General features: G+C 38.4%; 5 protein-coding genes and 1 pseudogene across 5 annotated transcripts; all 6 read left to right on the top strand.

Moving 5' to 3' along the window:
• The first annotated feature begins 4079 nt into the window (after positions 1-4079).
• On the top strand, positions 4080-5009 carry LOC133241798 (olfactory receptor 8B3-like). The gene has a single exon (XM_061407717.1). The coding sequence runs from the start codon at positions 4080-4082 to the stop codon at positions 5007-5009; it is 930 nt and encodes a 309-aa protein (XP_061263701.1).
• An 11427-nt stretch (positions 5010-16436) lies between these two features.
• Positions 16437-17369, top strand: LOC133241797 (olfactory receptor 8B8-like). The gene has a single exon (XM_061407716.1). The coding sequence runs from the start codon at positions 16437-16439 to the stop codon at positions 17367-17369; it is 933 nt and encodes a 310-aa protein (XP_061263700.1).
• Positions 17370-31624: 14255 nt separating this feature from the next.
• LOC133240958 (olfactory receptor 8B8-like) lies at positions 31625-32224 on the top strand. Its single transcript, XM_061405937.1, has one exon. It carries the CDS (start codon positions 31625-31627, stop codon positions 32222-32224), a length of 600 nt encoding a protein of 199 aa, XP_061261921.1.
• Positions 32225-40924: 8700 nt separating this feature from the next.
• LOC133241796 (olfactory receptor 8B3-like) lies at positions 40925-46550 on the top strand. The gene is made up of 2 exons (XM_061407715.1): positions 40925-41840; positions 46528-46550. The coding sequence occupies exons 1-2, from the start codon at positions 40925-40927 to the stop codon at positions 46548-46550; spliced, it is 939 nt and encodes a 312-aa protein (XP_061263699.1).
• A 12359-nt stretch (positions 46551-58909) lies between these two features.
• LOC133241795 (olfactory receptor 8B3-like) lies at positions 58910-59842 on the top strand. Its single transcript, XM_061407714.1, has one exon. The coding sequence runs from the start codon at positions 58910-58912 to the stop codon at positions 59840-59842; it is 933 nt and encodes a 310-aa protein (XP_061263698.1).
• A 10457-nt stretch (positions 59843-70299) lies between these two features.
• Positions 70300-71836, top strand: LOC133241794 (olfactory receptor 8B3-like; annotated as a pseudogene).
• Positions 71837-72089: the final 253 nt, after the last annotated feature.

The following is a 72089-nucleotide window of genomic DNA, read 5'->3' as shown; positions in this document are numbered from 1 at the left end:
GAGCCACCGTCAGCTCCTGGTCTTGTTTCTGCTGACTGTATAGAGCTTCTCCATCTTTGGCTGCAAAGAATATAATCAATCTGATTTCAGTGTTGACCGTCTGGTGATGTCCATGTGTAGAGTCTTCTCTTGTGTTGTTGGAAGAGGGTGTTTGCTATGACCAATGCGTTCTCTTGGCAGAACTCTATTAAATAGCCTTTGCCCTGCTTCATTCCGTACTCCAAGGCCAAATTTGCCTGTTACTCCAGGTGTTTCTTGACTTCCTACTTTTGCATTCCAGTCCCCTATAATTAAAAAGACATCTTCTTTGGGTGTTAACATATATATTAGTCATGAAAAAAATGAAATTCTGCTGTTTGCAATTATGTAGTTGACCACAGAGAATAGTATGTTCAGTGAAATAATGCAAAGATCAGTGCTATATGTTATGTTATATGTGAAATATTTAAAAAATGAAAGAAAAGTGAATATTACAGAATAGAAACATTTTTACAGATGTAGAGACCAAACTAGTAGTTACCAGTGAGGAAAGGGAAGGGGTGAAGGGAAATATAGGAGTAGGGGATTAAAAGATACAGAACAGTATGCATAAAATATATAAACAACGAAGACATATTATGTAGATGGAGAATATAGTCAATATTTTCATAAAAATTTAAATGAAGTATAATCTATAAAGTGAAAAGTGAAAGTGAAGTCGCTCAGCCGTGTCTGACTCTTAGCGACCCCATGGACTGGAGAAGGAAATGGCAACCCACTCCAGTGTTCTTGCCTGGAGAATCCCAGGGACAGGGGATCCCGGTGGGCTGCCGTCTATGGGGTCACACAGAGTTGGACACGACTGAAGCGGCTTAGCAGCAGCAGCAACATAATCTATAAAAATACTGAATCACTATGTTTTACACCTGAAACTAACATGATATTGTAAATCAACTATACTTGAAGAGAAAGCTCTTTCTTTGACTTCTGTTAACTTGATTGTAATGTGCCTTGTGATGGATTTCTTTTGGATCATCTTATTTGGGATATTATGTTTTAGTTTCCTAGTTCTGGATGTCCAGTTGTTTGCATAGACTTGAGGATTTTTTCAGCCAGATTTTATTTGATAAACCTTTTAGATCATCACTTACGTTTTCTCCCGTGGTGATCCATGGAATGCCTATGTGGCTCATGTGATACTAACACTTCCTATAAATCTTAGACTTTTGACACAACTTTTCATTCTTTTTTCTTTTTGCTCCACTTACTAAATTATTTCAGATGCCCTTTTCCCAAACTCTATAATTCTTTCTTACATTTGTTTAGTCTGCTATTTTGACCTTCTAGTGAATTTTTCAGTTCAATTATTGCGTTTTGGCTTCATGATTTCTGTTTGGTACTCTTCAACGAATATAATTGCCACTTTTTTCACATACTGTTCTTCAACTACCTTGAGCATCTTTATGATAGTTAAAGAAATTCTCAGTCAGGTAAATCATGTATCTCCATTTCATGTATCTCCAATTCAGGGCCAATTTTAGGATCACTTTCTTGGAAAGATACTTTTTTTGTTTTTTTAATGTAATCTCACTTTTCTTCATTTTTCCTTGTCTTTCTGCACTCATGTCTGCATATAGACAAAATAGCAAACTATTTTAATTCTCAAGACCTGGCCTTGTAAAGGAGCTGACCCTCTCAATAAACATGGCTAGAAAAAGCAGACCTCTCAATCTTGTGACAGTATAACCACTTTGTTTTTAGCAGCTCCAGGCCTCTGGAGAATGTCAGGATCCCGTAGACCCTTAACACAGGAGATTAGTCAATTCCTCAGGCAGCTCCCAGATCAGTTGGGTCATTGGTTGAACAGTGTACCTTTTCCTTTACCAAGGAGAAACTGTAGGAAAAATATTTTCTACTACTAGCTATGTTAAGTTAATGTGGGGTAGGTGGCTATAGTGAATTTTAGCCCAAATTGGTGTCTCTCTTCTCTCTCACCTCAGGCAGATAAACTATGCCATATCCTATATCCCTTCAGCTTTCTCACACAGGCTATACAGAGGCAAGTCTTCTGAATGGCCCTTAGAAAAATTGGGGCTTTGGACGTATTGTGCATCTATCTCTCCCCAGGGAGAACCTGGGAACTGGGGAATTTTGTCCCAGTCACATAGTTCTGGATCACCATACATATATGGCAAGATGTACCTTGCATTTTCTTAACAGTTTCAACATGATTGGTATCATGCTGGAACTGTGTGCAGCATCCTTTTGACTAAGTTTTGGATTTCTTGTAGAGGGAATCTGTACATAATTTGTTTTGAGTCAGTGTGTTCATGCAGGGAAGGAGATTCTAGGGCTTGCTCTTTTGCCATCTTGCTGATGGGAAATGGTCATTAATTTTGGCTGTTCCTTGGAGGATGAGCAATCCCTATAGCAAAGGAAAAGCTTGAATAAAATATTGAGTCTATAAGGAATTAAAGACAGATTGTATATACAACCCCCTTAGTTCCCTATTACACATAGAAACTGTTCCCTGGGGAATAGGAACAAGCTGCTGCCGTATCTATATGTGAGTACGTTATATCATTACACTCATATTAAATCCTCTGTGACTTCCTATGTGGCCAAAGTGATAATAATAACAACCATTTATTTTTTTCTGATGCTGGATAGGAAGGAAATCATAATCAAAATTATGATCTCTAATTCTGAAAGAATTCTAGGGCATATAAAAAATTAATTACAGATGGTGGTTTCTTAAAATCAATTAACCAAATCCTCAGAAACTGAAATTGCCCTTCCAGGACTATGGGGTAAAAACAAGAAGAAAGACCTGGGGCATTCTGCCTTTAAGAGAGTGAGTTTCTGAATTCCATTTATATTCATGTTTTCCTTGTTTAAGAGGGAGACTGAGAACCTAAGATATGACAGTCCATTTCTTATTTGTGCAGTCCTGAGATTCAGTGAATCTTGCAGAGAAATCTGTTTGAGGGGAGAGCAGGGAATGTTCAGAATCATTTACAGACACAAGAGATGCAGTTTCTTAGTAAGTTTCTTCTCCATGGGTGGAACACTATTTCTTCTACTTTTATAAATTTTGCTCTGTGGTATATGGAAGGACTGAGGATGAAGCTGAAACTCTAATACTATGGCCATCTGATGTGAAGAACTGACTCACTGAAAAAGATCCTGATGCTGGGAAAGATTGAAGGTGGAGATGGTGACGACAGAGGATGAGATGGTTGGATGGCATCACCGACTTGATGGACATGAGTTTCAGTAGGTTCTGGGAGTTGGTGATGGACAGGGAGGCTTGGTGTGCTGCAGTCCATGGGGTCACAAAGAATCAGACATGAGTGAGCAACTGAACTGATATAGAGTAACTTAAGCTGTCCTAGACTTTAGTTCCTCTAGCCTTGTTTATTTGTTTTTTAAATAAACTGGAAGCAATATTCTTGGATCCTACCCTGTATAGTCTTATGTGTACTAGAGGCAAAAACCAGGCTTTGGAGATTACTACCAAAAGAAGAGGAGAGGTGAGGAGAGAGTCCAAGTGAATGAAATAATGGTGAGATGAGAGAAGGGAAACTCTGTCCTCGTTCACACTTGTTTTCCTCTGTTGTTCGGTTGCCCAGTCATTTCCGACTCTCTGCAACCCTATGGACTGTAGCCCGTGAGACTCCTGTGTCCGTAGGATTCTCCAGGCAAGAATTCTGGAGTGGGTTACCATTTCCTTCTCCAGGGGATCTTCCTGACCCACGGATCAAACCTGCCTCTGCTGTGTCTCCTGCATTGCAGATCGATTCTTTACCCCTGAGCCACCATTATTCTTTTGGATAAAAGGCTAAATTTTGATGCTTTACAAAGCATCAAACACTTTGTAAAATGCTTGCTTTACAAACACTTTGGTTTGTAAAGCGTTTATACAGGAAATTTATGTCACTGATTTCCATGGTAATGGTAAGTAAATTATGTGGGTCCAGTTTGGGCTAGTCACAGTCATTCCCAGTGCATACATCACTTTATGTGAGGAGATGTGGGAAATACTCTTTTTCCTCTATGTAACGCTTCTCTCCCATTTTCACAGATGCCCTTAGAGAAGAATGGCTCCATGGAATGACTCTTTCACAACTCAGTTCATTTTAGTGGGATTAACAGACCAATCAGTTCTTCAGCTCCCCCTGTTTTTCCTGTTTCTAGTAATGTATATGGTCACTGTGATGGGAAATTTGAGCTTGATCATCCTAATTGGGCTGAGTTCACATCTGCACACCCCTATGTACTTTTTCCTCTTTAATTTGTCCTTCATAGATCTCTGTTATTCTACTGTTTTCACACTTAAAATGCTGATTAACATCATATCAAAGAAGAAGATTATCTCTTACATGGGGTGCATGACTCAGCTTTACTTCTTCACTTTTTTTGGTATTTCTGAATGCTATGTGCTGACATCAATGGCCTATGACCGCTATGTGGCCATCTGTAACCCACTCTTGTATAAAATTGCCATGTCCCCTAAAGTGTGTTCCAGCTTTATGCTTGGTTCCTACTTGATGGCATTTTTGGATGCCATGATTCTTATTGGAGGCATGCTGAGACTGAACTTCTGTGATGCAAACACCATCAACCATTATTTGTGTGATACCTACCCTCTGCTCCAGCTCTCCTGCACAAGTACCTACATCCTTGAGCTGGAAGTTATCATTGTGTCAGGCATCAACATCATTCTGCCCAGTCTCACCATCTTTGTCTCTTATGGCCTCATCCTCTTCAACATCCTTCACATCAGCTTCACAGAGGGCAGGTCTAAAGCCTTCAGGACCTGCAGTTCCCACATTATTGCTGTTTCTCTGTTCTTTGGATCAAGTGCATTTGTGTATCTCAAACCATCTTCTATGCCCATGAATAAAGGAAAAGTCTTATCTGTCTTTTACACCAATGTGGTTCCCATGATGAATCCCTTAATTTACAGCTTAAGGAACAAAGATGTTAAACTTGCTCTGAGAAAAGTCCTGAGGATGGTGAAGTTTTGATCAGAAACATTATCTGTCTGTGCATATAGTTTTAGGAGAAGGAGATTCTGTGTGTTCATTTAAACAGTTATAGTTAGAATTTATTTCTCTCTTTTTTAAATAACAAAATTTAAATAATATTTGAGCCTTCCCCCAATAATTTATCTCGGGTTTTTCTGTCTGTTGCTTCTTTTTCCCTAATCATTCGCATGGCATCTCCTACAGTTTTCCTTCTTACTAGTAATTTTAAATTAAAAATGTAGTATCTCTGTTATTTTTATTGTCATTTCATATTTTCAGTTTTTACTGAAAAGGAAAATGATCCCCAAGTGATCAAATTTGAGACACCTCTGATATAATGACAGACCAGTGATGAAAATCACCTAGATAAGACTAAAGTACCATTGTTTCACTGGGGTTGTGCTTATTTGCCACTTCCTGTTAGAAACATGCATCACATATTCTGTTTCTACTCCCATTTTTCCATTCTCTGACCTGGAAGACTATGTCTCCTTTAAATGTTAGAGATTGAAGTTTCCATAAAGGCTTTATCTGTAATTTATTTTGTATCTAGTAAATATTTTATATCAAACTTCTTTGGCTGGAGTTTTCCCTTTACTTTTCCACAATGAACTCAGCAGATAATCTAAATATATTTATTTCATTGATAGTAAAATGAAGCTCCAAAGGGCTAATTATTAAATGTCACAGGTTCATAAAGAAAAAAATCTAGACTAAACAGATAGCCTTCTAATTTCAAGTCTGCTACTTCTGTAGTCTACTTACATCTACTTCATTCTATTCTATTTGTTTCAGTTATGATCATTAATGAGAAAATATTTTTAATTTGAAGCTTAACTGTTGTTTATTCCAGGGGATGTATGAATTTCTCTCATGGTACATGGTGCTTTTTGTTGTTTGTTTGCTTGTTTAGGCAAAGAGTTTCATGGGTTTCTTTGGGTGGGAAAGGAAGGTCTTTTGGACTAGTATATTGGTGAGATGGGGCTTCCCAGGGGGCACTATAATATAGAAACTGCCTGCCAATGCAGGAAACGTAACAGATGTGGGTTTGATCTCTAGGTCTGGAAGATCCCCTGGAGGAGGGCAAGGCAACCCACTCCAGTATTCTTACCTGGAGAATCCCATGGGCAGAGGAGCCTGGAAGGCTACAGTCCATAGGGTTGCAAAGAGTCAGACACGACTAGATGACTTAGCACACACATTGGTGAAATGATTGACTCATATAGGAAGGGGTTTTGTATGTGTCTAAAATTAATAAAATGAATTTCAGGTGTTTGAAAGTGGTTTTTATTATTATTATTAAGAGGACAAGATGTGGTAAAGAAAGGAGTCCAGAATCACATCATGAAGACAGACCTCTACAAGACACATAGCCAGAAAATAAGAGGTCGCTGTGTGGGAAGTGGTCATAAGGCTTAGGAAACAAATTTTATTCTGAAATTGTATTCTTCTGTACAGGAATGTATATGTATCTCACAGTATATAAATCTTTGACAAAGTTATAGTGTACATGACTGTACAGTAGTAGGGCATTGGGAAATGATGGTGAAAAAGAGTCACATTTGGAACCAGGGAGAAAGAGGGCAGCTACAGGTGATAACATAGTTAAGAGCAGTTGAAATTCAAGTTAGGAAGAAGGAATTTAGAGAGTACATTGAAGGACTTGAAAGCTCCTACCTATGACCCTGTTCTCCTTTCTATAATGCCCTAGAAATATTATTGAGCTCACAGTGTTTCTGTATATAGGCTATCAGCTTAAGTTCTTTGATTTTTGACAGGCGTTTTTTTTTTTTTTTTTTTTTTTTTGTGGAGCTTCATATGCTACTTCCATACAGATTTTAAATTACTCAACCTCAAAGTGCAACTGGCAGTATAATGACATCTTGAAAGAAATACTTGTTGGATACATATATTTTTGCACTGTCTATACTGGAAAAGATGTTGCACTCTTATGTTTTAAGGCAAAAATGCAACCTATAAAAGCCTCAGTATGATGTGTCAAGGGTTAATGTAAATATTTTCCATGGATGTCAGGCATGCACATGTCCAGGAGAGGCTTCGACAAAACTTATGGAACCGAAGGTCAGATAGTAGGACCTTTCCCCTCCAATATCCAGTGTCTGTGCTCTGATTACTGATTTTTGCTTCTGAACCAGACCTGCAGACACAGGGGCAGCAGCCACTGTTGGTGTGTCTCCTCACTATGGCTATAATCCCCTTCTGATCCAGCTGAAGTGACTTCCAGGGACTTTAAAGGCTTGTACAGTTTTCCCTTCCCATCCTGTTTTTCTTTTTGGAGCCAGACATTAAAGACTAGGACTTTTGTAAAGTAAGAAGCATATACAGAGATAATGGGAAGGTCTCCTTGTATGTACCTGGAATGATATAGGCTCAAAAAGACCAGAAAGGAATTTAAATCTTTCACCTAAACCTGATCCTCTGCACAGAGGTAGCCTAAAACAATCTAAATTATAAAAATGAGAAGGGAGTTCTAGATGGCAGGTTGGCAGGATGCTAAGATCACCCTTCCTCAGGAACACATCACATTACAACTACATATGAAGAAACTCTCGCTGAAATCCATGTGGGCAAGAGCAGAACAGCTGTTCTACAATGAAGGTTATAAAGAATGATCCATATGAAGTCTTCCAGGAAGGGGAAAGAAGCGATATGGTTGGGACCTATACTTCTCACCTGGGACAGAGAAGAGGAAAAGGGATATCACAGGCTGGGGAATCCTCCTGGAGGAGCAAGGATTTGGGGCCACAGTTTAGGCACACCAGCCCGAGGGTTTAACAACAGGAAATAAACCCCCTTTCTGGCTTGAAAACCAGTGGAGAGTTACCTAAATGCTACAAGTAACTGACACCCTGCTCTTGAAGAACATGTGCCAAACCTGCTCACTCCCAGACACAGCATGGTGGCAGCAGATTGAAAACTGCCTGGGACTCCATCCAGCTGGCAAGGACCACCCCAGCATCCCCTCTTCCCCAGCCCTAACTGAGCTCCTGCCCCAGCCTCTCATGCTCCTGTGGTCACTGACCACTAAAGGAGAGGATGGATTCCATTGTTAACAAAAGTGTGCACGCTTGGAAGGATGGGAGGTGACTTGGACACTGAGGCTGCAACTGAGCCATGTCAACTCATATGTCTATGCAGGCACTCCAGGAGGAGTGACGTTAGATCCAGGGAAGAGAACACTATCACCAGTGTGCACATTCCTATCCATATTCAGAGAGAGCAGGGTCAGCTCTGTGTTGTGGCACCAACCCCTCACCACTGCCCAGCCACTAACTGAGGAAAGGTTGTTGATGCTTAGTTATTAAGTCATGTCCAACTCTTTTGTGACCCCATGGACTATAACCCACAGGCCCCTCTGTTCATGGGATTGCCCAGCCAAGAATACTGAAATTGGTTGCCATTTCCTGCTCCAGAGGACCTTCCTGGCCCAGGAGTCAAACCTGGGTCTCCTGCCCCTGGTAGATTTTTTTTTTCCACTGAGCCACCAAGGAAGCCTTTTGCACACTAAGGAAAAAGTGAAACCAGCACTGAGCCAAGAAACCAACACAGCCCCAAGCTCACAGCCTAGAATAATACAGAAACTGCCATCACATACAGGAGAAACCCACTTTCTCAACTCTCTTGTTTAAGCTTCTCAGGGCACACAGCTACCCCTGATAAGGTGATGAAAGCCATTGAGAACTGGGAAGCCCTTGCTCACACCTGGCTCTGGCTCTGGTCCCACCAATTCCACCCCTATATCCCACCAATGCAGTGGCTGCCATCACACCCCAGGGAAAGATATGGTCCATGCTTACATCAGATCCAGTTCTCCCACCAAAGCCATTGAACATACACAGACTTCATAGGGACACTCCTATACAAGAAACCACTTTCAAGGACTGGAATATGTAACTGCTTTACCTAATGTCAGAGAGACAGAAAAACTTAAGAAAAATAAGAAGTTGTAAGAATTTGTTTCAGATGAAAGAACAAGAGCAACTAAAACCTTGATTAAAACCCTAATGAAAAGTAGATAACTAATTTACCTGATAAAGAATTCAAAGCAATAGTAGTAAGAATGCTAATAAAACCAGGCAAAATAATAGATGAACAGCATGAGTATTTTAACAAGGAACTAGAAAAAAAAAAAAAAGACAGTTATAGCTCAAGTATACAATAACTGTGTGAAAAATACACTAGAGGGAATTAGAGGCATTTTAGTGATAAAGATGAATGCTTAAGTGATATGGATGATAGAATAATGGAAACCACACAATGAGAATAGCAAAAAAGAACAACAGATTTTTAAAAATATGAGTAGTTTAATGGACCTCTGTGACAACATCAAGCTTATTAGCATTTGTGTTGTAGTGGAACCAGCAGAAAGAAAGAGAAAATGTAAAAGATGAATTTAATGAAATTTTGGCTAAACACTTGAAGGAAGCAGCTATCCAGGTTTGGGAATTACAGAGAGTCTCAAACAAGATGAACCCAAAGCAAAATACACTGCAGCATATCATAGTTAAAATGGCAAAAGATTAAGATCAAAATAGAATTTTAAAGGCAGCAATAGGAAAACAAAGAATCTCATTGGAGGAAACCCACATAAGTCTATTATAAGCTGATTTTTCTGAAGGGCTTCTGCAGGAGTAACACAAATATATTTAAACTGCTAAAGGGGGGCGGCGGGGGGGGAACCCTGCAGCCTAGGATACTCTTCCAAGCAAGTCTATCATTCAGAATTGAAGTAAAAATAAAGAGCATCTCCAACAAGCAAAAACTAAAAGGGTTCACCAATACAAAAGCAACTATAGAGGAAATGTTAAAAAGTCTTTGTTGAAAAAAGACTACAAAAAGAATAAGAAATTAGAGGAAGGGAAAATTCTATTGGTAAAGGCAAGTATATAGAAAAGGCTGTGGACCAACCACTTTAAGCTAATATAGTGGTTAAAAATGAAAATTGTAAAATCAGGCCAAGATATGAAAGCAACCTAAATGTCCATCAAGGGCCTAATGGATAAAATGTGATAAATACACACAATGGAATACTGCTCGGCTGTGAAAAAGAATGAAGCTTTGCCATTGGCAATAAATGAATGGACTTGGAGGATGTTATACTAAATTAAATAAGTCACGGAGAAAGACAAACACTAAATGATATCATTTATATATGAAATCTAAAAGATACAACAAACTAGTAAATATAAAAATGAATCAGACTCACAGATATAGCAAACAAACTAATGGTTACCAAAGAGGAATTAGAAGATGGGCGGGCAATAAAAGAGTAGGGAACTAAGAGGTATAACTACTGTGTACAAAGTTAACAAGCTATAGGGATATACTGTACACACTGGGACTATAACCAATATTGTATAATAAATATAAAAGAAATATAACCTTTGAAATTTGAATAACTCTGTTGTACACCTGAAACATATAATATTGTAGATAGATATAAATCTCTATAAAAAGGTGAAAATTATAAATTCAGCCATAACTACAACAAATGGAATAGACACGAAAAATGTAAAATACAACATCTAAAACACAAAATGTGGGGGAAGCAAGTACAACTGTAAATATACTAGAATTTGTTTGAACTTAAATTATTAGCAGTTTAAAATGAGTAGCTATAGATATAGGTCAACATATATGAAACTTGTGGTAACCATAATAAACAACCTGCAGTAGATATTATAAAAACTAGAGAGAAAGGAGAGAAAGGAGCACAAACATAAAACTACAGAAATCATCAAACTACAATGGAAGAGACCAATAGAAAAGGACAGAGCAGACATTCAGAAACATCCAGAAAACAAATAGCAAAAGACAGTAAGTAGATACATATTTACATGTCAATAGACTAAATGTTCCAATAAGAAGACATAGGGTGGCTAAATGGATTAAAAACAAAACAAAACAAACAGACAAACAGTACCATGTAACATATGCTGCCTATAAGAGATTCATTTCGGATCTAAAGAGACACACAGAATAAAATGAGGGATAGCAAAACCAATACAATATGGTAAAGTAATTAACCTCCAATTAAAATAAATAAATTTAAATTTAAAAAAAAGATATTCAAGTCAAGAGGAAAAAAATAAAGAGCAGGATTCTATACCCATATAAGACAAAGTAGTCATTACAACAAAGTCAGTGAAAGACAAAGGAAAGGACAAATGAAAGACAAAGGAAGGACAACGAAAGACAAAGACAAGGAAGGACATTAAAAGGATCAATGAAGAAGAGAATATAACGTTCAGAAACGTATATGGACCTAATATGCTTATGTGCTAAGTTGTTTCAGTCGTGTCCGATTTTTGCGACCTCGTGGACTGTAGCCAGCCAGGCTCCTCTGTCCATGGGATTCTCCAGGCAAGAATTCTGGTTTGGGTAGCCATTCCCTTCTACAGGGGATCTTCTCGATCCAGGAATTGAACCCGGGTCTCCTGCATTGTGGGTAGATTCTTTACCTTCTGAACCACCAGGGAAGCCCTTGGAAAAAGGTACAGAGGTTCATCACAAAGCTAAAAATAAAACTGCCTATGATCCAACAATCAGTATATATCTGAAGAAAACGAAAACAGTACCATGAAAAATTATATGTGACCAGAGTTCACGGCAGCATTATTGTCAATAGTAAAGATGTGGAAGCCATCTAAGTGTGAATCAACATATAAATTATGTATATATGGACTTCCCTGGTGGCTCAGACGGTAAAGCGTCTGTCTACAATGCGGGAGACCTGAGTTCGATCCCTTGTTGGGAAGATCTGCTGGAGAAGGAAATGGCAATCCATTCCAGTACTATTGCCTGGAAAATCCCATGGACAGAGAAGCCTGGTAGGCTACAGTCCATGGGGTCCCAAAGAGTCGGACACATCTGAGCAACTGACTGATATATGTGTGTGTGTGTGTGGATATATATACATACATCATACACATATACATTTAAAGGCTTAATAATCAGTTAAATTCAGCCACTGAGTCATGTCTGACTGTTTGTAACCCCATGGAATGCACCATGCCTGGCCTCCCTGTCCATCAACAACTCCAGGAGTTTACTCAAACTCAGCTCCATTGAATCGGTGATGCCATCCAACCATCTCATCTTCTGTTGTCCCCTTCTCCTCCTGCCTTCAATCTTTCCCAGCATCAGGGTCTTTACAAATGAGTCAGCTCTTCACATCAGGTGGCCAAAATACTAGAGTTTCAGCTTCAATATCAGTGGGCTTGAGAATCCTTTGGACTGCAAGGAGATCCAACCAGTCAATCTTGAAGAAAATCTGTTCTGAATATTCATTAGAAGGACTGATGCTGAAGCTGAAACTCCAATACTTTGGCCACCTGATGCAAAGAACCAGCTCATTGGAAAAGACCCTGATGCTGGGATAGATTTAGGGCAGGAGGAGAAGGGGATGACAGGTTGGATGGCATCATCGACTCAATGGACATGAGTTTGAACAAACTCTGGGAGATAGTGAAGAATAGGGAAGCCTGGAGTGCTGCAGTCCTTGGGATCTCAAAGAGTTGTACAAGACTGAGAAACTGAACAACAACCAAAAAAAGAAGAGGAAGTGGGAAGAATTAAGACATTGAGACTAACATATAAACACTACTATGTATAATATAGATAACTAATGAGAACCTCCTGTATAGCACAAGAATCTCTACTCAATGGTCTGTAGTGACTTACATGGGAAGGAAATTTAAAAAAAAAAGTGGTTATATGTATACATATGACTGATTCAATCTGCTATACAGCAAGAAACTAACACAACATTGTAAAGCAATTACATTGTAATAAAAGTTAACTAAAAAAATGAAACCTATTAGGCACCATCTACATGCTAGACTAGCGATATCCAATTTAAATATAATTCAAGTCCCACATATGATTTCAAACTTTCTGCTAGCTGAATTAAAAAGGTAAAAGAGAAGATGTGACATTAATTATAATAATGTTTCCTGTAACTCATTAGATCCAAAATATTATCACTTCAACATGCAGCCAATATAAAAATTAAGATACTTTTACCTTTTATTGTACTAAGCCTTCAAAATGTTCTCAGAACAGCACAGATCAATGTGATACTACTCTTTTTAATTAAAAACACTTGATCTCTATTTAGATTTCATAACATTTACAATTTAAGAGATAGATTCCCAACTTAAGTTGTGTCAAACATGTGCTGGGCTATCTCTAGTTCTGGCGAGTGGGGGTTGCTCTCAAGTTGCGGCCCATGAGCTTGGTAGTTGTCACACTTGGGCTCTAGAGCGTGGGCTTCAGTTGTTGTGGCCCAAGGGCTCAGTAGTTGTGGCGAATGGAATTAGTTGTCCCAGGACATGTGGCATCTTCCCTTATCAGGAATTGTACCCATGTCCCCTGCATTGGCAGGTAGATTCTTTACTACTGGACTACCAGGGAAGTTCAATGGCCGTACACTTTGTGTCATTTAAAAATAAAATATCTTATTTAGTTAAATAGTAACTTTTTCATATTTTTACAGTTTTATTGAGATAAATTGACTGTATATGTTTAATGAAAGTGAAAGTGACTCAGTCATGTCTGACTCTTTGTGGACCCATGGATTATATGGTCCATGGAATTCTCCAGGCCAGAATGCTAAGGTGGATAGTCTTTCCCTTCTCCAGGGGATCTTCCCAACCCAGAGATCAATCCCAGATCTTCTGCATTCAGGGGGATTCTTTACCAGGTGAGCCACCAGGGAAGCCCAAGAATACTGGAGTGGGTAACTTATCGCTGCTCCAGTGGATCTTGCTGACCGAGGAATTGAACTGGGGTCTCCTGCATTGCAGGTAGGGATTCTTTACCAAGTGAGCTATCAGGGATCCCAGTTTTAGGGAATGTGGTTCAAGATGGTGACATAGGAAGATCCTGGATTCACCTCCTCTCATGAATGCAGTGAATCTACAGCTAAATATGAAGCAGTCACCTCTGAAAAAGATCTGAAAACTAGCTGAGCACCTTCTTCACCTTGTAAGGTGAGGAAAAGTCACACTGAGGTGGATAGAACAGGCTGAGATACAGTCTCACTACAAACTCAACCTCTGGTGCATAAACCAAAAATGGCGAAGGTACTCACAAACCTGATTTTTTTTTTTTTTTGCACTATTCTAGTTCTGATATAGAAGAAAATTGTTATTTAGAACTGTTAAAATTATAAAAAACCTTTATCCTGAAGACCCAGTGTTCCTTTTCTCCTTTAATAAGATTTATTTTCTAGACTGTGTAGAGAATTTATGGATTAGGAAATCTCAGAGGGAACATTTTTCCTATAAATGAGTTATTGACAGGCCAGTTAATTGGGATTCCCTAGTACCTCATCTGGTAGTGAATCCACCTGGAATTCAGGAGACCCCAGTTCAATTCCTGGGTCAAAAAGACCCTCTGGAGGAGGGATAAGCAACCCACTCTGTATTCTTGGGCTTCCCTTATGGTGCAGATGGTAAAGAATCCATCTGCAATGAGGGAAACGTGGGTTTGATCCCTGGGCAGGGAAGATCCCCTGGAGGAATATATGGCAACCCACTTCAGTATCCTTGCCTGGAGAATCCCCAAGGTCAGAGGAACCTGGTAGGTCACAGTCCATGGGGCCACAAAGAGTTGGACAAGACCGAGTGACTAAGTATAGCACCAGCAATGATTTTCTAGGACTCATTTCTGAATCATATTTTCCAGAATTGCTCTTATGCCAAGCTTAAATACGTCTGGCTTCATGCATAAACTGGGTGAAAGACTTAATAAGTTTCTGAATTTCTTACATATTTGCTACATAAATTGTTTTTGCATCAGTTGTTTTTGTAGGAAAAAAGAGACTAGGGCTTCCTCTTCATTTCTGTAATCTAAATGAACAGAAAATGGGAGTTTTGGCTCTTCTTTGGGGAATGGAAAATCCCTAAGTGAAGGGAAAACTTGAGTAAACTATGGATTTTCTAAGGGACTAAGGATAGATTAAGCTACAGACTGCAAATGCAATCCCCCCAGGTCCCTATTATACATAGACTGTTTCCCTGGGGAAGAAACTGAGCAAACTTCTGCCACATTTATAAGTGAGTGCATTATAGCATTATACTCACATTAAATCATCTGTGACTTACCAAGTGGCAAAAATAATAATAAATCAAAATGTTTATTTTTCTCTGCTGCTTGAGTGGACTGAAAGTCATAAACAGAAATTATGATTTACATTTCTAAAAGATTTTGAAGTCAAATCAGAAAATACATGTGGGCTGAATTCTATTAGAATCAAAGGAACCAAAGCTTCAGAACCTGAAATTGCCCTACTAAGACCAGAGGGTAAAACCAATGATAAGAAAGCCCTGGGGTTTTCTGGAGAAAGGAAGGTGAGTTTCTGAATTTCATTTATTCATGTTCTTCTTGTTTGAAATGGAAGTCCAAGGATCTAAGATATGATTATTTCCCAATTTTGCCTCCTGAGACTCACATAAATCTTAGAAAAATATCTATTTAAGACATGGATCAGTGAATGCTCAGAGACATGGGGCCTAAAAGGATGCATTAGATCAGTCAGTAAGTTCCCTCTCCATGGATGGAAGTCTCACTCATCTACAATTACAGTTTTTACTCTGTGATGTGGGGTGGAGAGTTAACCTCTTGTAGACTCTGGCCTACAATGGCAGCCCACTCAAGTACTCTTGCCTGGAAAATCCCATGGATAGAGGAGCCTGGTAGGCTGCAGTCCATGGGGTTGCTAAGAGTCGGACATGACTGAGTGACTTCACTTTCACTTTTCACTTTCATGCATTGGAGAAGGAAATGGCAACCCACTCCAGTGTTCTTGCCTGGAGAATCCCAGGTGGGCTGCCGTCTATGGGGTCGCACAGAATCAAACACGACTGAAGTGACTTAGCAGCAGACTCTGGCCATTTAGTTTTAGTTAAGAAGCAATTTTCTTTGTTCTCACCCCACCAGTCTAATCTGCTTTAAAGAGCAGCACTTAATCACTAGAGTCTTTGTCTATAGTCTTACTGGTGAGGGGAGACTCCAAGTGAAAGGAGAAATGTTGAGATATGGGAAGAATGAGTCGATCCTGGTCCAAATCTCTCCTTTATCCACTGTTTGTTTTTTCCCCAAGCAGTCAAGTCTGCACAGGGCAGTGGTTTCTTTCTTCTGTAGGCTAAATTTTGATACTCTTTCCTATTTAGTTTATAAAGACCCAAAAAAGCAAAATTCCCTGTCACTCCATTTCATGAAAATGGTTAACACAGTTCCATGAGAGAGTAGGTAAGACAATTCCATAAATCCAGGCTGGGTTACTGTCAGATATCCCCAGCCCAAACACCACACTTGTGAGAGGAGATACTGTGTGAAAATTGAGTCATTGTTCTCTATGTAACCTTTTTCTTCTGTGCTCACAGATCACCTTAGAGAAGAATGGCTCCTGGAAATGGCTCTTTTGTGACCGAATTCATTCTGTTGGGATTAACCAACCAGCCAGATCTCCAACTCCCTCTATTCTTCCTGTTCCTAGGAATGTACATGGTCACTGTGCTGGGAAATTTGGGATTGATAACACTAATTGCTCTGAATTCACACCTACACACCCCCATGTACTTTTTCCTTTTTAACTTGTCCTTCATAGACCTCTGTTATTCTTCTGTATTTACACCCAAAATGCTGATTAACTTCATATCAAAAAAGAATATTATTTCTTACGTGGGGTGCATGACCCAGCTCTACTTTTTCAGTTTTTTTATCATTTCTGAAATCTATGTGCTAACATCAATGGCCTATGACCGCTATGTGGCCATCTGTAAGCCACTCTTGTATAATGTTGTTATGTCCCCTAAAGTGTGTTCCAGCCTTATGCTTGGTTCCTACTTGATGGCATTTTCTGGTGCCATGGCTCACACTGGATGCATGCTGAGACTGACCTTCTGTGATGCAAACACCATCAACCATTATTTCTGTGACATCCTCCCTCTGCTCCAGCTTTCCTGCACAAGTACCTATGTCAGTGAGCTGGAAATGTTCATCGTGGTAGGTATCAATATCATTGTGCCCAGTCTCACCATCTTTGTCTCTTATGGTCTCATCCTCACCAACATCTTCCACATCAGCTCCACAGAGGGCAGGTCCAAAGCCTTCAGCACCTGCAGTTCGCACATCATTGCTGTTTCTCTCTTCTTTGGATCAGGGGCATTCATGTATCTCAAACCACCTTCTGCTGTGTCTATGGATGAGGGGAAAATCTCTTCTGTCTTTTACACCAATATGGTTCCTATGATGAACCCATTAATCTACAGCTTGAGGAACAAAGATGTTAAACTTGCTCTGAGAAAAACCCTGAGTATGAGACAGTTTTAATTAGAACTGTCTGTGTGCATGTGTTACAGGACAGTAATATTGAGTGTTTAATTTTAATGACAATCTTCTTATCATATTTTTATTATCTTTTTTACCTAGTATCTTAAATAAATTTGAGTCCTATTTATATAATTTATTTCCATTTTTATATATATATTTTTTCACTGTTTTCAAGATACATGTCATCTCTTTTTCTTGCATAGTAATAACATTAAATAGTGAATATATTATCTCTTTTCATTATAATTTTGAAATTATTTTTCCACTGGGAAAAGATGAGTGGTCTCCAAATAGTGAATTACATAGCACTAGACTGAAAACATATCACTAGGGTTGTTTTTATCTATCAACTTGCAATAAGAAGGATAAATGAGGATAAATGCTCTGTTTCTACTCTTATCTTCCCATATTTGACTTGGCAATAATATATCTTCTTTAAATACCAGAGACTGGCAGTTCTAAGAGTATCAAGGACAATCCATTTCCCATCCATAAGCTTTTGGCGAAGAGTTTTATTTTTCACCTTTGTAAGTAAAATTGACACATAGCCAATCAACAAAATACATGTCTTGCATGGGTGGGAAAGTGAATCCAATACTGGATAATGATTTACTTTAAGTCACACAGCTTTAGAAAGAAAAATTATAAACTAAATTCTGATCATTCAGACTTCGAATGTATTATTCTTTAGTATGTTCTATACACTCTTGATTATGTTATTCTTTTTCAATGAACATGAAATATAAGAAAACATTCCTGATTTAAGTTGACTCTTCTCTGTCTCAAAATGACATATGAATTTTTCTTAAACTGGGTAATCCTTTCTTTTCTTTTTAGCAAAACAGCTTGATTGTCTTTTGCTGTTGTTGTTATTAGAAAGAGAAAGTTTAGGGGATCATATAGAGATGGTTTGCTCAAAAAGGGAAATTACTATTTCTGCAAAATTAAAAACCTGAATTTGGAATGCTTTTAAATGTTTGTACTTCAGAGAACAGGGCATGAGCATTAAGGATGCGCAGATCAGATCAGATCAGTCACTCAGTCGTCTCCGACTCTCTGCGACCCCATGAATCTCAGCACGTCAGGCCTCCCTGTCCATCACCAACTCCTGGAGTTAACCCAGACTCACGTCCATCGAGTCAGTGATGCCATCCAGCCATCTCATCCTCTGTCGTCCCCTTCTCTTCTTGCCCCCAATCCCTCCCAGCATCAGTCTTTTCCAATGAGTCAACTCGTCACATGAGGTGGCCAAAGTACTGGAGTTTCAGCTTTAGCATCATTCCTTCCAAAGAAAACCCAGGGCCGATCTCCTTCAGAATGGACTGGCTGGATCTTCTTGCAGTCCAAGGGACTCTCAAGAGTCTTCTTGAACACCACAGTTCAAAAGCATCAATTATTCGGTGCTCAGCTTTCTTCAAGTTCACCTCTCACATCCATACATGACCACAGGAAAAACCATAGCCTTGACTAGATGGACCTCTGTTGGCAAAGTAATGTCTCTGCTTTTGAATATGCTATCTAGGTTGGTCATAACTTTCCTTCCAAGGAGTAAGCGTCTTTTAATTTCATGGCTGCAGTCACCATCTGTAGTGATTTTGGAGCCCAGAAAAATAAAATCTGACACTGTTTCCACTGTTTCCCCACCTACTTCCCATGAAGTGATGGGACCGGATGCCATGATCTTCATTTTCTGAATGTTGAGCTTTAAGCCAACTTTTTCACTCTCCTCTTTCACTTTCATCAAGAGGCTTTTTAGTTTCTCTTCACTTTCTGCCATAAGAGTGGTGTCATCTGAATATCTGAGGTTATTGATATTTCTCCCAGCAATCTTGATTCCAGCTTGTGTTTCTTCCAGTCCAGGGTTTCTCATGATGTACTCTGCATATAAGTTAAATAAACAGGGTGACAATATACAGCCTTGATGTACTCCTTTACCTATTTGGAACCAGTCTGTTGTTCCATGTCCAGTTCTAACTGTTGCTTCCTGACCTGCATACAAATTTCTCAAGAGGTAGTTCAGGTGGTCTGGTATTCCCATCTCTTGAAGAATTTTCCACAGTTTACTGTGATCCACACAGTCAAAGGCTGTGGCATAGTCAATAAAGCAGAAATAGATGTTTTTTTGGAACTCTCTTGCGTTTTCCATGATCAGGCGGATGTTGGCAATTTGATCTCTGGTTTCTCTGCCTTTTCTAAAACTAGCTTGAACATCCGGAAGTTCACGGTTCACATATTGCTGAAGCCTGGCTTGGAGAATTTTGAGCATTACTTTATTAGCGTGTGAGATGAGTGCAATTGTGCGGTAGTTTGAGCATTCTTTGGCATTGCCTTTCTTTGGGATTGGAATGAAAACTGACCTTTTCCAGTCCTGTGGCCATTGCTGAGTTTTCCAAATTTGCTGGCATATTGAATGCAGCACTTTCACAGCATCATCTTTCAGGATTTGGAATAGCTCAACTGGAATTCCATCACCTCCCCTAGCTTTGTTCATAGTGATGCTTTCTAAGGCCCACTTGACTTCACATTCCAGGATGTCTGGCTCTTGGTCAGTGATAACACCATCGTGATTATCTGGGTCATGAAGATCTTTTTGTACAGTTCTTCCGTGTATTCTTGCCATCTCTTCTTAATATCTTCTGCTTTTGTTAGGTCCATACCATTTCTGTCCTTTATCGAGCCCATCTTTACATGAAATGTTCCTTTGGTATCTCTGATATTCTTGAAGAGATCCCTAGTCTTTCCCATTCTGTTGTTTTCCTCTATTTCTTTGCATTGATTGCTGAGGAAGGCTTTCTTATCTCTTCTTGCTATTCTTTGGAACTCTGCATTCAGATGTTTATATCTTTCCTTTTCTCCTTTGCTTTTTGCTTCTATTCTTTTCACAGCTATTTGTAAGGCCTCCCCAGACAGCCATTTTGCTTTTTTGCATTTCTTTTTCTTGGGGATGGTCTTGATCCCTGTCTCCTGTACAATGTCATGAACCTCATTCCATAGTTCATCAGGCACTCTATCTATCAAATCTAGGCCCTTAAATCTATTTCTCACTTCCACTGTATAATCATAAGGGATTAGATTTAGGTCATACCTGAATGGTCTAGTGGTTTTCCCTACTGTCTTCAATTTAAGTCTGAATTTGGCAATAAGGAGTTCATGGTCTGAGCCACAGTCAGCTCCTGGTCTTCTTTTTGCTGACTGTATAGAGCTTCTCCATCTTTGGCTGCAGAGAATATAATCAATCTGATTTCGGTGTTGACCATCTGGTGATGTCCATGTATAGAGTCTTCTCTTGTGTTGTTGGAAGAGGGTGTTTGTTATGACCAGTGCATTTTCTTGGCAAAACTCTATTAGTCTTTGCCCTGCTTCATTCCATATTCCAAGGCCAATTTTGCCTGTTACTCCAGGTGTTTCTTGACTTCCTACTTTTGCATTCCAGTCCCCTATAATGAAAAGGACATCTTTTTTGGGTGTTCGTTCTAAAAGGTCTTGTAGGTCTTCATAGAACCGTTCAACTTCAGCTTCTTCAGCGTTACTGGTTGGGGCCTAGACTTGGATTACTGTGATATTGAGTGGTTTGCCTTGAAACGAACAGAGATCATTCTGTTGTTTTTGAGATTGCATCCAAGTACTGCATTTCAGACTTTTTTGTTGACCATGATGGCCACTCCATTTCTTCTGAGGGATTCCTGCCTGCAGTAGTAGATATAATGGTCATCTGAGTTAAATTCACCCATTCCAGTCCATTTCAGTTCGCTGATTCCTAGAATGTCGACATTCACTCTTGCCATCTCTTGTTTTACCACTTCCAATTTGCCTTGATTGATGGACCTGACATTCCAGGTTCCTATGCAATATTGCTCTTTACAGCATTGGACCTTGCTTATACCACCAGTCACATCCACAGCTGGGTATTGTTTTTGCTCTGGCTCCATCCCTTCATTCTTTCTGGAGTTAATTCTCCACTGATCTCCAGTAGCATATTGGGTACCTACTGACCTGGGGAGTTTCTCTTTCAGTATCCTATCATTTTGCCTTTTCATACTGTTCATGGGATTTTCAAGGCAAGGATACTGAAGTGGTTTGCCATTCCCTTCTCCAGTAGACCACATTCTGTCAGATCTCTCCACCATGACCCGCCTGTCTTGGGTTGCCCCACAGGCATGGCTTAGTTTCATTGAGTTAGACAAGGCTGTGGTCCTAGTGTTATTATGTCAGGACTCAAAGAGCATATGGTCAATAAATAAGATGTCCCAGTGTGGGACACAGTCGTGAGATTTAGGGATCTGGGTTTCCCTTGTGGTAAAGTATCTTCCTTCAGTGTGGAAGACCTGGGTTTGATCCATGGGTTGGGAAGATCCCCTGGAGAAGGGAACCCACTCCACTATTCTGGCCTGGAGAACTCCATGCACTGTATAGTCCATGGGATTACAAAGAATCCTACAAGGCATCAGTTACAGGAGATAAATCATGAGGAGTAATTGCATCAAGAAAAGAAAAAGTAATTTGCACAGAAAACTTTTGGATAATGAAAACCTTTATCTATGGACTCACTCCTTGTGCAAGACCCTAGATACTATTGAAATCACAGGATTTCTCTAGAAAAGATGAAAGCTTAAGTTATTTATGATTTAAAATGTTAAAGCAACTGGACTAGATGACTTTTGAACAAGTAGATTATTTGTGGTTTTGCTGGATTCTGTGTGCTACACTCATATGGAGTTTTAGGTACAGAAACATCAAATTGCAGCTGGGAGAATAATGACAATGTGAAAGAAATATTTGGAGAATAAAGCAAGTTATGACAAGAATGTTGGATTATTTTTTGAAAGTAAAAATGTGCTACTTTAAAAATCCTCAATATGCTGTATCAGTGACCCTGTAATCATTTTCTAAGATATTTTGAAAAATATTAACTACCAAACACTCTTCTTATACTCCAGTCAGTATTTACGTATTTTGAAATTTGGCAAAGCTGACTTTTTACTTTTTTTTGACATGATCAGCATAACTAAATGTTTTTTGAGATGTTCAGCATAACTAAATCCTTGGCTAATATTTCTAGATGACCACTCTTTTTTCATCTCCTGATTGCAATACGGACATGACTGATTTTTTCCTTAACAAGATCTATTTACCTAAAATTGTTGATCTTGGTTAGAGTTTTGTTTGTTTAAACTAGTATTTCTCTCTATAAACTTGTTTTTCAAATGGAAGCAAATGCATCTAAACAAGTGAACTTAACTGGGCCATTTGGAAACCTACAGAATACTGATGCATGTACTCTATTATGTATTTTATAACAATTTGAGGATCCCCAAGAGTAAATTAAGCCTGAACACTAATCTTTCATTTCGTGTGCCTCAAAATTAGAATGAAATCTGTTCATTAATATAAAAGAACAGCTCTTTATAATGAGTAATGTATATCTTTGGTTAATCTGAAAAAAATATAAATAACTTAAAATACAATGTTTCATAATTACGGGTAGTAACCTTGTAAAGGAGGCAACCTTGCTGATTGTTTGGCAACTTAATCATGTTTTAGTTAGCAATCTAACTGTGCATCTCTCTACTTGGACTTCTTTTAAGCGGAGGGGGAATCAAGCCAGAGGATTTTTTTTTTCTCCATTTTATTTTATTTTATTTTTTAACTTTACAATATTGTATTGGTTTTGAAATATATCAACATGAATCTGCCACAAGTATACATGTGCTCCCCATCCTGAACCCTTCTCCCTCCTCCCTCCCTGTACCATCCCTCTGGGTCGTCCCAGTGCACCAGCCCCAAGCATCCAGTATCGTGCATCAAACCTGGACTGGTGACTCGTTTTGTATATGATATTATACATGTTATATGTTCAGTTCATTCTCTTTGACTGAACTGACTCTTTGTGACCCAATGGACTACAGCACACCAGGCTTCCCTGTCCTTCACCAACTCCCAGAACTCGCTGAAACTCATGTCCACCAATTCAGTGATGCCATCCAACCATCAGATCCTCTGTCATCCTTCTCCTCCTGCCTTCAGTCTTTCCCAGCATCAGCATCTTTTCTAATGACTCAGTTCTTCTCATTAGGTGGCCAAAGTATCAGCGCCTAAGCTTCAGCATCAGTCATCCCAATGAATATTCAGGACTGAGTTCTTTTAGGATTGACCGGTTTGATCTCCTTATAGTTCTTCCTTTCCTGAGTTATGTCATTGGCACTGACAGGTTTTGAAGGAAGTTATGGTTCTGCTGAAGGTGTTCCATCTTAGAGTCAACCTCATAAGCCCTGGATTTCTCCTGTGCCCATGAACCAGGACAGAGCTTTTCTAAATTCACGTGAAATTGGATTCTTTTTCAAGTTGCTGCATCATTAATATACATTTTCTTACCTAATTTAGCTAGACTAATGATTTTAAATATTATACAATATATTGGGAAGATTCTAAATAAGAGCTAGAGAATAAAGAGGATGTTTCAAAGAAGTCTACATTTAAAATTTCACATGGATGATTTTAATTTTCATTCATCAGAAATTCAATTGCTAACAATTTCTTCCATCTCTCCCTTTTAAGGGTTGCCCCACTAAAAACAAATAAGTAAATTACATAATTGTGGTAGCCACACAAGTCATTATTTTGTTTGTGGAGGCCCTCTTTTTTTGGAGCATTTTGAAAGCATATTTTTGAGCATTTGATGCTTTTCTGTCAATAAGAGAGAGAAAACTCTATTATCATAGAATGATATTCTTCTCCCTCAAGATAAACTCATGTACGTTTGTTTTATACACAAAAACATATGTATTTCTAAAATGTGTTTTAGACATTTCTAAAATGTGTCCAAGACAATTGAGTGGTCTTTGAAAAGTAAACATTCTCCTTTCTTTTTTATGTTTTTTTGAGAAGGTTAAATTTTTGTAGCGTATTTAAAGAGTGCAAGATACTTCAGTCAATCAGAACGGTACTTTCATGGCTTCTCATCAAAGTTAACTCTGATTCACTTTCTTCTTTAGTTTTAACCAAGCCTTAATCATAGTTCTAAGAAATATGTCTTTACTACATAGCTTCAATTTTCAAGTGGGTAATGGAGAACCACTGAAAGTTCTTGAACCAGGGAGGGACAGAGCTGTGCTTTCAGACCTTATTCTAGCAGCATTCAGTTCAGTTCAGTTCAGTCGCTCAGTCGTGTCCGACTCTTTGTGACCACATGAACTGCAGCATGCCAGGCCTCCCTGTCCATCACCAACTCCCGGAGTTCACTCAAATCCACATCCATCGAGTTGGTGATGCCATCCAGCCATCTCATCCTCTGTCATCCCCTTCTCCTCCTGACCCCAATCCCTCCCAGTATCAGAGTCTTTTCCAATAAATCAACTCTTTGCATGAGGTGGCAAAGTATTGGAGTTTCAGCTTTAGCATCATTCCTTCCAAAGAACACCCTGGGCTGATCTCCTTTAGAATGGACTGGTTGGATCTCCTTGCAGCATTGTTCATGAACAAATGAGTGAATATATGAGAAAATGCTAAAATAAGAGTTATGGGCCTCTATAGTTCAACATTACACTAGTTCAGTTTAATCATAAAGCCAGAAGTTGTGTGGTGGCTGGGGACAGGTAGGTCCAGGTCTTTGTGGTTGTAAACATTGTGGTTAAGCATAAGAGAAGTTTTGAATGTATTCTGAAAGCTCTTAGATAAAAATAAGATGAGTTTCAGAAGTATTGATTGAGTTCTTTCTGTGTACTCAGCTTTGTAATTAGTTTCAGGATCCAAATAGTTAACAGGGTAGAATAAATGTTTGACTTAATAAAATATACAGTTTATAGAAAAGCATGAATTAAAAGGGGAAAGTTTGATGAATATTATAAAAAAGAATCTACTTAAATTTATGAAAACATGAGTAGTAACAGCTGATGTTTATTGACACTCATGCCAATACTGGCCCAACCATTTTACTTATTTTTTTATTCACTTGATTAACACAGCAGGTCAATGAAAGAGATGCTATTTTGACATTCCTTACTTCACGTAGGTGAACCTAGAGATTCAATAACTTGTCCAAAGTGTTATAGTATGTATAAGTGGAAGAAGGAAGGTAGGATTCAGAGGACTCTCTCTAATTCCATAACCCCTACTCTGTTCTATCATGAGAAAAATTGTTAATTTCAGTCACTGAAATGTTAAAGGAAATTAGCCAGTAGAAGAGTCAGGTAGAAATTTCAGGAAGATGTGAAAAGTATAAACTATAGAAGGGACATATTATATAACAAATTATTTCAGAGACATCTCAGATAGAGAACAACTGAAATGAGTCACTGCAACATTTGATGAATTCAGATAAAGAAATAAAGAAACCTGTAAGTAGGTCTCTTGTGGAAATACGCCCATTTAGTAAATGCGAATAAAGAGGGAATGAGACAATGTAACAGCTTCCCCTTCAGAGGTGTAGATAATGAGGAGATGTGAATTCACTTTGGATCTAACTGAGGGATGTACAGTCCCTAGAATAAAGCAAAAATGAGTAAAAGAGTGAGTCTGTAAGGAAATAAAGACAGATCATGAACCAGGATCCAAAATTTCCTTATTCCATATTAAACATATAATCTACATTCTGGGGAAGAGACCAGGCAAGCTTCTAACCTGTTTTTCACCAAGTGCATTACATCCTTAAACTCACATTAAATCTTCTGGGTCTAATCAAGTAGCAAGTATTATAATAAAAGGACTATCTTCTGTTGCTTGAGAACACTGAAAATACCAGAAATTATAGAAGTTCACGAAGATTTCCAGGGCATATGTGAATTAATGTCTACTTTCTCTCCCCTAAAATCAAAGGGATCAAGCCTGGAAAACATGAAATGACATTTGCAGAACCAACATGGTAAATACACAGGGTAAGGAGAAAGTCCTGAAGTTTTAAGATCAAAGTTGGGTGAGTTTCTGAATTTAATTTATAATACTTTTTCCTCATTTTGTGATCAAAGTCCAGGGACCTATCATATGTCCATTCTTTCTCATTTTGTGAAGCTGAGACTCAAGTAAAACTACTGGAAGCATTTGTTGGAGAGGAATCAGCGAATATTAGAGGGGCTCAAAGACATATCAGTCAGGAAGTTTCCTCTAAGTAGGTGGATCTCTCATTCTTCTTCCTTTATGACTTTTACTCTGTGATAAGGTTGGTAACTTGATTCTCATAGACTTGGGTCCCCTCATCTTGAAGCAGTGTTCTTAGTTCCTGCCACATAAGGTCTAACCTGCATGAGAAGACACCACCAGATTGCTAGGGTCACTACCTCCAGTTGGACTGGTGAGGGAAGAGTTGACATGAATGAAGGTTGGGATAGTGTCAGGCATTCACAGTGTGTATACTCTTTCATAGGAGGAGAAACTGTGGAAGAGCTGAGTTGTTCTCTAATGGAACCCTTTCGCCTGTGTCCACAGATTCCTTTAGAGAAGAATGGCTCTTGGAAATAGGTCTTTCCTGACTCAGTTCATTTTGATGGGAATAACAGACCAACCAGATCTCCAGCTCCCCATTTTCTTTTTTTTAATTTTTTTAATTTTTATTTTTTTTAATTTTATTTTATTTTTAAACTTTACAATATTGTATTAGTTTTGCCAAATATTGAAATGAATCCGCCACAGGTATACCCACGTTCCCCATCCTGAACCCTCCTCCCTCCTCCCTCCCCTACCCTCCCTCTGGGTCATCCCAGTGCACCAGCCCCAAGCATCCAGTACCGTGCATCGAACCTGGACTGGCGACTCGTTTCATACATGATATTATACATGTTTCAATGCTATTCTCCCAAATCTCCCCACCCTCTCCCTCTCCCACAGAGTCCATAAGACTGATCTATACATTGGTGTCTCTTTTGCTATCTTGTACACAGGGTTATTGTTACCATCTTTCTAAATTCCATATATATGCATTATTATACTGTATTGGTGTTTTTCTTTCTGGCTTACTTCACTCTGTATAATAGGTTCCAGTTTTATCCATCTCATTAGAACTGATTCAAATGTATTCTTTTTAATGGCTGAGTAATACTCCATTGTGTATATGTACCACTGCTTTCTTATCCATTCATCTGCTGATGGACATCTAGGTTGTTTCCATGTCCTGGCTATTATAAACAGTGCTGCGATGAACATTGGGGTACACGTGTCTCTTTCCCTTCTGGTTTCCTCAGTGTGTATGCCCAGCAGTGGGATTGCTGGATCATAAGGCAGTTCTATTTCCAGTTTTTTAAGGAATCTCCACACTGTTCTCCATAGTGGCTGTACTAGTTTGCATTCCCACCAACATTTTCTTCCTGTTCTAGGAATGTTCATGGTCACTGTGATGGGGAACCTGGGCTTGATAATCTTAATTCAACTGGATTCACATCTACATACTTTTCCCTCTTTAACTTTTCCTTCATAGATCTCTGTTATTCTTCTGTGTTTGCACCAAAAATGCTAAGTAACTTCACTTCGAAGAAGATCATTTCTTACATGGGGCTCATGACTCAGCTCTACTTTTTCTGTTTTCTTGTCATTTCTGAAATATATGTGCTGACATCAATGGCCTATGACCTCTATGTGGCCATCTGTAAGCCACTTTTGTATAACATTATGTCCCCTAAAGTGTGTTCCAGCCTTGTGCTTTGGTTCCTACTAGATGGCATTTTCTGGGCCATGGCTCACACTGGATACATGCAGAGACTGAACTTCTGTGATGCAAACACTATTAACCATTATTTCTGTGACATCCATCCTCTGCTTCAGCTCTCCTGCACAAGTACTCGGTCAATAAGTTGGTTGTTTTCCCTGTGGTGGGCATCAACATCACTATGCCCAGTCTCACCATCTTTATCTTTATAGTCTTATTTTCTCCAGCATCTTCCACATCAGCTCCACAGAGGGCAGGTCCAAAGCCATCTGCACCTGTAGTTCCCACATCATTGCTGTTTCTCTCTTCTTTGGATCATGTGCATTTGTATATCTTAAACCATCTTCTGCTGCATTTCTGGATGAGCAAAACAACTTTTCTCTCTTTAACACCAATGTGGTTGCTATGATGAACCCTTTAATCTACAGCTTGAGACACAAAGATGTGAAAACTTCTCTGAGAAAAACTATAATTTTGATTAGAAACCACACCTCTTTTTGCAAATAATCACAGAATAGAGATATTATCTTTTTAATTTTAATGATTTTTATTAGCAGTATTATTATCCTATTTTGTACCATATTGAAATAAATTTTTGACATATCAATTTATTTATACTTATCAAATAGGAGACTTCTCTTCTTGTTTACCATTTTCATAATTTCCTTCCAAACATGTTCCCACTTATTAATACTATTTAGAAGAACATTTATTATCTTATTTATCATTCATTATAATCATTTTATTTATTTATTATAATACATTTTCTGCATTAGTCTGAACTTAGCTTTTCCTGTGAAAATAGAAGACTGGCCAACAAATCATCAAGTCAGGGAACATTCAGTTCAGTTCAGTTCAATCACTCGGTCATGTCCAACTCCTTGAAACCCATGGACTGCAGCACGCCAGGCCTCCCTGTCCATCACCAACTCCCGGAATTTACTCAAACTCATGTCCATCGAGTTGGTGATGCCCTCCAACCATCTCATCCTCTGTCATCCCCTTGTCCTCCCACCTTCAATCTTTCCCAGCATCAAGGTCTTTTCAAATAAGTCAGTTCTTTGCCTCAGGTAGCCAAAATATTGGAATTTCAGCTTCAGCATCAGTCCTTCCAATGAATATTCAGGACTAATTTCCTTTAGGATGGATTGGTAGACTCGCCTTGCTATAGAAGGGACTCTCAAGAGTCTTCTCCAACACCACAGTTCAAAAGCATCAATTCTTTAGCACTCAGCTTTCTTTATAGTCCAACTCTCACATCCATATGACTTCTGGAAAAACCACAGGTTTGACAAGACGGACCATTAGTGTGACATAATGTCACTGGGGATGTCTTATCTGCCAATTGACTTTAGAAGCATGAATCTGAGAATGTTTCCTCTTCCCATCTTTTCAGGCTTCATTAAGCAAGATTATATCACATTTAATTTCTGAGGTGGAAGACTTCATAGACTATTAAGTATAACCCACTTTGTATCTGTAAGCACTGTGCATGCCTCCTTTGACAATTGATTTTGTTGCCTGCATGTATGGATTGTCAAAATATATTCGTTATATGTTTGGTACATAGAGTGGTTAATGATTTATTTATCAGTTCAGTTCAGTTCAGTTCAGTCGCTCAGTCGTATCCAACTCTTTGCGACCTCATGAATCACAGCACGCCAGGCCTCCCTGTCCATCATCAACTCCCGGAGTTCACCCAGACTCACATCCATCGAGTCAATGATGCCATCCAGCCATCTCATCCTCTGTCGTCCCCTTCTCCTCCTGCCCCCAATCCCTCTCAGCATCAGAGTCTTTTCCAATGAGTCAACTCTTCGCATGAGGTGGCCAAAGTACTGGAGTTTCAGCTTTAGTATCATTCCTTCCAAAGAACACCCAGGGCTGATCTCCTTTAGAATGGACTGGTTGGATCTCCTTGCAGTCCAAGGGACTCTCAAACTCCAACACCACAATTCAAAAGCATCAATAATTTGGCGCTCAGCTTTCTTCACAGTCCAACTCTCACATCCATACACGATCACTGGAAAACCCATAGCCTTGACTAGATGGACCTTTGTTGGCAAAGTAATGTCTCTGCTTTTTAATATGCTATCTAGGTTGGTCATAACTTTCCTTCAAAGGGGTAAGCATCTTTTTTAATTTCACGGCTGCTGTCACTATCTGCAGTGATTTTGGAGCCCAAAAAAATAAAGTCTGACACTGTTTCCACGGTTTCCCCATCTATTTCCTGCGAAGTGATGGGACCAGATGCCATGATCTTAGTTTTCTGAATGTTGTGACAAGGGAAGTTACTTAATTCTCATAGACTATCTTCTTGGATTAGAAATACAATTCTTGGTTCTGACCACATGAAGTCTAATGTGTATTAGAAACCAGTGCCAGGTTACTAGGGTCACTGAGAGAGGAAATGTTGAGATGAGAGTAGAACAATAGTGTCCTAATCCAACCTTCTTCTCCCTTGGCTTTTCCAAAGGAGAAGATAGCAAACATACCTGCTACCATACGCAAAGCAGGTATGTTTGCCTATGGTAGCACAGGCCTTCCCTCTGTAGGCTCTCTGTGATTTCCTTTAGGATGAACTGGTTGGGTTTCCTTGCAGTCCAAGGGACTCTCAAGAGTCTTCTTTAACACCACAGTTTAAAAGCACCAATTCTTCGGCACTCAGCTTTCTTTATAGTCCAACTCTCACATCCATACATGACTACTGGACAAACCATAGCTTTGATTAGATGGACCTTTGTTGTTAAAGTAATGCCTTTGCTTTTTAATATGCTATCTAGGTTGGTCATAGCTTTTCTCCCAAGAGCAAGTGTCTTTTACTTTCATGGCTGCAGTCACAATCTGCAGTGATTTTGGAGCCAAAAAAAAGTCTGCCACTGTTTCCACTGTTTTCCCATCTATTTCCCGTGAAGTGATGGGACTAGATGCCATGATCTTAGTTTTCTGAATGTTGAGTTTTAAACCAACTTTTTCACTCTCCTCTTTCACTTTCATCAAGAGACTCTTTAGTTCTTCTTCACTTTCTTCCACAAAGGTGGTGTCATCTGCATATTTGAGGTTATTGATATTTCTCCTGGCAATCTCAATTCCAGCTTATGCTTCATCCAGCCATGCATTTTGCATGGTGTACACTTCATATAAGTTAAATAAGCAGGGTGACAATATACAGCCTTGACATACTCATTTACCAATATGGAACACGTCTGTTGTTCCATGTCCAGTTCTAACTGTTGTTTCTTGACTTGCTTGCAGATTTCTAAGGAGGCAGGTTAGGTGGACTGGAATTCCCATCTCTTTAAGGATTTTCCACAGTTTCTTGTGGTCCACACAAAGTCTTTGGCATAATCAAAAAAGCAAAAGTAGATGTTTTTTTTTGTGGAACTCTCTTGTTTTTTCGATGACCCAGTAGATGTTGGCAATTTGATCTCTGGTTCCTCTTCCTTTTCTAAATCGAACTTGAACATCTGGAAGTTCTTCACAGAGTTCTGCTATTCTTCTGTGTTTACTGCCAAAATGCTGATTAATTTTATATCAGAGAAAAATATTATTTCTTATATGGGATGCATGACACAGCTCTACTTTTTCAGTTTTTTTACCATTTCTGAAATATATGCTGACATCAATGGCCATCTGTATGGCCATACACATACAGATGTATGTGGCCATCTGTAAACCACTTTTGTATCATGTTGTTATATCCTCTAAAGTGTGTTACAACCTTATGCTTGGTTCCTACTTGATGACATTTCCTGGTGCCATTGGTCACGCTGGATGCATGCTGAGACTGACCTTCTGTCATGCAAAAACCATCAACCATTATTTCTGTGATATCCTTCCTCTGCTCAAGCTCTCTTGCACAAGTATCCACATCAGTGATCTGGTAGTTTTCATTGTGGCGGGCACCAACATCACTGTGCCCAGTCTCACCAACTTTGTCTCTTATGGTCTCATCCTCACCAACATCTTCCGTATCAGCTCCATGGAAGGCAGGTCCAAAGCTTTCAGTACTTTCTGTCGCCACATCATTGTTGTTTCTCTCTTCTTTGCATCATGTACACTTATGTATCTCAAACCTTCATCTGCTGGGTATATGGATGAAAGAAAAGTCTCTTCTCTCTTTTACACCAATATGGTTCCCAGGATGAACCCTTTAATCTACAGCTTGAGAAATAAAAATGTGAAAGCAGCTCTGAGAAAAACTCTGAGTAGGACAGAATTTTGAATAGATACTTTCTCTGTGCAGCTTGTCACAGGGCATAAATTTCTGTGTTTAATCATAGTAATTTTGTTGGAATCTTTTTGATTCTTTTTTTTTTTTAGATGTTCAAAAATCTTTATTACTGCATTGTTTGTAAAAGTAAAAACTTAGAAACATCCATATGTAAGATTGTAATGTAATGTTCAATCAAACAAATATTAAATAAGAGTATGCAGCTGTTAAAATTTTATAACAATCTCTACATATGGTGGAAGGAAATCTGAGTCATCTCTCTATTTATTTCCACATTGTATTGAGCCAGACTTCTCTCTGACCCAATCATTTGCAGACTTTCTCACCATCTCCCATTTATTAATACTATTTAGAAAAAATTTGTTACCTCTTGTTTTTTTCTCAGTTTGAACATTTTTCCCCTCTGGGAATATAAAACTGCTCTATCTATAGTTGATGAAATCAGGGAACATTAGGGTGAAATAGCATCATTTGCAATGTCTCATCTGACACTTTCCATTGGAAGTATGAATCAGACAAAATTTTCTCTTCCTATCTTTCAGTCTTTCTTGAGCAATAATGTATCTCCTTAAATGCCTGAGATGGAAGATTCCATGATGTTGATTAAGTATAAACAACTTGACTTCTCTAAACATTACGCATTATGATTATGGAAAAAAATTTCTTAGTTTGAACATCCAGTCCTGCACATAACACATTGTTAAAATATATTACCAGAATGAGAGAGCCAAGTTGAGAGTGGTACTTTGCTTCTACTTTATGTCATTGTTTTTGTTTCAGTAAACGTTGAAAGGAGAAAATACTCTAATTTGAAAGTTGACTTCAACTTTGGGTGGTATATGACTTTTTCTCAGGATGGGTATCAGAAAAGTTTACAGCAGTATCGGAAAAGTTTTTTGGATATGTCTCCTCAGCCTAAGAAATAAAGGCAAAATTAAACAAAAGGTACTGCATTAAACTGATAAGACATTGTGCAGCTCAAGAAACATAGCAAAATAAAAAATCAGTCTATTGAATGGGAGAAGATGTTTAAAAACAATATGTCTGATAACAGGCTAGTGTCCAAAATATACAAATAACCTGTATTACTCAGCATCTAGAAAACAAAGAACCCAATTAAAAAATGGGCAGAGGTGTATTTTTTCAAAGACATATGGATGACTACCAGACTCATGAAACAATGCTCAGCTTCACTAATCTTCAGGAAAATGCAAGTCAAATCCAAGGAGATACCTCACTACTGTCAGAATGGCAAACAAAAAGACAACAAGCAATATTTGTTGCTGACAATGTGGAGAAAAGGGAACACTCATGTACCATTGGCAGCATGTAAACACGATGGAAAACAGTGTGAAGTTTCCTCAAACATTAAAAACAGAACTACTCTACAGTCCAGCCACTGTACTCCTGAGTATTTACCTAAAGGAAATAAAATCATTACTTCAAAATATATACATACCCTGAAGTTACCTAAATCATTATTTATAATGGCCAAGATATGCTTGCCTAAAAGCCCAATGATATAATAGATGAATAGATAAAGGAGATGTGGCGTATATTTATACAATGGAATATTCCTTACACATAAAAAAGAATGAAATCTTGCTATTTGAGAGAATATAAATGAACTTACAGAATGTAAATAGAAAGACAAATACTGTATGACTTCACTTATATTTGGAATCTACAAAACAGAAAAAATTAACAACATAGGCAAGCAGAAACTCTTACCGATACAGAGAATAAACAGATTGTTTCCAGAGGGAAGGAAGAGGGGATTGGAGAGAAATTAGATAGTTTAAGAGGTGTAATCTTCCAGTTACAATATAAACAAGTGATAGGCATGAACAGTATGGGGAATGTAGTTTATTATAATGTAGAACTTTGTATGCTGAAAGTTGGTAACAGGACATAATGTTAATTTAATTTTAAAGTGTATAGAAATAGCAAATCAGTTTATTACCCATTAGGAACTAATACAATGTTGTTGGTAAACTATACCTTAAAAGCTAACAAACAAACAGATGTATAGAAAAATAGATCAGATTTTTTGTTACCAAAGATGGGGATCTGGAGGGAAGGCGAAATGGATGAAGACAGGACAAATGCCCCGTTCTCAGATGAATAAGGATTAAATGTAATATACAATATGATAAATGTAAATAACACTATTCTATGTTTTATATGAGAGTTGTTAAGAGAGGAAATCCTTGGAGTTCTCATTACAAAGAAAAAAAGATTTTTTTTCCATTTTATTTTGTATCCATATCAGATGATGGGTGTTCTTATTGTGGTTATTACCGCATGATGCATGTAAATCAAATCATTATATTGTACACCTTAAAGTTACAAAATACCATATGAAGAAAAATGAAACTGTTTTAGTCTTTCAGTAGTGTCCTACTCTTTGTGATCCCATAGACTGTACCCAAAAGCTCCATGGAAATATCCAGACAAGAATACTGGAGTAGGTAGCCATTCCCTTCTCCAAGGGATCTTTCTATCCCAGGGATTGAAGCCAGGTCTCCTGCATTGTAAGCAGATTCTTCACCATCTGAGCCATCAGGGAAGTGATTATATTTCAAAACCCAGAAGAAACATGTTTAAAACTGGAAAAAAGATTGCCTGTGTTTAGATTTGAATGTATTCTGGATACTAGGTACTGATCAGACACATTATTTACAAGTTTTTCTTCCATTCTGTTAGTCCTCTATTCATTCTCTTGGTGATACCTTTGAAACCTCAAAAGTTTTTAATTTCATGATGTTCAGCATCCACTTTTTTTCTTTTTTTATTTGCCCTTTATTAGCATATCTAAGGAGAAGGCAGTGGCACCCCACTCCAGTACTCTTGCCTGGAAAATCCCATGGATGGAGGAGCCTGGTAGGCTGCAGTCCATAGGGTCTGTAAGAGTCAGACACGATTGAGCGACTTCACTTTCACACACTGGAGAAGGAAATGGCAACCCACTCCAGTGTTCTTGCCTGGAGAATCCCATGGACGGGGAAGCCTGGTGGGCTGCCGTCTATGGGGTCGCACAGAGTCGGACACGACTGAAGCAACTTAGCAGCAGCAGCAGCATATCTAAGAACCATTGTTCATCCTGAAGTCAAAGAGATTTGCTCTGATGATTTCTTCCAGGAGTTTAAAAATATTACCTTTCCTATTTAGATATGAGGTTTATTTTGAGCTTACTTTCTTATTTTGTGGAGTGTTCCAAATTCATTCTTTCAAAATGAATTTAATTATTCTAGTCACTTTTGTTGAAAATACTACTCTCTCCATCACATAATCTTGGCATCCCTGTTGAAAATCAAGTGAGCATAAATGGAATCGCTTATTTTAGGACTCTCTGATACACACACACACACACACACATATATCCCTCACATGTGTGTATGTAAATGCGGCAAATTCATATCTATGCTCTAACTTCATTTTCTTTCACTTCATTTCTCTACTGTGCTTGCATCACTATTTTTAAATATGTTTATTTAAAATTGTTTTTTTCCATTGGTTAAAAACAAAGGTAGGCATGGTGTTATAGTGTTTTCAAACTACAATTTGTGACTATTGTGACAATAAGAGAGATGGTAGAGAAGTAAAAGGAAGAGGATTTATACTTTCTTCTCCTGAGCTATTTCTGGAAAAACTGCTTCCCTTACCTGTTAATATTCCTCTAAAGGGTTCAAAGCCTTCTTCCAATGAGATAAGAGGAAGTGAAAGTAGAGTGGAAAATGATTACCAATTTGTTATCCTGTAGTATTATAATTTATGGTTTTCTGCAGTTAAAATATATTAGACATATATTTCAAGGATCTTAATCTAACTTTTTTTAATTGCTGAGTTAGTAGGTTTTATTTATTTATTTTATTTTATTTTTTAACTTTACAATATTTTATTGGTTTTGCCATATATCAACATGATTCTGCCACAGGTATACACATGTTCCCCATCCTGAACCCTCCTCCCTCCCCATACCATCCCTCTGGGTCATCCCAGTGCACCAGCTCCAAGCATCCAGTCTTCAGAGCCCTTATGTGGGAAATTCCCTAAAACAATTTTTACTTCTAAATCAAATCTTAGTCAAGTCCAAAACTTCCACCAAAGGCAACTGTTTACCTAATCATGAAAACATTTCAAAATATATCCAAAACATTTCCAAATCATAAAATTCCCTTCTCTGACAAGGACCTACTTGGACAAAATGCCTTTCTTCCTTAATTCCCAGGGAGAGCTATCAGAGATTAATTTTCACACTGTAGTTGTTTTGATTCCAAAGAACATTTTTACTTTTAAGACACATGAAATCTGTAAGAAGGCATTCCCCTTTCGGAAAAACTCTTTAGAGCCAGTTTCATTTTCCTCGTGTACCATCTATTATGTTGTAGACTTTTTAGAGAGTTTATGAGATAACATATCTCAGAGGCAACAAAATGTCCCTATGAGTGAGCTGTCAATAGGATTGTTGGTACCCCAAATAAATTCCAGATTACTGCACTTTCCTTCAAATAATGCAGATTCCATTAATTGTGGAATTTGCTAGAATGAATTTCTGAGTCCTATTTCTCTTCTTTTGATCTTTTCAGAAGTTTTCAGCTCTGGAACTGTTTGAGGAAATGAAAGGGCACTCAAACATGGCCACTTGGTTCTGAAGAGAACATGAAAACTCGGCGCTGATCACATGAATCATGGATTGTCAGGTCCTGTTTGTGCTTCTTCATTTTTACTTAGGGTCTTCCCTAGTGGTTCTGATGATAAGAAACTGCCTCCAATGTGAGACCCGGGGTCAGCATGATCACCTGGAGAAGGGAATGACAGCCCATTCGGTATTCAGGGTTTCAGGAACACAGTCAGGTTCAGTTTCGTTCAGTCACTCAGTCAAATCTGACTCTTTGTGATCCCATGGACTGCAGCATGCCAGACTTTCCTGTCCATCACCAGCTGCCAAGGTAAACTCAAGCTCATGTCCATCGAGTCGGTGATGCCATCCAACCATCTCATCCTCTGTCGTCCCCTTCTCCTCCCACCTTCAATCTTTCCCAGAATCAGGATTTTTTCTAATAAGTCAGCTCTTCACATCAGGCAGCCAATGTATTGGAGCTTCAGCTTCAGCATCAGTCCTTCCAATGAATATTCAGGAATGATTTCCTTTAGGATGGACTGGTTGGATCTCCTTGTTGTCCAAGGGACTCTCAAGAGTTTTCTCCAACACAACAATTCAAAAGAATCAATTCTTCTGCTCAGCTTTCTTTATGGTTCCACTCTCATGTCCATTCATGACTAGTGGAAAAACCATAACTTTAGGTATATGGATGTTTGTGGGCAAAGAAATATCTCTGCTTTTTAATATGCTGTCTAGCTTGGCCATAGCTTTTTTTCCCAAGGAGCAAGTGTCTTTTAATTTCATGGCTGAAGTCACCATCTGCAGTGATTTGGTGCCACAAAAAATAAAGTCTGTCACTGTTTCCATTGTTTTCCCATCTATTTGCTGTGAAGTTATGGGACCAGATGCCATGATCTTAGTTTTCTGAATGTTGATTTTTAAGCCAACTTTTTCACTCTCCTCTTTCACTTTCATCAAGAGGCTTTTTAGTTCCTCTTCAATTTCTGCCATAAGGATGGTGTTATTTGCATATCTGAGTTTATTGATAGTTCTCCCTGCAATCTTCAATCTAGCTTGTGCTTCATTCAGCCTGGCATTTCTCATGATGTACTCTTCATATAAGTTAAATAAGCAGGGTGACAATATACAGCCTTGACGTACTCCTTTCCCAATTTGGAACCAGTCTGTTGTTCCATGTCCAGTTCTAACTGTTACTTCTTTTGACCTGTATATAGGTTTCTCAGCAGGCAGGCTAGGTGGTCTGGTATTCCCATTCCTTTAAGAATTTTTCACAGTTTATTGTCTAGCATCTCTTATTAAATATCATAAGCATTTGTGAAGTTTCCTGGGTTATTTATAACCTCAATTCATATAATTAATAATTTTCTCTTTACATTGGATCATTTTCCATAATGCTACATCATGTATCATACAGCCCCTTACCTAATTTAGTTTGATTAGTAGATTTAAATATTATACAATATTTTGGGAAGATTCCAAGTAAGTAATATGGAACTATGTAAAGTTTCAAAGAAGCCAAAAATTAAAATTTCAAATAGCACTATCTTTATTTTGATTCCTCAGAAGTTTAGTGCTTATTGGTCTTTTCCATCTCTCTTTCTTAGGCATTGCCTTGCAAAAAAATAAATCAAAATCACATAATCTTGATAGCACAAGTCATATTTTGTGTATGGAGGAACTCCTTTTTTATGAACAGTTTGAAGATCTTTTTTGAGAGTTTGATGCTTTTCCACTAAGAAGAGAACCCTCTTTTATTATAGAGTAGTATTCTTGACCTTCTTTCCAATATATATAAGCAGTGTGTGTAATATAGACATATATTTTTATTTTTCACACACAAACATACATATATTTATAAAATAGGTTGAACTTCCCAAGACAAGTAAAAATAGTTTTAAAAAAAAAGACAAGTAGAAAGTAAAAATTCTCTAATTTTCTTTTTTAGATTTTTTAGGTTAAAATTTTACAAAGGTTAATCTGCGCAAAATACATATAACAATCAAAACGGTACTTTCATGGCTTCTCATCAAAGATAACAGTCTCAATTTCTTCTCTAGTTATAACTAAGCATTAATCATAATTTTGAGAATTATACTTTTAATTTATGCTTCAATTTTCAAATGGGTTATGGAGAACCATTGAAAGTACTTGAACTAGGGAGGGACAAAGCTGTGATTTCAGACACTGGTGTTTAGGGCTAAATAGGAGCATCTTGGAAAATACTAAAATTATCGTTAGGAAGCACTATAGTTCAACATTACAGTAGTTCAGCCTAAACACAAAAAGCCAGAAGTTTTGTGGTAGCTGCGGTACATGGGTGGAGGTCACTGTGATTTTAGATGCTATGGTTTAGCATTTGAAAAATGTTAAATACCTTCTTGGACAAAAACAACATGATTATCAGAAATATTTATTAAGTTCCTTCCATGTCCTCTGCTTTGCGCTTAGATCTTGGAGCCAAACAGTAAACAAGATAGGAACTTAGAGTTTATTAAGGAACACAGGTATTCAGGGAAAACAAACAAACAAACAAACTCTGACATGTGTTATGATGGAGAATCTAGTAAAATTTATGAGAACGTGAATAATGACAGCTGACGTGTATTAACTATTTACCATATGCCAGGCACTGATTCAGCCATTTTACTTGACATTTTTCATTTAATTAACTCAGCAGCATGATAAAAGAGATTCCATTTTTACCATCCAATTTTACAACTTTAGTGAAAGATTAAATAAATTGCCCAAAGAATTATAGGATGTAAGTAAATTAAGATTCACAATGCTCTCTCTAGCTCCATAGTCCCTACTCATTTCTATCATGAGAAGAAATTGATAATTTCAATTACTGGCATGTTGCAGAAAATGACCCAGTGAGAGAATCACTTAGAAATTACAAGTTTGTTTTTTTTTTTTAAGTATAAGCTATAGAAAGAATATACAACATTGCAAATTATTTCAGAGACATTTCATAGTGAGAAGAGCTGAAGTGAGTTGCTGAAACATTTTAAAAATTTCCGATGAAGAAATACAGAAACCTGGAAATAGGGGCCTTACAGATGATATGTCCATTTGGGAAACTGGAATAAAAAGGGAATGAAGCCATGTAGTGGCCTTCTGTTCAGAGGTGAAGATAATGAAAAGATGGGAATTTACTGTGGATCTACACTGAGGGATGCACAATGCCTAAAATGAAAAAGATCAAAAGAGTGAGTCCCTAAGGAACTAAAGGCAGATCATGATCCAGCATATATAATTTTCATATTCCCTTTTATACCTATGACCTTCTCTGTAGGGAAAAGATTGAGAAGCTTCTAGCCTGTTTTTGCCAAGTGCACTCATCATTACCCTCACTGTGAATCCTCTGTGTCTAATCCAGTAGCAAGTGTGATAATTAAAAGGCTTTATTTTCTCTGCTGCTTGAAAGGACTGAAAAAATTATCAGAAATCATAGTAGTGCAGAAAGACTTCTCAGGCATATGTCTAGGCTCGCACCTCTCAGGATAAAAGAAATCAAGCCTCAGGAATCTGAAATTGTATTTCCAGCCCCAACTGGGTAAAGACCAAGGATAAGGGAGACAGCCCTGAGGTTTTCTGAACTCAGGTGAGTTTCTGAATTCAATTTATATACTTATTGGCTGTTTAGAAATGAAGGGACAGTGACTGAATGCATGCCCATTCTTTGTCATTTTGTGTAGATCTGAGACTTAGATGAAACTGGTGAAGGAATCTGTTAGAGGGTCATCAGAGAATGTTTAGAGACATTCTATGGCTCTGTCGTGATCTATCCTTCTTGCCCTTTGTGTTTCCAGAAAATTATTTGCATATTACCGTACCGACCTTAACTCTGAAGTGTGTGATTTCCTTTGCTGCATTTAGCTTATATAAGTCCACATCACTCTGTATCCTGATAAAGATAAAGGCAGATTCTGTGGGACCAGGTAGGATGAGTCTCTGACATTCCCAGTGTTTACCCTCCCTTGTAGATGAGACACTGTGGCAAGGGCTGAGTTGTTCTCTAATGGAACCCTTTCTCCTGTGTCCACAGATTCCCTTAAAGAAGAATGGCTCCTGGAAATGACTCTTTTGTGACTGAATTCATTCTGTTGGGATTAACAGACCAACCAGATCTCCAACTCCCCCTACTCTTTTTATTTCTAGGAATGTATATTGTCACTGTGCTGGGCAATCTGGGCTTGATAATCCTAATTGTGCTAAATTCACATCTGCACACCCCCATGTACTTTTTCCTCTTTAACTTGTCCTCTATAGACATCTGTTATTCTTCTGTGTTTACACCAAAAATGCTACTTAATTTCATATCAAAGAAGAATATTATTTCTTATACAGGGTGCATGACTCAGCTCTACTTTTACTGTTTTTTTGTCATTTCTGAATGCTATCTGTTGACATCAATGGCCTATGACCGCTATGTGGCCATCTGTAAGCCCCTTTTGTATAATGTTGTTATGTCCCCTAAAGTGTGTTCCAGCCTTATGCTTGGTTCCTACTTGATGGCATTTTCTGGTGCCATGGCTCACACTGGATGCATGCTGAGACTGAATTTCTGTGATGCAAACACCATCAACCATTTTTTCTGTGACATTCTCCCTCTGCTCCAGCTCTCCTGCACAAGTACCTATATCAATGAATTGGGAATGTTCATCATGGCGGGCATCAACATCATTGCACCCAGTTTCACAATCTTTGTCTCTTATGGTCTCATCCTGTCCAACATCCTCCATGTCAAGTCCATGGAGGGCAGGTCCAAAGCCTTTAGCACCTGCAGTTCCCACATCATTACTGTTTCTCCGTCCTTTGGATCAGGGGCATTTATGTATCTCAAACCATCTTCTGCTGTGTCTATGGATGAGGGTAAAATCTCTTCTGTCTTTTATACCAATACTCTTCCCTTCCTCAACCCCTTAATTTATAGCATGAGGAACAAAGATGTCAAACATGCTCTGAGAAAAACCCTGAGGAGGAGACAGTTTTGATTAGAAACACTCATTGTGTGCATGAGTTACACGACAGTGAGATTCTGTTTAATTTTAGTGACAGCTTTCTTACCATATTCTTTCTGTTATCTTTTTTTCCTAGTACCGTTAATAAATTTGAGTCCTGCTCGAATAAATTATTTACATTTTTATATAAGTATTTGCTTTCCCCACTGTTTTCAAATTACATATCATCTCTATTTCCTGCTGCATAATATCATTAAATAGCAAATATATTATCTTTTTTTTTCTTTATCATTTTGAAATTAGTTTTTTTCACTGGAAAAAGATGAATACTCTTTCCAAATAATGCATTTCAGAAAAAAAGACAGTTCCAGTTGAGCTATTTCAAATCCTGAAAGATGATGCTGTGAAAGTGCTGCACTCAATATGCCAGCAAGTTTGGAAAACTCAGCAGTGGCCACAGGACTGGAAAAGGTCAGTTTTCATTCCAGTCCCAAAGAAAGGCAATGCCAAAGAATGCTCAAAGTACCGCACAATTGCACTCATCTCAGGCGCTAGCAAACTAATGCTCAAATCTCTCCAAACAAGACTTCAACAGTACATGAACCATGAACTTCCATATGTTCAAGGTGGATTTATAAAAGGCAGAAGAACCACAGATAAATTGCCAGCATCCGCTGGATCATTGAAAAAGTGAGAGAGTTCCAGAAAATCATTTACTTCTGCTTTATTGACTATGCCAAAGTCTTTGACTGTGTGGATCACAACAAACATGGAAAAATTCTTCAAGAGATGGGAATACCAGACCTCCTGACCTGCCTCATGAAAAATCTGTATGTAGGTCATTAAGCAACAGTTAGAACTGGACATGGAACAACAGACTGGTTCCAAATAGAAAAAGGAGTCCATCAAGGCTGTATATTGTCACCCTGCTTCTTTAACTTATAGGCAGAGTACATCATGAAAAATGCTGGACTGCATTAATCAAGATTGCTGCGAGAAATATCAATAACCTCAGATAGGCAGATGACATCACCCTTGTGGCAGAAAAGAGCAGAGTGAAAAAATTGGCTTAAAACTCAACATTCAGAAAACTACGATAATGGCATCAGGACCCATCACTTTATGGAAAATAGATAGGAAAACAATGGAAACAGTGAGAACTTATTTTGGGGGGCTCCACAATCACTGCAGATGTTGACTGCAGCCATGAAAGTAAAAGACACTTGCTTCTTGGAAGAAAAGCTATGAACAACCTAGATAGCATATTAAAAAGTAGAGACATTACTTTGCCAACAAAGGTCCATCTAGTTAAAGCTATGGTTTTTCCAGGAGTCATGTATGGATGTGAAAGTTGGACTATAAAGAAAGATGAGTGCCAAAGAATTGATACTTTTGAATTGTGGTGTGGGAGAAGACTCTTAAGAGTCCCTTAGAGAGCAGGGAGATCCAACCAGTCCATCCTAAGGGAAATCAGTCCTAAATATTCATTGGAAGGACTGATACTGAAGCTGAAACTCCAATGCTTTGGCTACCTGATGCAAAGAACTGACCCACTGGAAAAAACCCTGATGCTGGGAAAGATTGAAGGCAGGAGGAGAAGGGGAAAACAGAGAATGAGATGGTTGGATGGCATCTCCAACTCAATGGACATGATTTTGAGTTGTATGGAGAAGAAAAGGGAAACCCACTCTAGTACTCTTGCCTGGAGAATCCCATGGACAGAAGAGCCTGGTGGGTACCATCCCTGGAGTCGCAAAGAGTCAGACTTGACTGAGGGACAACATACACATTCATACACATACGGACAAAGGCACACAGGCAGTTGTATGGAGAAGGAAATGGCAACCCAAGCCAGTATTCTTGTCTGGAGAACCCCATAGATAGAGGAGCCTGGCTGGCTACAATCTATGGGGTCGCAAAGAGTCGGACATGACTGAGTAACTAACACACACTCACAAGCTCGGAGAGTTGATGATGGACAGGGAGGCTTGGCATGCTGCAGTTCATGGTGTTGCAAAGATTTGGACAGGACTGAGCTACTGACTTGAACTGAACTGAGACTGAAAACATATCACTGGGAGTGTTTTTATCTGTCACTTGCAATAAGAAGAATAAAGTACTGGGTTTTTACTCTTAACTTTCCATATTTCACTTGGAAAAATATATCTTGTTTAAATGCCAGATATTGAAGGTTCTAAGACTATCGAGGATAATCCATTTAGCATCTGTAATTGTTTGGTATAAACTTCTCTTGACAGTTTTATTTTTTACCTTTGTCAGTCAAGTTGACATATAACTGATCATAAAAATACAGGTTTTGCATGGATGGGAAAGGGAAGCCAAGAGTGGATAATGATTTACATAAAGTGAGCACAAGTTTAAAAAGAAAAATAGGTAAATAGAGAGTATCAGTTTTAGGAGATAAATCATGAGGCGTAATTGCATCAAAAAAGGAAGAGGTAGTTTATACAGAACTATGTTATATAGTGAAAATGCTTACCTATGGATCCACTCTTTGTGGATAGACCTAGAAATGCTCTCTAGATCACCAGATTTCTCTAAGAGAGGGGGAAAGCTTAAGTTATTTAAGATTTAAAATTTTAAACCAACAGGGCTAGATGACTTTAGAATAACTAGATTATTTCTGGGTTTTCTGGCTTTTATGTGGCTACACTCATATAGATTTTTAGGTACAGAAACATCAAATTGCAGCTTGGAGAATAATGATCAGATCAGATCAGATCAGTCACTCAGTCGTGTCCGACTCTTTGCAACCCCATGAATCGCAGCACACCAGGCCTCCCTGTCCATCACCAACTCCCAGAGTTCACTGAGACTCACGTCCATCGAGTTAGTGATGCCATCCAGCCATCTCATCCTCTGTCGTCCCCTTCTCCTCCTGCCCCCAATCCCTCCCAGCATCAGAGTCTTTTCCAATGAGTCAACTCTTCGCATCAGGTGGCCAAAGTACTGGAGTTTCAGCTTCAGCATCATTCCTTCCAAAGAAATCCCAGGGCTGATCTCCTTCAGAATGGACTGATTGGATCTCCTTGCAGTCCAAGGGACTCTCAAGAGTCTTCTCCAACAATTCAAAAGCATCAATTCTTCGGCACTCAGCCTTCTTCACAGTCCAACTCTTACATCCATACATGACCACAGGAAAAACTATAGCCTTGACTAGACGAACCTTTGTTGGCAAAGTAATGTCTCTGCTTTTGAATATGCCATCTAGGTTGGTCATAACTTTCCTTCCAAGAAGTAAGCGTCTTTTAATTTCATGGCTGCAGTCACCATCTGTAGTGATTTTGGAGCCCAGAAAAAGAAAGTCTGACACTTGTTTCCACTGTTTCCCCATCTATTTCCCATAAGGTGGTGGGACCGGATGCCGTGATTTTCGTTTTCTGAATGTTGAGCTTTGAGCCAACTTTTTCACTCTCCACTTTCACTTTCATCAAGAGGCTTTCGATCCAAAAGTCTACAAATAATAAATGCTGGAGAGGGTGTGGAGGAACCCTCTTACACTGTTGGTGGGAATGCAAACTAGTACAGCCACTTGTACCCCAATGTTCATCGCAGCACTATTTATAATAGCCAAGACGTGGGCAACCTAGGTCCATGCAGATGAAGATAAGGCTGTGGTACAGGGAGCACAACGGAGTATTATTATGATATTTAAAACTAATACAATCTTTCGAGTTCCTCTTCACTTTCTGCCGTAAGGGTGATGTCATCTGCATATCTGAGGTTATTGATATTTCTCCCAGCCATCTTGATTCGAGCTTGTGTTTCTTCCAGTCCAGTGTTTCTCATGATGTACTCTGCATATAAGTTAAATAAACAGGGTGACAATATACAGCCTTGACGAACTCCTTTTCCTATTTGGAACCAGTCTGTTGTTCCATGTCCAGTTCTAACTGTTGCTTCCTGACCTGCATATAAATTTCTCAAGAGGCAGATCAGGTGTTCTGGTATTCCCATCTCTTTCAGAATTTTCCAGTTTATTGTAATCCACACAGTCAAAGGCTTTGGCATAGTCAATAAAGCAGAAATAGATGTTTTTCTGGAACTCTCTTGCTTTTTCCATGATCGAGCAGATGTTGGCAATTTGATCTCTGGTTCTTAAAGAAATATTTGGTGGAAAAAAACACATTATGAGAGATGATGTTGAATTAATTTTTAAGGCAAAAATGTGCTACTTTAAAACTCCTCAATATGCTGTATCAGTGAAAATGTAAACATTTTGTAAGGTAATTTGAATAATATTCTTTATTTAAAACTTTTTCAATCTCCAGTCAGTATTTGTGCATTTGTCCAAGCTGATTTCTGACCTGTTTATTTTTAGATGTTCAGCACAAAGAAATCCTTGGTTGATGGTTTTCAATAACCATTCATATTCCATCACCTCACTGCAATATGAACATGATTGATTTTCTCTTAACAATTTCTATTCATATAAAATGTTTGATATTGGTTAGACTTTGTTTGTTTAAATTAGTGTTTCCCTATATAAACTTGTTTTTCAAATGGAAACAAATGTGCCTCTAAAGGAGTGGACGTAACTGGGCCATTTGGAAACCTACTGAGTAGAGCTGCATCTACTCTGTATGTATTTTATAATGATTTGAATATCCCCAAAGTGAGTTGAGCCCGGTCACTAATCTTTCAAGAACCTCAAAATTAATATGAAACCTGTTAATTTGCATAAAAGAACTGCTCTTTAAAATGAGTAATTTTTATCTTTGGCTAACTTGAAAAATTATAAGTAACGTAGAATACAGTGCCCACATTGCAGGTGGATTCTTTACCAGCTGAGCCACAAGGGAAGCCCAACTTAGAATACAATTTGAAATAACTGCAGGTGGTAACATGCTAACGGAGGCAACTAAATCATGTTTTAGTTAGCAATGGAACTGTGTATCTCTGTATTTGGACTTCTTTTAAGTGGATGGGGGATCAAGTCAGAGTATTTTATACACACAGCACGGTTATCCTTAGTAGTTTTTGCTTTCTTGAATTATGTGATTGGCACTGAAGAGTGTTGAGGGAAGTTACAGTTCTGCTGAAGGTAGTAAAGCTTAAAGTTAACCTCATAAGCCCTGGGTTTCTCTGTGCCCATGAACCAGGCCACAGCTTTCTTTAAGTTGATGTGAAATGTGGATTCTTTTTCAAAATGTTACATCATTTATACACCTTTTCTTGTCTAATTTATATGCACTGCTGCTGCTGCTAGGTCGCTTCAGTTGTGTCCGACTCTGTACGACCCCATAGACAGCAGCCCACCAGGCTCCCCCATCCCTGGGATTCTCCAGGCAAGAACACTGGAGCAGGTTGCCATTTCCTTCTCCAATGCATGAAAGTGAAAAGTGAAAGTGAAGTCTCTCAGTCGTGTCTGACTCTTAGCGAGCCCATGGACTGCAGTCCACCAGGCTCCTCCATCCATGGGATTTTCCAGGCAAGAGTACTGGAGTGGGGTGCCATTGCCTTCTCCATTATATGCACTAGTGATTTCAAATATTATACAATGTATTGGGGAGATTCTAGACAAGAAATGGAGAACTAAGATGTTTCAAATAAGCCTACATTCAAAATTTCACATGACATAATTTTAGTTTTCATTCATTATCATTCATCAAGGCTGAGCAGTCTCCCAGCTCTGTCTTTTAAAGGTGCCATAACTGAAAATGAGCTTCCCTTATATCTCAGTTGTTAAAATATCTACCTGCAATGTAGGAGACTCAGGTTCATTTCCTGGGTTAGAAAGATCCCCTGGAGAAGGAAATGGCATTCCACTCCAGTATTCTTGCCCGGAGAACCCCATGGATAGAGGAGCCTGGTGAGCTACAGTCCACAGAGTTGCAGAGTTGGACATGACTTAGCAACTAAGCCACTATACTGGGGGAAAAAAAATCCCATAATTGGGGAAGCACAGTCATTGTTTTGTTTGTGGAGACCCTCTTTTTTTGGATCACTTTAAAAATGTATTTTTGAGATTTTGATGCTTTTCTATCAATAAAAGAACTTTCTTTATCATAGAATGATATTCCTCTCCCTTCTTCCATTCAATATAAGCAGCATATTTAAATATAGACCCATGTAGGTTTATTTTTAAAAGACAAACATATATATTTCTAAGATGTGTTAAATCTCCCAAGAGAACTGAGTGGTCTCAGAAAAGTGAACAATATTCAGCATTGTTTTATATGTCTTGATTAGGTTAAAATTTGTACCATATGTAACGTGTGCAAAATACTTTGATCAATCAAAATGGTACTTTCATGGCTTCTCATCAAGGATAACTCTGACTCAATTAAAGTGATCTGGTAGTTTTCATTGTGGTGGGCACCAATATCATTGTGCCCAGTCTCACCATCTTTGTCTCTTATAGTCTCATCCGCACCAACGTCTTCTGTATCAACTCCATGGAGAGCAGGTCCAAAACTTTCAGTACCTGCTGTCCCCACATCATTGCTGTTTCTCTCTTCTTTGGATCATGTACACCTATGTATCTCAAACCTTCATCTGCTGGGTACATGAATGAAAGAAAAGTCTCTTCTCTCTTTTACACCAATGTGGTTGCCAGGATGAACCCCTTAATCTACAGCTTGAGATATAAAAACGTGAAAGCAACTCTGAGAAAAACTCTGAGTAGGTGAGAATTTTGAATAGATAGAGTATCTCCCTGTGAAGCTTGTCACAGGGAAGAAATTTCTGTGTTTAATCATAATAATTTTGTTGGAATCTTTTTGATTCTTTTTAACCAGGTGTAAGGAAATCTGAGTCATCTCTCTATTTCCACTTTGTGTTGAGCCAGACTTATCTCTGACCTAACCATTTGCAGATGTTCTCACCATCTCCCATTTATTAATACTATTTAGAAAAATTTGTTACCTCCTATTTTTTTCTCAGTTTGAACATTTTTTCCCTCTGGAAATATAAAACTGCTCTATAGTTGATGAAATCAGGAAACATTAGGGTGAAATAGCATCATTGGGAATGTCTCATCTGACACCTTCCATTGGAAGTATGAATCAGAAAAAATTTTCTCTTCCCATCTTTTCAGTCTTTCTTGAGCAAGAATGTATCTCCTTAAATGCCCGAGATGGAAGTTTCCATAATGTTGATTAAGTATAAAAAACTTACTTCTCTAAACATTATACATTATGATTATGGAAAAATTTTTCTTAGCTTGCACATCCAGTCCTGCACATAATATATTTTTAAATATATTACCTGAATTAGAGAGATAAGTTGAGAGTGCTACTTTGCTTCTACTTTATGTCATTGTTTTTGTTTCCGTAAACATGGAAAGGAGAAAATACTCATTTGAAAGTTGACTTCGTCTTTGGGTGGTATATGACTTTTTTTCAGGATGGGTATCGGAAAAGTTTTTTGCTTTTTGGATAAAAGCAAAATTAAACAAAAGGTACTGCATTAAACTGATAGACATTGCGCAGCTCAAGAAACTTAGCAAAATGAAAAATCAGTCTATTGAATGGGAGAAGAGATTTGAAAACAATATGTCTGATAACAGGCTAGTGTCCAAAATATACAAATAACCTGCATTACTCAGCATCTAGAAAACAAAGAACCCAATTAAAAAATGGGCAGAGGTGTATTTTTTCAAAGACATATGGATGACTACCAGACTCATGAAACAATGCTCAGCTTCACTAATCTTCAGGAAAATGCAAGTCAAATCCAAGGAGATACCTCACTGCTGTCAGAATGGCAAACAAAAAGACAACAAGCAATATTTGTTGCTGACAATGTGGAGAAAAGGGAACACTCATGTACCATTGGCAGCATGTAAACACAATGGAAAACAGTGTGAAGTTTCCTCAAACGTTAAAAATAGAACTACTCTACTGTCCAGCCACTCTACTCCTGAGTATTTACCTAAAGGAAATAAAATCATTACTTCAAAATATATACATACTCTGAAGTTAACTCCATCATTATTTATAATGGCCAAGGTATGCTTGCCTAAAGGCCCAATGATATAATAGATGAATGGATAAAGGAGATGTGGTGTATATTTATACAGTAGAATATTCCTTATACATAAAAAAGAATGAAATCTTGCTATTTGAGAGAATATAAATGAACTTACAGAATGTAAATAGAAAAATACTGCATGACTTCATTTATACTTGGAATTTACAAAACAGAAAAAATTAACAGCATAGGCAAGCAGAAACTATTACAGATACAGAGAATAGACAGATTGTTTCCAGAGGGAAGGAAGAGGGGATTGGAGAGAAATTAGATAGTTTAAGAGGTATAATCTTCCAGTTACAAAATAAACAAATGATAGGCATGAACAGTCCGGGTAATGTAGTTGATTATAATGTAGAATCTTTGTATGCTGAAAGTTGGTAACAAGACATATTGGTGTTAATTTTAAAGTGAATAGAAATAGCAAATCAGTTTATTGCCCATTAGGAACGAATATAATGTTGTTGGTAAACTATGCTTTAAAAGCAAACAAACAGATGTATAGAAAAATAGATCAGATTTGTGGTTACAAAAGGTGGGGATCTGGTGGGAAGCAGAACTGCATGAAGACAGGACATATGTCCCGTTCTAAGATAAATAAGGATTAAATGTAATGTACAATATGATAAATGCAAATAACACTGCTGTATGTTTTATATCAAAGTTGTTAACAGAGGAAATCCTTAGACTTCTCATTACAAAGGAAAAACAGATTTTTTTTTTCATTTTATTTTGTATCCATATCAGATGATGGGTGTTCTTATTGTGGTTATTATTTCATGATGCATGTAAATCATTATATTGTACACCTTAAAGTTACACATTACCATATGAACAAAAGTGAAACTGTTAGGCTCTCAGTAGTGTCCTACTCTTTGTGATCCCATAGACTGTAACCAAAAGCTCCATGAAAATGTCCAGACAAGAACACTGGAGTAGGTAGTCATTCCCTTCTCCAAGGGCTCTTTCTATCCCAGGGATTGAACCCAGGTTTCCTGCATTGTCAGCAGATTCTTCACCATCTGAGCCATCAGGGAAGTGATTAATTTCAAAACCAAGAAGAAACATGTTTAAAATTGGAAAAAAAGATTGCCTGTGTTTGGATTTGAATGTATTCTGGACACTAGGTACTTCAGTTCAGTTGCTCAGTTGCTTCCGACTCTTTGCGACCACATGAATTGCAGCACGCCAGGCCTCCCTGTCCATCACCAGCTCCTGGAGTTTACCCAAACCCAAGTCCATTGAGTCAGTGATTCCATCCAGCCATCTCATCCTCTGTCATCCCCTTCTCCTCCTGCCCCCAATCCCTCCCAGCATCAGAGTCCTTTCCAATGAGTCAACTCTTTGCTTGAGGTGGCCAAAGTATTGGAGTTTCAGCTTTAGCATCAGTCCTTCCAATGAACACCCAAAACTGATCTCCTTTAGAATGGACTGGTTGGATCTCCTTGCAGTCCAAGGGACTCTCAAGAGCCTTCTCCAACACCACAGTTCAAAAGCATCCATTCTTTGGTGCTCAGCTTTCTTGACTGTCCAACTCTCACATTCATACATGACCACAGGAAAAACCATAGCCTTGACTAGACGGACCTTTGTTGGCAAAGTAATGTCTCTGCTTTTAAATATACTGTCTAGGTTGGTCATAACTTTCATTCCAAGAAGTAAGCCTCTTTTACTTTCATGGCTTCAATCACCATTTGCAGTGATTTTGGAGCCCAAATAAATAAAGTCTGACACTGTTTCCACTGTTTCCCCATCTATTTCCCTTGAAGTGATGGGACCAGATGCCATGATCTTCGTTTTCTGAATGTTGAGCTTTAAGCCAACTTTTTCGCTCTCCTTTTTCACTTTCATCAAGAGGCGTTTTAGTTCCTCTTCACTTTCTGCCATAAGGGTGGTGTCATTTGCATATCTGACGTTACTGATATTTCTCCCAGCAATCTTAATTCCAGCTTGTGCTTCTTCCAGCCCAGCGTTTATCATGATGTACTCTGCATATAAGTTCATAAGCAGGGTGACAATATACAGCCTTGACGTATTCCGTTTCCTATTTGGAACCAGTCTGTTGTTCCAAGTCCAGTTCTAACTGTTGCTTCCTGACCTGTATACAGGTTTCTCAAGAGACAGGTCAGATGGTCTGGTATTCCCATCTCTTTCAGAATTTTCCACAGTTTATTGTGATCCACACATTCAAAGCCTTTGGCATAGTCAATAAAGCAGAAGTAGATGTTTGTCTGGAACTCTCTTCCTTTTTCCATGATCGAGCAGATGTTGGCAATTTGATCTCTGGTTCTTCTGACCTTTCTACAACCAGCTTGAACATTTGGAAGTTCATAGTTCATGTATTGCTGAAGCCTGGCTTGGAGAATTTTGAGCATTACTTTACTAGCCTGTGAGATGAGTGCAATTGTGTGGTAGTTTGAAATTCTTTGGCATTGCCTTTCTTTGGGATTGGAATAAAAACTGACCTTTTCCAGTCCTGTGGCCACTGCTGAGTTTTCCAAATTTGCTGGCATATTGAGTGCAGCACTTTCACAGCATCATCTTTCAGGATTTGAAATAGCTCAGTTGAAATTCTATCACTTCCACTAGCTTCATTCATAGTGATCCTTTCTAAACCCCACGTGACTTCACATTCCAGGATGTCTGGCTCTAAGTGAGTGATCACACCATCATGATTATCTGGGTTGTAAAGATCTTTTTTGCATAGTTCTTCTGTGTATTCTTGCCACCTCTTCTTTTTTTTTTTTTAATTTTATTTTATTTTTAAAACTTTACAATAGGTCCATACCATTTCTGTCCTTTATCGAGTCTATCTTTGCATGAAATGTTCCCTTGGTGTCTCTAATTTTCTTGAAGCGATCTCTAGTCTTTCCCATTCTGTTGTATTCCTCTATTTCTTTGCATTGATCGCTGAGGAAGGCTTTTTTTTTTTTTTTTTAATCTATCCTTGCTATGCTTTGGAACTCTGCATTCAGATGATTATATCTTTCCATTTCTCCTTTGCTTTTCGCTTCTCTTCTTTTCACAGCTATTTGTAAGGCCTCCCCAGGCAGCCATTTTGCTTTTTTGCATTTCTTTTCCATGGGGATGGTCTTAATGCCTGTCTCCTGTACAATGTCATGAACCTCAGTCCATAGTTCATCAGGCACTCTGTCTATCACATCTAGTCCCTTAAATCTATTTCTCACTTCCACTGTATAATCATAAGGGGTTTGATTTAGGTCATACCTGAATAGTCTTGCCATCTCCTGTTTGACTACTTCCAATTGGCCTTGATTCATGGACCTAACATTCCAGGTTTCTATGCAATATTGCTCTTTACAGCATTGGACCTTGCTTCTATTACCAGTCACATCCACAACTGGGTTTTGTTTTTGCTTTGGCTCCATCCCTTCATTCCTTCTGGAATTATTTTTCCACTGATCTCCCCTAGCAATTTCGGCACCTTTTCATACTGTTCATGGGGTTCTCAAGGCAAGAATACTGAAGTGGTTTGCCATTCCCTTCTCCAGTGGACCACATTCTGTCAGACCTCTCCACCATGATCCGCCTGTCTTGGGTCACCCCACACAGCATGGCTTAGTTTCATTGAGTTAGACAAGGGTGTGCTCTGTGTGATTAGATTGACTAGTTTTCTGTGATTATGGTTTGTGTGTCTGCCCTCTGTTGCCTCTTGCAACATCTACATCTTACTTGGGTTTCTCTTATCTTGGACATGGGGTATCTCTTCATGGCTGCTCCAGCAAAGCGCATCTGCTGCTCCTTACCTTGGACGAGGGGTGTCTCCTGACAGCCACCCCTCCTGACCTTGAATGTGGAGTAGCTCTTCCAGGCCCTTCTCCACCTGCACAGCCACTGCTCCTTGGACATGGGTTTGCTCCTCTCAGCCGCCACCCGTGACTCTGACATTCTAGGAATCAGCAAACTAAAATGGACTGGAATGGGTGAATTTAACTCAGATGACCATTATATCTACCACCATGGGCAGTAATCCTTTAGAAGAAATGGAGTAGCCATCATGGTCAACAGAAGAGTCTGAAATGCAGTACATGGATGCAATCTCAAAAATGACAGAATGATCTCTGTTCGTTTCCAAGGCAAATCATTAAATATCACAGTAATCCAAGTCTATGCACCAACCTGTAATGCTGAAGAAGCTGAAGTTGAATGGCTCTATGAAGACCTACAAGACCTTTTAGAACTAACACCCAAAAAAGATGTCCTTTTCATTATAGGGGACTGGAATGCAAAAGTAGGAAGTCAAGAAACACATGGGGTAACAGGCAAATTTGGCCTTGCAAAATGGAATGAAGCAGGGCAAAGGCTAATAGAGTTTTGGCAAGAGAATGCACTGGTCATAGCAAACACCCTCTTCCAACAACACAAGAGAAGACTCTACACATGGACATCACCAGATGGTCAACACTGAAATAAGATTGATTATATTCTTTGCAGCCAAGATGGAGAAGCTCTATATAGTCAGCAAAAAGAAGACCAGGAGCTGACTGTGGCTCAGATCATGAACTCCTTATTGCCAAATTCAGACTGAAATGGAAGAAAGTAGGGAAAACCACTAGGCCATTCAGGTATGACCTAAATCAAATTCCTTATGATTATACAGTGAAAATGAGAAATATATTTAAGGGACTAGATCTGATAGATAGAGTGCCTGATGAATATTCAGGACTGATTTCCTTTAAGATTGACTGGCTTGATCTCTTTGCTGTTCAAGGGACTCTCAAGAGTTTTCTACAACACAGTAATTTTAAAGCACCAATTCTGCTGTGCTAAGCTTTCTTTATGGTCCAACTCTCACATCCATTCATGACTAGTAGAAAAAACATAGATTTAGCTATATTGATGTTTATGGGCAAAGTAATATCTCTGCTTTTCAATAGGTTGGTTATAGCTTTTTTCCAAGGGGCTACCGTCTTTTAATTTCATGGCTGCAATCACCATCTTCAGTGATCTTGGAGTCACAAAAAATAAAGTCTGTCACTGTTTCCATTGTTTTCCCATCTATTTGCCATGAAGTGATGGGACCAGATGCCATGATCTTAGTTTTCTGAATGTTGAGATTTAAGCCAGCTTTTTCACTCTCCTCTTTCACCTTCATCAAGAGACTTCTTTGTTCCACTTCACTTTCTGCCATAAGGATGTTGTCTTCTGCATATCTGACTTTGTTGATAGTTCTCCCTGCAATCTTGAATCTAGTTTGTGCTTTATTCAGCCCAGCATTTTGCATGATATGCTCTACATGTAAGTTAAATAAGCAGGGTGACAATATAACAGGGTGACAAACAAGCAGCCTTGACATTCTTCTTTCCCAATTTGGGTCCAGTCCATTGTTTCATGTCCAGTTCTAACTGTTGCTTCTTTTGACCTATATACAGGTTTCTTCCAAGGCTGGCTAGGTGGTCTGGTATTCCCATCCCTTTAAGAATTTTTCACAGTTCGTTGTCTAGTGTCTCTTATTAAATATCATGAGCATTTGTGAAGTTTTCTGGGGTACTTATAGCCTCAATTAATATCATTAATAGTTTTCTCTTTACATTGGATCCTTTTCCATAATGTTACATTATGTATCATACAGCCCCTTACCCAATTTAGTTTGATTAGTAGATTTAAATATTATACAATATTTTGGGAAGATTCTAAATAAGTAATATAGAAATATGTAAAGTTTCAAGGAAGCCAAAAGTTAAAATTTCAAATAGCACAATCTTTATTTTGATTCATCAGAACTTTAGTGCCTATTGGTCTTTTCCATCTCTCTGTCTTAGGCATTGCCATGCAAAAAAAAAAATCAAAATCACATAATCATGACAGCACAAGTCACTGTTTTGTGTGTGGAGGAACTCCTTTTTTATGAACAGTTTTTTGAGAGTTTCCTGCTTTGCTACTAGCAAGAGAACCCCCTTTTATTATAGAGTAGTATTCTTAACCTTCTTTCCAATATATATAAGCAATGTGCATAAATATAGACATATATTTTTTATTTTTCACAGACAAACACACATATTTATAAAATAAGTTGAACTTCCCAAGACAAGTAAAAATTGACAAGTAAAAAAAAATTAAAACAAAAAGACAAGTAAAAAGTAAAAATTCTCCAATTTTTTTTTTAGATTTTTGAGAAGGTTAAAATTTTTACAAAGGTTAATCTGCACAAAATAAATATATCAATCAAAATGGTACGTTCATGGCTTCTCATCAAAGATAAAATAGACTCAATTTCTTCCTTAGTTACAACGAAGGATTAATCATAATTTTGAGAATTATACTTTTAATTTATGCTTGAATTTTCAAATGGGTAATGGAGAACCATTGAAAACATTGAACTAGGGAGGGACAGAGCTGTGATTTCAGATCTCATTGTTTAGGGATAAATAGGAGTATCTTGGAAAATACTAAAATTATCATTAGGAAACACTATAGTTCAAGATTACAGTAGTTCAGCTTAAATACAAAAAGCCAGAAGTTGTGTGGTGGATGTGGTACATGGGTGGAGGTCATTATGGTTTTAGATGCTATGGTTTAGCATTTGGAAAATGGTGAATACATTCTTGGACAAAAACAAGATGATTATCAGAAATATTTAAAAAGTTCCTTCCATGTCCTCTACATTGTGCTTAGATCTAAGAGCCAAACAGTAAACAAGATAGGAAAAATATTTTTCCTTATAGAATTTAGAGTTTATTAAAAGATGCTTACTCCTTGGAAGAAAAGTTATGACCAACCTAGATAGCATATTCAAAAGCAGAGACATTACTTTGCCAACAAAGGTCCATCTAGTCAAGGCTATGGTTTTACCTGTGGTCATGTATGGATGAGAGAGTTGGACTGTGAAGAAAGCTGAGCGCCAAAGAATTGATGCTTTGAACTGTGATGTTGGAGAACACTCTTGAAAATCCCTTGGACTGCAAGGAGATCCAACCAGTCCATTCTAAAGGAGATCAGCCCTGGGTGTTCTTTGGAAGGAATGATGCTAAAGCTGAAACTCCAGTACTTTGGCCACCTCATGCGAAGAGTTGACTCATGGGAAAAGACTCTGATGCTGGGAAGGATTGGGGGCAGGAGGAGAAGGGGACGACAGAGGATGAGATGACTGGATGGCATCACCGACTCAATGGACGTGAGTATGAGTGAACTCCAGGAGATGGTGATGGACAGGGAGGCCTGGCGTGCTGTGATTCATGGGGTCCCAAACAGCTGGACACGACTGAGCGACTGAACTGAACTGAACTGAACTGAAGGAACACGGGTATTCAGGGGAAAAAAAAAAAAAAAAACTGTGATGTGTGTTATGATGGAGAATCCAGTAGAATTTATGAGAACATGAATAATGACAGCTGATATTTATTGACTATTTACCATATGCCAGGAACTGACTCATCCATTTTAATTAGACATTTTTCATTTAATTAACTCAGCAGCATGATAAAAGAGATACCATTTTTACCATCCAATTTTACAACTTTGAACTGAAAGATTAAATAAATTGCCCAAAGAATTATAGGTTGTAAGTAAATTAAGATTCACAATGCTCTCTTTAGCTCCATAGTCCCTACTCATTTCTATGATGAGAAGACATTGATAACTCTAATTACTTAAATGTTGCAGAAAATGACACAGTGAGAGAATCAGGTAAAAATTATGTTTTTTTTTTTTTTTAAGTATAAGCTATAGAAAGAATATTCAGTCGTGTCCAATTCTGTGCGACCCCATAGACGGCAGGCAGCCCACCAGGCTCCTCCGTCCCTGGGATTCTCCAGGCAAGAACACTGGAGTGGGTTGCCATTTCCCTCTCCAATGCACGAAAGTGAAAATTGAAAGTAAAGTCGCTCAGTCATGCCGGACTCCCAGCGACTCCATGGACTGCAGCCTACAAGGCTCCTCCGTCCATGGGATTTTCCAGGCAAGAGGACTGGAGTGGGTTGCAATTGCCCTCTCCTAGAAATAATATACAACATTGCAAATTATTTCAGAGACATTTCATAGTGAGAAGAGCTGAAGTGAGTTGCTGAAACATTTTAAAAATTTCTGATGAAGAAATACAGAAACCTGGAAATAGGAGCCTTACAGATGATATGTCCATTTGGGAAACTGGAATTAAAAGGGAATAAAGCCATGTAGAGGCTTTCTGTTCAGAGGTGAAGATAATGAAGAGATGGGAATTTACTGTGGACCTACATTGAGGGATGCACAATGCCTAAAATGAAAAAGATCAAAAGAGTGAGTCCCTAAGGAACTAAAGGCAGATCATGATCCAGCATATATAATTTCCATATTCCCTTTTATACATATGACCTACTCTGTAGGGAAAAGATTGAGAAGTTTCTAGCCTGTTTTTGCCAAGTGCACTCATCATTACCCTCACTGTGAATCCTCTGTGTCTAATCCAGTAGCAAGTGTGATAATTAAAAGGCTTTATTTTCTCTGCTGCTTGAAAGGACTGAAAAAATTATCAGAAATCATAGTAGTGCAGAAAGACTTCTCAGGCATATGTCTAGGCTCGCACCTCTCAGGATAAAAGAAATCAAGCCTCAGGAATCTGAAATTGCATTTCCAGCCCCAACTGGGTAAAGACCAAGGATAAGGGAGACAGCCCTGAGGTTTTCTGAACTCAGGTGAGTTTCTGAATTCAATTTATATACTTATTGGCTGTTTTGAAATGAAGGGACAGTGACTGAATGCATGCCCATTCTTTGTCATTTTGTGTAGATCTGAGACTTACATGAAACTGGTGGAGGAATCTGTCAGAGGGTCATCACAGAATGTTTAGAGACATTGGATGGCTCTGTCCTGATCTATCCTTCTTGCCCTTTGTGTTTCCAGAAAATTATTTGCATATCACAGTACCGGCCTTAACTCTGAAGTGTGTGATTTCCTTTGCTGCATTTAGCTTATATAAGTCCACATCACTCTGTATCCTGATAAAGATAAATGCAGATTCTGTGGGACCAGGTAGGACTAGTCTCTGACATTCCCAGTGTTTACCCTCCCTTGTAGATGAGACACTGTGGCAAGGGCTGAGTTGTTCTCTAATGGAACCCTTTCTCCTGTGTCCACAGATTCCCTTAAAGAAGAATGGCTCCTGGAGATGACTCTTTTGTGACTGAATTCATTCTGTTGGGATTAACAGACCAACCAGATCTCCAACTCCCCCTACTCTTTTTATTTCTAGGAATGTATATTGTCACTGTGCTGGGGAATTTGGGCTTGATACTCCTTATTGTGCTAAATTCACATCTGCACACCCCCATGTACTTTTTCCTCTTTAACTTGTCCTCTATAGATATCTGTTATTCTTCTGTGTTTACACCAAAAATGCTACTTAATTTCATATCAAAGAAGAATATTATTTCTTATACAGGGTGCATGACTCAGCTCTACTTTTACTGTTTTTTTGTCATCTCTGAATGCTATCTGTTGACATCAATGGCCTATGACCACTATGTGGCCATCTGTAAGCCCCTTTTGTATAATGTTGTTATGTCCCCTAAAGTGTGTTCCAGCCTTATGTTTGGATCCTACTTGATGGCATTTTCTGGTGCCATGGTTCACACTGGATGCATGCTGAGACTGACCTTCTGTGATGCAAACACCATCAACCATTATTTCTGTGACATCCTCCCTCTGCTCCAGCTCTCCTGCACAAGTACCCATATCAATGAATTGGAAATGTTCATCGTGGTGGGCATCAACATCATTGTGCCCAGTTTCACAATCTTTGTCTCCTATGGTCTCATCCTGTCCAACATCCTCCATGTCAAGTCCATGGAGGGCAGGTCCAAAGCCTTCAGCACCTGCAGCTCCCACATCATTACTGTTTCTCTGTCCTTTGGATCAGGGGCATTTATGTATCTCAAACCATCTTCTGCTGTGTCTATGAATGAGGGTAAAATCTCTTCTGTCTTTTATACCAATACTCTTCCCTTCCTCAACCCCTTAATTTACAGCTTGAGGAACAAAGATGTCAAACACGCTCTGAGAAAAACCCTGAGGAGGAGACAGTTCTGATTAGAAACACTCACTCTGTGCATGAGTTACAGGACAGTGAGATCTGTTTAATTTTAGTGACAGCTTTCTAACTATATTCTTTCTGTTATCTTTTTTACCTAATATCATAAAGAAATTTGAGTCAGGCTTGAATAATTTATTTACATTTTTATATAAGTATTTGCTTTCCCCACTGTTTTCAAATTACATATCATCTCTATTTCCTGCTGAGTTATATCATTAAATAGTAAATATGTTATCTCTTTATTTTCCTTGTCATTTTGAAATTATTTTTTCACTGGGAAAAGATGAATACTCTCCAAATAATGCATTTCAAAACACTAGACAATTTTAGTTGAGCTATTTCAAATCCTAAAAGATGTTGCTGTGAAAGTGCTGCACTCACTAAGGCAGCACATTTGGAAAACTCATTAGTAGCCACAGGAATGGAAAAGGTCAGTTTTCATTGCAGTCCCAAAGAAAGGCAATGCCAAAGAATGCTCAAACTACTACACAATTGCATTCATCTCACGCGGTGGCAAAGTAATGCTCAAAACTCTCCAAGCCAGGCTTCAGCAGTACATGAACCATGAACTTCCAGATGTTCAAGCTGGATTTAGAAAAGGAAGAGGAACCAGAGATAAATTGCCAGCATCTGTTGGATCATTGAAAAAGTGATAGAGTTCCAGAAAAACTTCTACTTCTGCTTTATTGACTATGCCAAAGCCTTTGACTGTGTGCATCACAATAAACTGTGGAAAATTCTGAAAAAGATGGGAATACCAGACCATCTGACCTGTCTCTTGAGAAACCTGTATACAGTTCAGGAAGCAACAGTTAGAACTGGACATGGAACAACATACTGTTTCCAATAGGGAAAGGATATGTCAAGGCTGTATATTGTCACCCTGCTTATTTAACTTATATGCAAAGTACACATGAAAAATACTGGACTACATGAAGCATAAGCTGGAATCAAGGTTGCCAGGAGAAATATCAATAACCTCAGATATGCAAATGACACCACCCTTATGGCAGAAAGTGAAGAGGAACTAAAGAGCTTTTTGATGGAAGTGAAAGAGGATAGTGAAAAAGTTGGCTTAAAACTCAACATTCAGAAAACTAAGATAACGTTATCTGATCCCATCACTTCATGGCAAATAGATGGGAAAACAATGGAAACAGTGAGAGACTTTTTTTGGGGGGGGTTCCACAATCACTGCAGATGGTGACTGCAGCCATGAAAGTAAGACACTTGTTCCTTGGAAGAAAAGCTATGAACAACCCAGATAGCATATTAAAAGGCAGAGACATTACTTTGCCAAAAAGAGTCCATCTAGTCAAATCCATGGTTTTTCCAGTAGTCATGTATGGATGTGAAAGTTGGACTATAAAGAAAGCTGAGTGCCAAAGACTTAATGCTTTTGAACTGTGGTGTTGGAGAAGACTCTTGAGAGTCCCTTGGAGAGCAGGGAGATCCACCTAGTCCATCCTAAGGGAAATCAGTCCTAAATATTCATTGGAAGGACTGATACTGAAGCTGAAACACCAATATTTTGGCCACCTGACTTGCTGGAAAAATCCCTGATGCTGGGAAAGATTGAAAGCAGGAGGAGAAGGGGAAGACAGAGCATGAGATGATTGGATGTCATCACCAACTCAACGGACATGAGTTTGAGTTGTATGGAGAAGGAATGGCAACCCACTCCAGTACTCTTGCCTGGAGAATCCCATGGACAGAAGAGCCTAGTGGGCTACCATCCCTGGGGTCACAAAGAGTCGGACATGACTGAGCAACTAACATACACACAAACACACAAACACACACTCAGGTGTATGGAGAAGGAAATGGCAACCCACTCCAGTACTCTTGTCTGGAGAATCCCATACACAGAGAAGCCTGGCTGGCTACAATCCATGGGGTCGTAAAGAGTCGGACACGACTGAGCAACTAATACACGTTCACAAGCTCTGGGAGTTGATGATGGACAGGGAGGTTTGGCATGCTGCAGTTCATGGTGTTGCAAAGATTTGGATAGGACTGAGCCACTGAACTGAACTGAGACTGAAAGCATATCACCGTAAGTGTTTTTATCTGTCGCCTTCAATAAGAAGGATGAATAAGATACTCTGTTTTCACTCTTAGCTTTACATATTTCACTTGGGAAGAGTATATCTTGTTTAAATGCCAGAGACTGAAGGTTCTAAGACCATCAAGGATAATCCATTTTGCATCTGTAATTGTTTGGTGTAAACTCCTTTTGACAAAGAATTTTATTTTTTTCTTTTGTCATTCAAGTTGACACATAACTGATCATCAAAATACAGGTTTCGAATGGATGGGAAAGGGGAGCCAAGAGTGGATAATGATTTACATAAAGTCTTCACAAGTTTAAAAAGATGAGTAGGTATATAGATAGCATCAGTTATAGGAGATAAATCATGGGGAGTAATTGTATCAAGAAAGGAAGAAGTAATTTATACAGAACTATGTTGGATAATGAAAATGTTTACCTATGGATCCACTCTTTGTGGATGGCCCTAGAAATATTCTCTAGATCACCAGATTTCTCTAGATAGGGGGAAAGCTTAAGTTATTTGAGATTTAAAATGTTAAATCAACAGAGCTAGATGACCTTTGAATAACTAGATTATTTCTGTGGTTTTTGGATTTCATTAGGCTACACTCATATAGATTTTTAGGTGCAGAAACATCAAATTGCAGCTTGGATAATAATGATTATGTGACAGAAATAAACCAGGTTCTACTGGGTTCCTCCTCTGGAGGCCATGAATCAAGACAGACTTCATGAAAGCAAAGGACCCCCGGTGAATGGGAAAGGATTGGGAGTCTGAATTAGCAGATGCAAACTCTTACATACAGGATGGATAAAAAACAAGGACCTACTGAATAGCACAGTGAACTATATTCAACATCCTATGATAAACCACAATGCAAAGGAATATGGAAAGAATATATATATATGTTACTGAGTCACTTTTCATATGAGTGATGATGTTGAATTAATTTTTAAGGCAAAAATGTGCTACTTTAAAACACCTCAATATGCTGTATCAGTGAAAATGTAAACATTTACTAAGGTAATTTGAATAATATTCTTTATTTAAAGCTTTCTTAACCTCCAGTAAGTATTTGTGCATTTTGAAATTTGTCAAAGCTGATTTTTGACTGGCTTGTTTTTAGATGTTCAGCACAAAGAAATCCTTGGCTGATGGTTTTCAATGACCACTATTTTCCATCACCTCACTGCAAAATGATCATGATTGATTTTATCTTAACAATTTCTATTCACATACAATGTTCAATATTGGTTAGAGTTTGTTTGTTTAAACTAGCGTTTCCCTATATAAACTTGTTTTTCAAATGGAAACAAATGTGCCTCTAAACAAGTGGACGTAACTGGGCCATTTGAAAACCTGCTGAGTAGAGCTGCATCTACTCTGTTATGTATTTTATAATGATTTGAATATCCCCAAAGTGAGTTGAGCCTGGTCACTATTCTTTCGAGAACCTCAAAACTAATAGGAAACTTGTTCATTTGCATAAAATAACTGCTTTTGAAAATGAGTAATTTTTATCTTTGGCTAACTTGAAAAATTATAAGTAACACAGAATACAGTGTGAAAGTAGCTCACTTGTGTCTGACCCTTTGTGACCCCATGGACTGTATAGTCCATGGAATCCTCCAGGACAGAATACTGGTGTGGGTAGCCTTTCTCTTCTCCAGGAGATCTTCCCAACCCAGGGATTGAACCCAGGTCCCCCACATTGCAGGTGGATTCTTTACCAGCTGAGCCACAAGGGAAGCCCAACTTAGAATACAATTTGAAATAACTGCAGGTGGTAACATGCTAACGGAGGCAACTAAATCATGTTTTAGTTAGCAATGGAACTGTGCATCTCTGTATTTGGACTTCTTTTAAGTGGATGGGGGATCAAGTCAGAGTATTTTATACACACAGCACGGTTATCCTTAGTGGTTTTTGCTTTCTTGAATTATGTGATTGGCACTGAAGAGTGTTGAGGGAAGTTACAGTTCTGCTGAAGGTAGTAAAGCTTAAAGTCAACCTCATAAGCCCTGGGTTTCTCTGTGCCCATGAACCAGGCCACAGCTTTCTCTAAGTTGGTATGAAATGTGAATTCTTTTTCAAAATGCTACCTCATTTATATACTTTTTCTCATCTAATTTATATGCACTAGTGATTTCAAATATTATACAATGTATTGGGAAGATTTTAAACAAGAAACGGAGAACTAAGATGTTTCAAATAAGCCTACATTCAAAATTTAACATGACATAATTTTAATTTTCATTCATCATCACTCATCAGGGCTGAGCGGTCTCCCAGCTCTGTCTTTTAAAGGTTGCCATACTGAAAATGAGCTTCCCTTGTATCTCAGTTGGTAAAATATCTGCCTGCAGTGTGGGAGACTCAGGTTCAATTCCTGGGTTGGAAAGATCCCCTGGAGAAGGAAAGGGCATTCCACTTCAGTATTCTTGCCCGGAGAACCCCGTGAATAGAGGAGCCTGGTGAGCTACAGTCCATGGAGCTGCAGAGTTGGACATGACTTAGCAACTAAATCACCATACTAGGGGGAAAAAAAAAAAAGCAAATTTCATTATTGGGGAAGCACAAGTCATTGTTTTGTTTGTGAAGACCTTCTATTTTTAGAGCATTTTGAAAAAATATTTTTGATATTTTGATGCTTTTCTATCAATAAAAGAACATTCTTTTATCATAGAATGATATTCTTCTCCCTTCTTCCACTTAATATAAGTAGCATTTTAAAATATAGACCCATGTAGGTTTATTTTTCAAACACAAACATGTATATTTCTAAAATGTGTTGAATCTCCCAAGAGAACTGAGTGGTCTCTGAAAAGTAAACATTATTCAGCGTTGTTTTATATGTTCTGAGAAGGTTAAAATTTTGTACCATATGTAATGTGTGCAAAACACTTTGATCAATCAAAATAGTACTTTCATGGCTTCTCATCAAGGATAACTCTGACTCAATTTTGTCTCTAGTTTTAACCAAGCCTAAATCATAGTTTTGAGAATTATATTTTTACTACATAGCTCCATTTATCAAGTGTGTAAAGGAGAACCATTGGAAGTTCTTGGACTAGGGAGGCACAGATCTGTGTTTTCAGAACTTATTCTAGCAGTAATGTTCATGAACAAATAAGATTGAATATGTGGGAAAATGATAAAAATAATAGTTAGGAGCCACTAGAGTTCAACATTAGAGTAGTTCAGTTTAAAGATAAATTCAGAAATTGTGTGGTGGCTAAGGGACAATGGATGAGGTCATTGTGGTTGTAGATGTTATAGCTTAGCATAAGTGAAGCTTTTAGTGTATTCTGAAAGCTCTTAGACAAAATTAATATGAGTTTCAGAAGTACTCATTGAATCCTTTCTGTGTACTCTGTGTTGTTCTTAGATCCAGGATCCAAAAAGTTAACAAGATAGAATAAATGTTTGTCCTTATAGAATGTACAATTTATAGAGAACACAAAGGGAAAAAGTCTGATGACTGTTATGAAACAGAATCTAGTGAAAGTTATGAGAACATGAATAATAACAGCTGACATTTATTGACTATCATTGCCAGATGGTGTCCAAACCATTTAACTTTTTTTTTCATTTAATTAACACAACAGCTCAATGAAAAGGATGCTATTTTAGCATTCCTTATTTTACATAGGAGAAACAAGAGATTAAGTAACTTTTCCCAAATGATGTAGCTTGTAAAAGAGGAAGAAGGAAGGTAGAATTCACAATACTCTAACTCCATGGCTAATATTATTTTCTATGATGACAAAAAATTGATAACAGAAATATTACAGAAAATGAGCCAGTAGAAGAGTCAAGTAGAAATTTCAGGTATATGTTAAAAGCATAAACTATAGAAGGGATGTACTATATTACAGAGTCTTTCAAAGACATCTCAGAGAGAACAACTGAAATGAGTCACTGCAACATTTGAAGACTTTCTGATAAAAAAAAATAAAGAAACCTGAAAGTAGATCTCTTACAGAGACATGTCCATTTAGTAAATCTGAATAAAGAGGAAATGAGATGATTTAGTAGCTTTCCCTTCAGAGGTGTAGATAATGAGGAGATGGGAATTCACTTTGGATCTACCTGAGGGATGTACAGTCCCTAGAATAAAGCAAAAATGAGTAGAAGTGTAGGTCCATAATAACTAAAGACAGAATGTGAACCGGAATTCATAATTTCCTTATTCCATATTATACATATAATCTACACTCTGGAGAGGAGACCAAGCAAGCTCTAACCTGTTTTTCCCCAAGTGCATTACATCATTATTCTCACATTAAATCTTTCGTGTCTAATCAAGTAGCAAGTATGATAATAAAAAGATTATTTTCACTTAGTATGATCTAGGTGCATCTATGTTACTGCAAATGGCATTATTTCATTCTTTTTTAAGGCTGAGTAGTATTCCACTGTAAGTTCTCCATAGTAGCTGTACCAATATGCATTCCCACCAACAAGGTAGGAGGGTTCCCTTTTCTCCACACCCTCTCCAGCATTTATTATTTCTAGATATTTTGATGATGGCCATTTGGACCAGTGTGAGGTGATACCTAATGGCAGTTTTATTTGCATTTCTCCAATAATTAGTGATGTTTAGCTTCTTTCCATGTGATTTTTTTCTAGCCATCTGTATGAATTCTTTGGAGAAATGTCTACTTAGATCTCCTGTTCATTTTTTGATTGGGTTATTTGTGTTTTTTTGACATAGAGCTGCATGAGCTGTTTGTATATTTTAGAGGTTAATCCATTACAGCAGTGGTCTCCAACTGTTTTGGCACCAGGGACTGGTTTCGTGGCAGACAATTATGATACCATTCATTGATCTCTCTGAAATGTGACTCTTCCATGTCTTCAGTTGCCACTTTAATCCTGGTATCTAGGCAGGAACCAAGGTCAAAAGAGACAGGGCCTATTCTAAAATATTTTCTTTACAAAACCTTCTACTTAAAGATATTCCACTGGTTCCATTTTGTGTGTTTTAAAGGATAACTTCCCCAGATTCACACTAGACTCCTCTTTTAATAAACCTTCAAAAAGTGATGGCATAAAGGCACCTCATTTTTGTGGCCAACTGAACATGCATATTATCTCTTCAATTCTTTTGCAAATTGGCAAAAAAAAAAAAAAAAAAACCAGGAAAGACATATGAGAGGTATAAATCGGCAGGGACAATGTTCCAGGGGAGGACATAATAGCAAACGTCCTGTTGGAGAGAAGAAAAGAAAAAACACACAAGAAAATTTCCAAGAACTGTAAAGAATTCCTCGTTGCCTAACAGAATAAACAAAAGAGATTCATTCAAAGTAATATTTTCACAAAATTTCACGGGCCTAGATAAACAAACCTTTTGGAAAGAATTAAAGTGAAAGTATTAGTTTCTATTAAAGTGAAAGAGTCAGTCGTGTCTGACTCTTTGAGACCCTGCCAGGCTCCTCTGTCCATGAAATTCTCCAGGCAAGAATGCTGGAGTGGGTAGCCTTTCCCTTCTCCAGGGGATCTTCCCGACCCAGGGATTGAACTCCAGTCTCCTGCATTGCAGACAGATTCTTTACCATCTGAGCCACCAACGAAGCAAAAAGAATTAAAGCAGGTCACATACTGAAGAGCAGAAATCAGAATACCATAAACTTCTCAATTATAATAAGAGAGACTGAAAGGCAATGGAGAAATTCTGCAGGAAAAAGATTACCAACCTGGAAATACATAGCCCACCAAAGTGTACATCAAGAATTAGGACATGTTCAGACTCACAAGGAACTCAAAATAATAACTATGACCCTATCTTGAGAAGTTCCTAGAAGATGTGCTCTAGCACAGAGTCGGACATTACTGAAGCGACTTAGCAGCAGCAGCAAAGAGGAAATAAACTAAGAAAAGGGAAACATGTCGTAGAAGAGAAACTGAGACCTATTAACAATTTTAAGTGTTGACTGGAGCTACAACCTATTCGAACTGGGCAGAGCCAAAGCTGACCCGACGGAGAAAGCAATGGCACCCCACTCTGGTACTCTTGCCTGGAAAATCCCATGGATGGAGGAGCCTGGTAAGCTGCAGTCCATGGGGTTGCTAAGAGTCGGATGCGACTAAGCGACTTCATTTTCACTTTTCATGCATTGGAGAAGAAAATGGCAACCCACTCCAGTGTTCTTGCCTGGAGAATCTCAGGGACGGGGGAACCTGGTGGGCTGCCGTCTATGGGGTCGTACAGAGTCGGACACGACTAAAGTGACTTAGCAGCAGCAGCAGCAAACCTGACCCGCAGTGATTAGGAGCACTTTGCCTATAGAAGCCAGGAAAAATGACTTATACAGAGAAAGTGCAGAAGCAAAGCAAGATTATTGATTGCTGAAGGAGGAAATGGCTACCCTCTCTCCAGTATTCTTGCCTGGGAAATCCCGTGCACAGAGAGGCCTGGTGGGCCACAGTCCATGGCGTCGCAAAGAGTAGGACGCAACTGCACGCATATATATACATCAGATCAGATCAGATCAGTCACTCAGTCGTGTCCGACTCTTTGAGACCCCATGAATCACAGCACGCCAGGCCTCCCTGTCCATCACCAACTCCCGGAGTTCACTCAGACTCATGTCCATCGAGTCAGTCATGCCATCCAGCCGTCTCATCCTCTGTCGTCCCCTTCTCCTCCTGCCCCCAATCCCTCCCAGCAGCAGAGTCTTTTCCAATGAGTCAACTCTTCGCATGAGGTGGCCAAAGTACTGGAGTTTCAGCTTTAGCATCATTCCTTCCAAAGAAATCCCAGGGCTGATCTCCTTCAGAATGGACTGGTTGGATCTCCTTGCAGTCCAAGGGACTCTCAAGAGTCTTCAACACCACAATTCAAAAGCATCAATTCTTCAGCGCTCAGCTTTCTTCACAGTCCAACTCTCACATCTATACATGACCACAGGAAAAACCATAGCCTTGACTAGACGGACCTTTGTTGGCAAAGTAATGTCTCTGCTTTTGAATATGCTATCTAGGTTGGTCATAACTTTCCTTCCAAGGAGTAAGCGTCTTTTAATTTCATGGCTGCAGTCACCATCTGCAGTGATTTTGGAGCCCACACACACAAAAAGAGTGAAATAATGCCATTTGCAGCAACATGCATAGACCTAGAGATTGTCATCCTAAGAAAAGAGAGTCAGACAGAGAAGGAAGAATATCATATGATATCACTTACATGTGAAATCTTATGCAAATGAACTTATTCTAAGAAACAGACTCACAGACACAGAGAACAGACTTGTGCCTGGTTATCAAGGATGAGGTGGGGCAGCAGAGAGATGGATTGGGAGTTTGGAGATAAACAGATGCAAACAATTATATATAAAATGGATAAACAAGGCCCTACTGTATAACACAGGGAATTGTATTCAATATCTTGTGATAAACCATAATGAAAAAGAATATGAAAAACAATGTATATATATGTATAACTGAGTCAATTTGCTGTACAGTAGAAATTAACAGAATATTGTCAATCAACTATCCTTCAATACAATAAATTTTTAAAAAGAAAAAAAAAGGTTATTTTCTTCTGTCACTTGAGAACACTGAAAATATCAGAAATTATAGAAGTTCAGAAAGATTTCCAGAGCATAGATGAATTAATGTCTATCTCCTCTCCCCCAAAATCAAAAGGATCAAGTTTGGAGAACGTGAAATGGCATTTCCAGAACCAGCCAGAACCTAGGGTAAGGGAGCCAGACCTGAAGTTTTAGACACAGTTGAGTGAGTTTCTGAATTTAATTTACAATACATATTCCTTGTTTTGAGATGAAAGCCCATGGACCATTCTTTCTCATTGTGTGCTGTTGAGTCTCAAGTGAAACTGGTGGCAGCATCTGTTGGAGAGGAATCAGAGAATATTAGAGGGCTCAAAGGACATAACAGGCAGGCAGATTCCTCTAAGTAGGTAGATCTCTCATTCATCTACCTTCATGATTTTTACTGTGACAAGCTTGGTAACTTAATTCTCATAGACTCGGATCCCCCCATCTTGATTTAGAAACAGTGTTCTTGGTTCCTGCCACATAAGGTCTGTCTGCAATGAGAAGACTGGTGAGGGAAGAGTTCACAGGAATGAAGGAATGCTTAAATAAGAGCACAAGAATTGCATCCTTGTCCATCCTTCCTTTCCCTGGGTTTTCCCAGAAGGTATGTTTGCATATGGCAGCACTTGCCTTGCCTCTCTAGGATGATTATGATGTCCTTTGTTATATTCAGCTTATAAAAGCTCTAATAAAGGCATGTCCACATCACTCTGTATCCTGATCATGGAAAAGGCAGACTCTACCAGACCAGGTTGGGATAGTGTCAGGCATTCACAGTGTGTATACTCCTTCATAGGAGGATAAACAGTGGAAGAGCTGAGTTGTTCTCTAATGGAACCCTTTTTCCTGTGTCCACAGATTCCTTTAGAGAAGAATGGCTCCTAGAAATGGGTTTTTCCTGACTGAGTTCATTCTGATGGGATTAACAGACCAAGCAGATCTCCAGCTCCCCCTTTTCTTCCTGTTTCTAAGAATGCATATGGTCACTGTGATGGGGAACCTGGGCTTGATAATCTTAATTCAGCTGAATTCATATCTACATACCCCCATGTAGTTTTTCCACTTTAATTTGTCCTTCATAGATCTTTGTTATTCTTCTGTGTTTACACACAAAATGCTAATTAACTTCACATTAAAGAAGATTATTTCTTACATGGGGCGCATCACTCAGCTCTAGTTTTTCTGGTTTTTTTTTTTTTTTGTCATTTCTGAAATCTATGTGCTGACATCAATGGCCTATGACAACTATGTGGCCGTCTGTAAACCACTTTTGTATCATGTTGCTATGTTCCCTAAAGTGTGTTCCACCCTATGCTCGGTTCCTACTTGATGGCATTTTCTGGTGCCATGGCTCACACTACATGCATGCTGAGACTGACCTTCTGTGATGCAAACACCATCAACTATTATTTCTGTAACATTCTCCCTCTGCTCCAGCTCTCCTGCACAAGTGCCTACTTCAATGAGCTTGTAGTTTTCTTCGTGGCAGGCATCAATATAATTGTGCCCAGTATTACCATCTTTGTCTCTTATGGTCTCATTTTCTCTAACATCTTTCACATCAGCTCCATGGAGGGCAGGTCCAAAGCCCTAAGCACTTGCAGTTCCCACATAATTGCTGTTTCTCTGTTCTTTGGATCAATGTCATTTGTGTATCTCAAACCATCTGCTGGGTGTATGGATGAGAGAAGTATCTCTTCTGTCTTTTACACCAATGTGGTTGCTATGAGGACCCCCTTATTCTACAGCTTTAGAAATAAAGATGTGTTTTGCCTATGTTCTCCTCTAGGAGTTTTATAGTTTCTGGTCTTACGTTGAGATCTTTAATCCATTTTGAGTTTATTTTTGTATATGGTGTTAGAAAGTGTTCTAGTTTCATTCTTTTACAAGTGGTTGACCAGATTTCCCAGCACCACTTGTTAAAGAGATTGTCTTTAATCCACTGTATATTCTTGCCTCCTTTGTCAAAGATAAGGTGTCCATATGTGCGTGGATTGTGAAATGTCATGTATGAAACGAGATGCCAGTCCAGGTTCAGTGCACGATGCTGGATGCTTATGGGGAGCACGTGTATAAGTTCATGTGGGGAATGTAAAAAAAAAAAAAAAAAAAAAAAAAAGAAACAGCTTCTGAATGTTGAGTTTTAAGCCAACTTTTTCACTCTCCTGCTTCACTTTCATCAAGAGGCTCTTTAGTTCTTCTTTGCTTTCTGCCATCAGGGTGATGTCATCTGCATATCTGAATATTGTATATCCTGTTGTAACAGTTCCCTAATAAAATCTGCTCTTACTGCTTTAAACTACTGTCAAAAAAAAAAAGAAATAAAGATGTGAAAACTGCTCTGAGGAAAACTGTAAGTGGGATACAGTTTTGACTAGCAACAATGTCTCTGTGCAGATAGTCAAAAGAGGAGCCTGGTGGACTACACTCTCCATATGGTCACAAAGAGATACGACATAACTGAGCACGAATGCACGTTACTATTTATTGTAGTACATTTTGTGTATTTATTATAATACATTTTGTGTATTTATTGTATTCTTTTCTAGAATACATTTTTCTCTCTATTAGTTTGAACTTCCCTTTTCCTCTGAAAATAGAAGACTACTCAACAGATAAATCAGGGA

This window comes from Bos javanicus, chromosome 29 (assembly GCF_032452875.1).
Source record: "Bos javanicus breed banteng chromosome 29, ARS-OSU_banteng_1.0, whole genome shotgun sequence".
NCBI classification, from domain to species: Eukaryota; Metazoa; Chordata; class Mammalia; order Artiodactyla; family Bovidae; genus Bos; species Bos javanicus.
This window is presented reverse-complemented; position numbering and strand designations above follow the sequence as displayed.

Bases quoted from the DNA above. Each gene is read 5' to 3' on its own strand.
- LOC133241797 (XM_061407716.1), top strand. From the start codon at position 16,437: ATGGCTCCTGGAAATGGCTCTTTTGTGACCGAATTCATTCTGTTGGGA.
- LOC133241795 (XM_061407714.1), top strand. From the start codon at position 58,910: ATGGCTCCTGGAGATGACTCTTTTGTGACTGAATTCATTCTGTTGGGA.
- LOC133241796 (XM_061407715.1), top strand. From the start codon at position 40,925: ATGGCTCCTGGAAATGACTCTTTTGTGACTGAATTCATTCTGTTGGGA. The intron at 41,841-46,527 runs GGAGGAGACAGT...GTTAATTTGCAT, and splicing joins TGCTCTGAGAAAAACCCTGA to AAAAGAACTGCTCTTTAAAA.
- LOC133241798 (XM_061407717.1), top strand. From the start codon at position 4,080: ATGGCTCCATGGAATGACTCTTTCACAACTCAGTTCATTTTAGTGGGA.
- LOC133240958 (XM_061405937.1), top strand. From the start codon at position 31,625: ATGGCCATCTGTATGGCCATACACATACAGATGTATGTGGCCATCTGT.